The 72,089-nt window shown below is 35.1% G+C and overlaps 2 protein-coding genes and 1 long non-coding RNA gene across 4 annotated transcripts; 2 read left to right on the top strand and 1 right to left on the bottom strand.

The window, feature by feature from the left end:
- The first annotated feature begins 21,217 nt into the window (after positions 1-21,217).
- On the top strand, positions 21,218-23,653 carry LOC113316282. Its single transcript, XR_003342990.1, has 2 exons — positions 21,218-21,513; positions 23,209-23,653. It is a non-coding gene; the product is annotated as an uncharacterized LOC113316282 (long non-coding RNA).
- A 3,130-nt stretch (positions 23,654-26,783) lies between these two features.
- Positions 26,784-30,083, top strand: LOC113316279. Of its 2 annotated transcripts, none has more exons than XM_026564493.1 (6): positions 26,784-27,065; positions 27,346-27,416; positions 27,571-27,788; positions 27,999-28,130; positions 29,091-29,157; positions 29,295-30,083. In XM_026564493.1, the coding sequence occupies exons 1-6, from the start codon at positions 27,046-27,048 to the stop codon at positions 29,852-29,854; spliced, it is 1,068 nt and encodes a 355-aa protein (XP_026420278.1). In that variant the 5' UTR covers positions 26,784-27,045; the 3' UTR covers positions 29,855-30,083. The 2 variants fall into 2 exon arrangements, with proteins under 2 accessions (XP_026420278.1, XP_026420277.1); XM_026564492.1 differs by having other exon boundaries at positions 29,247-30,083.
- Positions 30,084-43,068: 12,985 nt separating this feature from the next.
- Positions 43,069-47,262, bottom strand: LOC113316280. Its single transcript, XM_026564494.1, has 3 exons — positions 46,438-47,262; positions 46,155-46,349; positions 43,069-43,384 (listed from the first exon to the last, which is right to left on the bottom strand). Exons 1-3 carry the CDS (start codon positions 46,930-46,932, stop codon positions 43,355-43,357), a joined length of 720 nt encoding a protein of 239 aa, XP_026420279.1. The 5' UTR covers positions 46,933-47,262; the 3' UTR covers positions 43,069-43,354.
- Positions 47,263-72,089: the final 24,827 nt, after the last annotated feature.

Raw genomic sequence — 72,089 nt, 5'->3', positions numbered from 1 at the left:
AGATCTCCGTATCCTCTTCCAACAACTACTGTATCACTAGCACAATAGCTATATAGAGAAAGTGCTAGAAGAAATTATGATGTTCGTTATTAATTATGATGATATCATAGACGGGAATCGTAGGCCTATGAGATTGATGGGAATTGATGCCACATCGCCACTAACAACTTGAAATCATTTTCATTCGAATTTACTAATAGCAACGTACATGACTCCATGATATTATTCCTCAAATTTAATTGTTATCAACATGATTATTAATATCTTTACTCAATAAATTGGGGTCAAAATTTAAGGATTAGGTTTTCCAATTTTGTTATTAATGGCGGCTCTGGTTTTTCTCGACAGAGAAACAGAATTTTTATTTTTGATATTTTTGGGTTTTATGAACTTTACACTTTAACAGTACACACGTGCACTGTTACTTAAATGTCACGGACGTTATACCAGATACGGGGTTTCACAAATTATCAATTTTAAAAGGGGGTAATGCAAATTATCTATCTTTTTTGGGGGAAACATAAAATCCCCTAAATTTTAAAACTGGAACCGGAAGAATTAATTCCTTTATAAACTTCTTCTTTCCTGGTGAAAATGGCTCATTGAATACACAACCATAGTGTTAGAGCATTGCCCAGTTGAACCATGTTAAGGTTGGTTGTCATATTTTAGTATCAAAACTCAATAAGAGTCGCTTGATTAAATATATTAGAGTCAAGTTCGTTTAGGTTAGACTAGAGAGTCTAGAAATCTTGAGACATACAAGTATTACTCTGAACACCTGAAGATCGTAAAGATGTATCGACTACAATGAAGACATCATCCTTCCACTTGAGGTATAATGATACTGAATTGTTCCTTTCTTATCATTGCTTTCAAGTCGTTTAAGATTGAAAATATAACATGCGAGGTTATATTTAATACTCTAGTAGTAGACTTGGTCATTTTATCAAAGTGTCAAGGAACAATATTTGATTACGAAATATAAAGTTTGTCTTTTGAACTTCGTCAACATCGGCATAATTTATGCAACTTGTTACTTGATTATGTATTGGATACAAGTGATATTTCATCCTAGAAAATTATTTTCGGTTACATTTGTACAAAGGAAGTACATAAACGAAACTTGTTTCGTAATCGAAAGAAAAACCATAGGTATTTTAGTCCAATTTTCATTGAAGATCTATTGGATGACCAATTCGAACATAGGTTGTAACTTTGGTAGAACCGATCTTAACTTATGTTGAGAGCTATGGTAGAACCAATCTTTACTTTGGGATATATGGTAGAACCGCTTTTGACTTATGTTGAGAGTATTGTTAGAACCGGTCCTTACCGATTTTGGGATACACGGTAGAACCGATCTTAACTATATTTGAGAGTCTTGGTAGAGCGATCCTTACATATATTGGGATACTTGGTGGAACCGATCCTAACTATTGTTGGTTAGGATTAATTTGCGATGCTTTTACTTTCTTCGTTTTTCACATCCTACCGCCTTCTTTTCTTCTGATTCTCCTTGGTCTGTAGGAGAAAGTTGTTGGGTTAAACTCTGTGGTTAGTCATCTCTCATCCCCGATCGAAGATAAGATCAATTTCCTTGAAACAAGTCGTCAGTTTGGAGAGGCTGGTAAGTTCAAAACTAAGGCCCTTGAGTCGGAAAATCGCCAGGTCCGTGATCAACTTACTGAGCTTCAGAATAGCTCACCCAATAATTGGAGACGCATGATTCTCAAATGATAGTGACCTTCAAGAATGTTTTTATTGATCATATCAACTAAGATTTTGCAGTTGAGAGACTGGTGGAAGGGGTTACTTTTACTCGTCTCCTTCGTCGCTGATTGGTTGTAGTGTTTTCTTAATGTTAGTCAAGGGCTTGTTTAAGTAGGATTTCCCTTTATGTTGTGCATTTCCTCAGCTAAGACCTCTTCCTTAGCTGAGATTTCTTTTATTTTATGCTTGCAAAACATTTTCTTCCTTGCTCTGGGCCTGTTTATGAAGGTCATGTGAAACATAACCTTTTAACCTTTATTCAATGAAAATTTAATACGTCTGGTTTAGGTTTATTTTTATGCACAAAACGGTGTATTTAGCATGAATTATTTTTGCATGAAGGGGTATATGTTAACCTTTTAGACCATTCATCATCCTACCAAGAGAGCCTTTGGCCAGAAGGTACCTTGGTATTTTGGGTCATATTGGAGATTCTATCCCACATTTAACCCGGAAGTCGCTTTAGTTCGACAAGGGTATCTCTTTGTGGGATATCTTATCTACTCTTATGCATGTTTCATGGGATATTTACCCAGAGAATCCGAGATTAACATTGCTACAAAGTCTTATTTATTTTGAAATCCATACGTATTGATAGTTTTATCACTAAATACAAAGGGGGAGATTGTTAGAGCATTTCTCCATAGAAATCGCAAGCATTGCTATCTCAAGCTTGTTTGTCAAGTTTAGCGGATCAAAAATATTGTCTTTGATTTATAGTCTACATATAGGATTTTCGGACTAGGATAGGTTTTATAGTTGAGATTTAAACTTCATGACGCTTACAACTGAAGACGGATATCTACTGAAGAACTCGGAGGAACTTCATCAACAAAAAGTATGTGGAGACTAAAATTATCCATCACTTAGAAGTTTATTTTACTCTTTCCTATCTCTTATTGAGACAAAAGTCGTATACGATATAGTCTTTCATATCATGCACACTTGATATTTCGAGCTGAGTTTAACTCGCGTATCTATTTCTCGAAATATGTATTGGTGGTTTTTTGTATTAGCTACGTTCATCATTATTCTTGACATTATGTCAATCATTTGATGTCGACTCGAAAAGTTTTGTATTGATCATTCAATCACTTGGAAATTTCTTATTGGCTAATGGTGTGTGAGAGACATCCATTGTCGTCTTATAAGAATGTTTCAATGATTGAAATGGAAGTTCAGAGCTAAAACCCATGTCTGGATATATTGCAGTTTGTGTACTAAGTGTGAGAACTATTTTTGAGATAATTCATGACCGGAAACTCAGTTTCCGTACCATTCACAAACTCAACTGTTTAAAACAGGGTACTTAAGTTTGCATACTCGTTTGCAAACTGATTTAACTGTTAAAATCCGAGAACCAAGTTTGCGTACCCGTTCACAAACAGTTTCACCTGAGTTTGGTCTGGAACTAAAGTTTGCATACCCGTTTGCAAACTGTTGGTTCATGACCAATGTCCATAAGTTAAGTTTGCGTACCCGTTTGCAAACTTAAGTGGTTCAAGTTCTTATATCGGTAAAGTATGTATCATACTTGATAGGATAATCGGGGTGGTGAGCCCTCAAACGTATAATTTGTTCTAGGAGATTTTCAAAGGCATCATTCTTTTGGACAGTAATGCAACGTGTGACCAACGGGTCGAAGCATCTACCAGAATCATAAAATACCTGAATGGTCCGCACTCTGGATGTATAGGTCCACAAATATCACCTTGCATTATTTGTAAAAATGGAATGTTTTTTTTTGTATCTTTAGCATAAGATGGTCTCGCTCCTGTCTTTGCTAAAGAACAAGCTTTGCAAAATGAGTGTTGTGCTTTTGACAAAGTCCACGAAGTAGAATGAGAGAGAGGTTCCCCATCAGTTTCTTTAGATGGCAGTGGATGGAAGACGTTGTTACTTTGCATTGTAACTGTCTTTTGTCCCATTTTACTTTTCACTCGAAAGAAAGGATGTCCGTGTGAGTTCTTTTAAAACACGGATCATCATGTCACGACCTGGGTGCCCCAAGAGGTTGCGCCAAAGCTTGTATAATTCACTGTTCAACAGTTCATCGTTGGTAACAACATGTGATTCGATAATCCGAATAGTAGTAGTGTACAACCACTAGAGTGAATCATTAATTTCTCTAAAATGCGTTTTCTTCCACATGTATTAGAGATAATATTTATATATTCAATTCCATTTTCACAGTGAGTTTCCAAGTGATAACCATTTGCACGGATATCTTTGAATCTAAACAAGGTATGATTAGATCTTGCTGCATATAGGTCTTCTGTGACTTTAATCATTGTGTCATTTGGCAACAAAAATTGATCATTCCCTCGCCCAATGATCACTTGTGATGATCCAATCATCGTAGTCACAGAGGATTTATAAGGAATTAAGTCAACAAATAATTGCCTATTTTTTAAAATAGTGTGTGTGGCGCCACTATCATCTAGGCACTCAATCTCTTCTGAGGATGACATTCCTATAGGTAAATGGTACTTCAGAGAATTCGATCACATAATTCAATCATGCAACAGATTATCACATTAAAAATTAAATCCAAAGCATAATAAGTACCCATAAAAATAAAAAATAAAACCACTGATCCATCAACAAAAAAACGATAATTTAAGGCTGCTTAACATAGTTTAAGTCATCAATAGAAATATTTAAACCAAAGTATGCTAAACCATAAAGCAAGAAAATAAGCAAGTTTTTAGGTTCAAAGGATAACTAAAACCAAATAAACAGAAGTAAAAATAAATCAAAGTCATGTGTTTCCATAAGGGCTTGGTTCTTGTTGCCCTGGAAGTCTGAAATGGTCAAGTTGACATCTGGGGCATGATCATGTTCTTCCGTACAGTGTGCTTCTTGATTTATAGATTCCCGGTTCTTTTTGTAGTTGGCTTCTACTTTGGCACTAGCTTTGCTGGTACCAATGTCCGGAGACTCCACACCTATAACAAGGTGCATTGTCATTCTCGACCTTCTTAGACATGGAGTCCTTATGTGCTTTTTCAACAATGTTTCCCCTACCACTAGGTCCAGAAGTAACATCTCTAGACCAGGTATTTGAATTGCCTCCACGCCCATGGCCCTTTCCACGATGGCCCCTTTGTCCTCTTCCACGTGGGTTATTATCCCCACGTGAGTATGGTGCATGAGAATATGAATCAACATTTGTAACCCTCTTTTCTTTGGGGTGTTTTCCCTTTTTATCCTTTCCATAGTTAGTCTCGGGAATTTTATTCTCCCCGGGGCTCTAGCATTGTTGTTTGCTAGAACTTCATTGTGCCTTTTGGCCACCCGCAATAAGTTAATCAACTTGCTGAAAGTTTTTATTCTCTTGTTATCAACTTATATGCGGTATTGGTTTCCTAGAATAACCGATGACAAAGGGAAAGTATACAATGTCTTTTGAATCATGTCTTTATCTGTGAGTTTTATCCCACAAAAATTGAGGTGTTCTTGTAGTTTAAGCATATCTCTTTGGAAATTTCCAACCTTCACATAATCAAGAAACCGGATGTCATTCCACTGTTCATTCAACTGTGGGAGAAGAAAATTCTCAATGCTCCCAAAACGGCTTGCTTAGTGCATCCCACAGTTCTTTAGGACACATCATGTGTTGGTATCCTCAAAGGAGATTTGGGTCAATATGTGCCTTCAAATATCAGAGGGCTTCAGCCTTTCTTTTTTCAGTTGCTGGGACAACATCTTTGTCAGTAGAGGGTATGATGGTGTGGGTGCATTCCTTTGCTACAAAAGCGATCTTCACATCATCCATCCAACGGTGTTACTCAAGTCCATCTTTCTCCAACTGTCCAAACTCTTGTCGGATATATTCCGTCTTGCTCATATACATAAGACAAGATTAAAAGACACTATTATGACCCATTCCGATATTATATTCCCAAAATCCAAGTTTCTTTATGGACTGGGAAAAACCAAGTCTCTTTATGGGTTTTATTGATGACCCAGTCAACAAAGTTATCAACATTTATTACAAAGAAAAACTTACATTACAAAAAAATACTTACAATTACTAAAAAAAAAACATACATGAAAAAATAAAAAAAATAAAAATAAATAAATAACAGTTGCGTCCTTAAATACAAACAAGTTACAAACAAAAGATAGTAACAGTTGCATGATACAACGTTATTAATTGAATCACAATAAATAGCGCAAATACATATAACTAGTGTGTAACCCGTGCTACGCACCGGGGCGTCGATTGGTGTGGCGGGGCGCCCAAATGCCCTTGGAGCATTTAAAATATTTCTTGATTAATAGTATATTATTTTTTAATTGATACCCTTGGATACTCAATATATTGTGGAGATCTCTAATTTATGTATGTAATATAATATAATAATAAAAATAAATATTCTCACTATAGTTACAGTTGTGCACTAAGAAATAGTAAATCTTCTCATTCATAGTAAAATTATGAAAGAACAAAGCAAATCAAAAATGTTAATTTTACTGTAAAACCTGAGTTTTAAATTACGGTCACACGAAAATCATTGCAAATATGATTTGTAAAATTACGGAAATTATATCTTGTTATGCAACTGAATATGATTTATAAAATTTTGCGGTTTTCTACATTATTTTCCCCACTAACTAATACTATACAAAGCTGCATTTTTGCAAGAAAATAACGAATATATATTTATTATCAGATGCCAAACTAAAACAATGAAAACATCATATAATCATTAGTTTGTTCCATATTTTTGAAAAAAATGAATCCAATATCAAAGACATTTAACAAATAATAACCAACCAATCAAAATCCGAATAAACACGAACATGATTTCAAATGATAAAATTAGAAGATGATTGATTTGGCTTTTTATTATTATTTCTCGGAACTTAGCATTTTGTTCAACCTATTTTTCTAGGGGCATGTGGAGCCATTTGTTCAGTATCTCTAAGTGCACTTCTTTTACACTCCTTTTTGGATAGCCCCACCTTTAAGTTTCTCAGAAGCATTCCACAGACCTACAATAACTCGAAATTATCTGATAATATGTTATGTTTCCTTTTAAAATCAATATCTTAATTACAAATGTCTTGTTCACAAATTAAAGACTTTCGTAGCTTTATCCAGGTCGTTCATAGATGGAGTAAATTGTATAATCAATGGACGTAAGTTCCACAACGCTAAAAAATGAAAAACCGTTCAATGGGTGAATGATTTTGTTAAGTATATGTTTTACTTACAAATAATTCCTTCATTCGTACATTATGAGGGGAGAGTTGGGTACCCTTATATAATAAGTAAATACTTAAACTTAATCTCACTGAGTTAATTTATAGGCACCATGAATTTTAAAATGAAATCGTGCATGTTATACTCAATCACATATCATATACCCGTATCACTATATTGGACAACATGTGCCACTTGAAAAATATCTAAGCGTAATAAGAAGATGTTCTCTAATATGTGCAAATCATCACATAAACAAATTCTCCTTTATCGATGATTTATAGGGTATGGTTTAGTGAGACATTTGAACCAAGAACAATCAATAAAACATTAGCTTGAACTCTTTTTTTTACAAACTTCGCAACTCATTATATGTCGGTTGAAAAATCATCGAATGTGGGATTCTTCCAATTCTCCAACGTGTTACGTTGTTGTTGGTTCAGATTTTTGGATAACGTAATCATGTTTGTTTTTTTTTTCGCTTTTCGGCTAGGCTAAATCTGAACCCAGACCCCTACCCAAATCCATCCGGTAGGACTGGCCCTACTACCAGACCCAACCCCACCAAACTCCTTTATACAACTAATTTAAATACAAACCTTTACAGTGAGTGGGGGATTGAACCCTTGACTTCTCCTTACTGGAGTTGATGGAATACCACTGAATGATGCCCTCCAGACCCGAATCACGTATGTTTAAATGATGTATCAATCGCAACTCTTTCATAGGCTCCTCCACACAAAAATAGATACCTCCCTCGTATTTGTGTGTTTCCAAGGTTTGTTTAAAAAAGTGGTTATTATGCAGGGTATATTTCATGGCTTGAGCAATGGGTTTGGCGCTAATATATTATCAGAACATAGACCCCGCGTTCCAAACTTGGAATTGCAAGGGTCAGGTTTTTGAAACCTGTATTTCAGCTTCCAATGTATTTAACACTAAATAAGATATTAATTGAACTTTCTACATATTATAAATGTTGTACATTTTGTTGTTTTCTCTAATAATCTACGTGATATTACTTAAAATCCTTAAAAAAAACTATAAACATAGAGAATTGAAAAGAAAAGAGCCGTATATTTAAACATAAACTAAAAATGCAGTCATTTGCATACTTTAAAAATCCATTTACCGCCGCATAATCAAAACAACGAAATCGTTCTGCTGCACTTTATATAGATTTACAAATGAAACTTATTATATAGAAATCTCTTTATCAAATCACTGTTTATGTTAAAGATACCCATGTATAATAATTTATTCCCTATTACACCCTTTCTAAATTTTACATAATTCTATTCTCAAAATTGAAATCTGATCTCAAAATTTCCAATTGCGTGTAAACTGCTCTTGCAAAACGTTAATATAGTCTGAATCCTGCTATACTGTATTATAAAATCAATGCAAGACCAACCAAATACAGATTCAACTTCAAATCAATCAAAAAGGAATACAATGGGTAAACAAACCTTGATCATCAATCTTCATTTCTCTCTGAGTTTTCTTCTCACCCACCAGACGTGCGACTGCAAACCTAGTAGATGCCGACGAATCAACCATGTCTTTTAATTAAGACATCTAACTCACGAGATCAAAAAATTACCATAATTATTATGGAATTTAAATGCATTACATGTTAATAAAATAGAGAGCGCCGACCACAGAATCTTCAGTCTCCTTTTATCTCTGCTCTAAAAATTCATGAAAATCTTTAGTTTCCTTTTATCATTTTGTATTTTTTCGAAGATACTTTATTATTTTTATTTTTATATGGAAATGCTCGTTTCTTTCAAAGTTTTTTTTCATCTGGTGCTATTTTCGTTAAATAAATTTACACTTACTGAAAATGTTGGAGAGTATTTATTTTGTTGTTTTTGCTTTGCTAAATACTGAAGTCGTATTTTAGTGGAATAATCTGTTCCACTAAATGATTGTTCAAAAAAATTTCTTAAATGGTATTGTATTTACTTTTTGCAAAAATGTTGGAATACATATTCCACTAAATGACCTTTTAAAGATGATACAGTCCACTGGGGAAGCTCAAAACTATCACCTAAAAACCAAAGAAGAATAACTTAACTGTATCAATTTTGTTATAAACTCCTAACAAGATATCATAAAAATTTGACATTCGTTACAAGTAGCTAGACGAAGTTTGATTAAAAATTATTACAAATTGGTCAAAAACTCGGCGATTGCAGATTGTAGGTAAAAAAAGGTGTTCTCCACAAAAGCCAAATTCTTATATAAATAAATGAGTTAGGTCGAGTATAGTCTAATTGCTCAAAAATTATTTAATTTTCTAAGCTGTCATATTCTTATTTTCTATATAAAAACAGATATTTTTCAAGCGCTCTCATTAATCGGAGCTTCTGGTTGATTCTGGCCCCACCAAAATTTAATTTTTTGTAATTATCGGATATTAACCAATAAAATTCGAAGAAAATATTTACTGCCCCACAATATATTTTTTGGTCGATCACATGAACAAAAACAAAATTGCCTAAAACAACTAAGCCATAAAATATCAAGTTGCAGCCATAAATATATTAAAAAAATATTGTAAATATATTTAATCATAGTTAAATAAGACATTAAAATTCATAAATAGATGGAAATAAAATCACATCAAAATATGAATTTTTCATCATTATTTTATCACAAAATCAAATCAAACATAAACCAAAATATAAAATTTTAAAATAATATAAAATGTCCAATTACATTTATTAAAATTAAACTAGTTTAATTACAATTTCAAATCACTAATAATTTAACCAACACTAACTGTGATTTACAATTATAGATCCAAAAGATTAAAAGAGCTTCGATAAACCTTAAATCAATGATTAAAATTTAAAATATAAATGCATAGATTTGTGAACTTACATGTAGATCGAACATCGCTTCCTTCTCCGCAAAAAAATGATCGTTAATCCTGCCCAATAGTCGAAATATAAAATCATTAAATAGAAAATTGTAATGATCAATATGTATTAAGCAAAAATTTGAGAACCGGAGAACATAAAATGTTACTAAAAAATGAAAATTTTCGATTTTAATTTTCTAAAAATTGTTAAATCCATAATAAAACATAATAAAAAAAATTATATTCCTAGACGTGCAAGATATACCCAAGTATTTTTGGACAAAAAATTATATTCTTAAACGTGCAAGATATACTCAAATATTTTTGGACAAATTATGGTTACAACTAATATGTTCATCTAAAATTATAAAAAATATTATATTTCATTCCTCAAGAAAGAAAAAAAAAAGGAAAATAAACATAATTTGGACTTGAAAATCTTCACAATGTGTGGTTTGGTTAGTGTATCTATAACTCACAAATAATTGTAACTTAGGAAATTTCAGATTTAGAAAAATATATTTAAGGTAATATTTCATAAAATAGAAAAACAAATCTTTAAAAGGAAGACTCTTTTCTTCTTACCTAATATACTAGCGTCTTAAATTATCAAATAGCTATTATCAAAGAATAATACAACAAGTAAGATATGCACGCCAAAAATAATAAAATTCTTCATTTATTTAGATCGACATTATTTTCAGAAATTGTTTCTCTATATAAGGCGTTGGAGCGAAATCGGGTTTTGTTGTCTGATACGCCTCTATTGTTTTGTTTGCAGGTATTAGGAAAAAATGCAGTCGATTGCTTCTTTTTTTCCTCCGTGTTGATTCTCCGGTTCTACGTATGAAATGTAATACTCCGATATTCGGCGGTGGTTGGCCGAATGGAATATAAGTAATGATTTGTCCTTTCCTAACACCGAGGCCTTTTCAGCACAATTGGCTCCAGAGTTGGCAGAAAACTCTGCAGTAAAGCGTGCTCGGGCGGGAGCAATCCAGGGATGGGTGACCATCCGGGAAGTTTCTGCTGGATTACCGCAGCGATGCCCGTTAAAAATCCCACACTGCCGGATAACCGAAGTGGCTAAGTGGGGACAGTATAGGTGGAGGGACGAGTCATTACAAATGGTATCAGAGCCGACGACGGTTCACCTGTCAAGGGTGGGAAGGCACGCTGGACGGGGTTTTTCCAGATGCTTCTCATGAGGGGCAGGGAACGTCGAAGATATGGGCTTGCGAATATATTCTGGAGCCGAGGACGGCTCCAACTTAAGGTGGTGGTATTGTAATACCCCGATATTCGGCGGTGGTTGGCCTAATGGAATATAAGTAATGATTTGTCCTATTCTTGGGTTGTAAAAGATGCATAAGATTTTTTAAGGAAAATTTAATAAGTTTGTTTTTAAATGCTACATTCCAAAAGTTAAATGGAAATAATTTATTTCCATGGACTGTAAAAAGATCCACAAGATTTTTACCTACTTAGTTTCAAGAGATTAATAATAAAAATAAAATAAGTATATTTTCCTATTCTTAGATAATAAATAATGTACAATATTTTGATGGATATAAAGATTTTCACGTAGCTGCCATAAAAATGTATTGACTATCCAAAATTATATAAAAACTGCGTAAGTTTTGAGATATTAATACTAATTTCCTCAAAATACCGTCTTTCATTTTTGTGGAATTTCTTGCTTGGTCGCCCCTATATAAATCACTCAATCCAACCACAGATCTCAATGTTTGCGTGTTCTTTTATTTTGCTAGGGTTTAGAGTTTTGTTGTCTAATTATTCGTTTTTTTTTCTTTTTTATGAAGCTCCAAAGTGTTACCAATTAATAGCTGTGGTGGTATGAGCTAAAAATATTCACGCAGATTATTCTGTGGCAAACTCATGCAAGGGATACATTGTGAAATCCATGCGAAGGGTCGGGGTTAAAAATTGATGTGTAACTGTAATTTCTAATGTTCTTAACGAGAATATATTTCCTTCTTTTGGGGCAACCATTCCTAATCGAATACAGAGTGGAGGTTCTTGGTTTTGGTATTAATTAGTTTAATTGTCTTTGTATGTTTCAAATGTCATGCACATTTATACAGATATTCGGTCAAATGTCCAAGTTACGTCCCAGGCAACTATAGCAAATCAATGTTCTCTTAATGGCCTTATTTGATTCAATTAGGTTGCCCTTTCTTGTCCATCTCATATTTCGGTGGGGCAAGAATGAATGAGAATGAATTATTGAGTTTTAATTATCATCCTGTTTGATTTGAAAGAAATTAATTACAGTCTGGACATTAGGATGGGGATCCGTAATAGAGACATACAACACACATATATAATCACATACGGACAAAAAACTCTTGGCATTTCACATAAATCATAAAGCATACGTTATAAGTGCATGGTGCCACATCACATTAAATGGGATATAATAAACAAACAATAAAAATGTAAACACATTCATCAGATGACAAAAGAGGCAAATCAGTGGAAACAAAAATTAATGAATAATCTTCCCTAACTTGCAAAAGAAAACCTGGCGAGATTGGAATATACCCAGATTAATTGGGGCATACCAACTTAGACGAAATAAGGTCATTTTGAAGTAAAAAAAAGACCCCTTAACCAAATATTTTTAAAATGGCTAAATTGTTTCCATAATAATTAACATTAATTTAATTAAGTAGATTAAAACTTCTCAAATTATGAAATTTTGTTTTTGATTGAACTTATTTGGGAATATTTTTGATGAAAAAAATTATTTTGGGAAAATCTTTTGGAACGGAAATGAAAGCACACTACCCAAACACTTCTAAAGAGGGGATTGCAAAGTTTTTGTATGAAATCATACTCAAAATTAGATCAGAAATCAACACTTTTAGTTCTGAAAGTATGAAAAGTCGGCAAGGTTGATGAAGGAAGATTATGCCGACTTTATTTTTTGACACACATGAGACGACAGGAAAAATTTATTAGTCGCCAAGGTCTTCAAAAAATATCCTGCCGGCTGTTGAAAATACCCCGACGGCTGTTAAAAATACTTTGTCGGCTGTTGAGAAAAATGTATTAGTCGGAAAGGTCTTCAAAAAATACCCTGTCGGCTGTTTAAAATTTTTATTAGTCGGCAAGGTGTTCAAAAAATACCCTGCCGGATGTTGAAAAAATTTACAGTCGCCATGGATATTATGAAAAATCGGCAAGATATACATGTTACGAACTTGCCGACTAAAGAAATAGAAATCATAATTTTGAATTTCTAACCTAATATAACAATCATATAACAACCAAATCACACAACACAATGATGGGTTTGAGTTTAGACATCACTTAGAGTCTTCTTTTCTCCGGTAGAATCAACCATTTTTTTTGGAAAATCAATGTTTAAGATTTTCGGTTGATGGAAGAAATGGAAGAAGATGAAGGGGAAGAGCAGAGAGATTAGAGAAGAGAGATTAGGGAAGATTAAGAGTTATTTAGTTTTTGATAACACAGTCGGTTTGTTGGTCTGCATCAGTTCATCACAAAGAATCCTATCAGAGCCATGAAGTTCCCTTTTTTCCATGTTGTCTGTGTTTTTGTGTTGTGCAAGAATGCGACTCATGATTTTTTACTCCCTGATTAATCCTATTTATCATTTTAATTTAATTTTAATTATGTTTCTCTTTCTCAATTTCTACTGATGATTTTTGCATTAGTTTAAAAAACACATTAATTGCATTCTAAACTTCATCAATCCAGTCAGTGGCTTATAGTTCAAATGTTAATCGACACACCTAATGTTCAAGTTCAAGGTAATGATTTGGGTGATTCACAGAGGAGATTGATGTCCTCTTTATCAATCAAATAAATTGGAGGGATTTGAAGATGATGTGTAAAAGTTTAAAATGTAAAAATTTCTCTTTTTCGAATCATGATGTGTAAACATTTGTAGATTTTCTTAATTTTTGAATTCTTAATACCGTAATGCATGTTTGATTTTTGGATAATATTTATTTTTACTTTTAAACGGTGTAGGTCACACGAGTTTGATTTAGACTTTTGTTCCTCCAATAACAGGTAATTTTATCTATACACTGTTGTAATCTCATTATTTCGAATTAGTCTTAGAGCCTCATTGTTTAGTATCTTCATGAAAATAATACGAGTAGTATATTGATGAGCGCTTATTTGTTAACTAACTTGAGTTCATTGAGATGTGATAATTTTTAATGAATGGTTCTATTAATATCCAACATATCCAATTTTTCTGTTCATGAAACATTTTCAATACTATAATGCTTGCCCCGATGCCAACTACGGGTGATGGCAGGTCCAGAAGTTGAGTTCAATCATGGGACCAGGTCCAATGAGAGTATTCGTAATTTTAAGAAAAAAGCGCCTGGCAAAGGCAAGAAGAAATAGCACAACGTCGGGGGAAGTACAACTATTCTCATTATTAGTTCAATTGTTCTTATTTTTTTATGAGGCTAACAACATTCTGTATCTAACTTATTTTTTTATGAGGCTAACAACATTATGTATCTAACCTTTGTATGAAAGTGTATCGCCAAAGTGTTTGAGTATTTTTCATTGATGATTTACCATTTTGATTTGTTAGTGAAGCATTATAAACAAATTTAGGGGGAAGAAAGTGGGTATAAAAGAAACTCGGAAATCTGGAGTCATAATGTAACGTCCATATTTGGGGTGATTAACCCTCAAGTTCTACATCATGATTTCAATAGTGGGAGGACATTCCATATAACGTCCATACTGGGGGTTACTTCTCACTAACCTAACCATACATCAACCTTTGAAGCGCGCCACAAAGGTTTTGACTTTGCTTTGTGTGCTTGGAATTCGGTTACATGACGTGGTATTTTAGTTTCTCAAGTTTTACTATGTTTCAAAGGCTGACTTAACTAGCACATGGTACTAACTCATTGGAGTAGCATTCTAACAAGTGTTATCTCTAGATTGAGATTCATTCTAACAAGTTCTGTCGCTGCCTAATTGATAGTTTGTAGAACCTTTTGATGGGTTAAACTTTTAATACTCTATGTAAACCAACGTCTAAAGTTATCTCGATCATTTCTGCTAACACACACACACCTATGCACGAGCATTATGAACTAAACCATTGGACTGATACATTTAGGGGAATACATCTATGAAGATCATCAAGGTAAAGGAGCAAAGTTCCTTCATTTTTTCTCTATCACTGTATTACATTCCACCTTAATATTAATAATTTACTGTTACCACTTCAACACTGTTAAAACAGCCGCATTACACTACACCACTTTGTCTCCTACAAAAAGGCAAGACAAAGGACGGATGAAGTTCAAAAAATGACGTTATGAACATCAATGATCGATCCATGGGGAGGCCTACACCACTGTACTTTAGTTAATTGATATCCGGATATAGATGGGAATGGAATGAAAACATGGGCATGGAGATGAAAACTTTTTAAGTTTCTCGGATAATTTTTCTAAAAGGACCCAGGATGATAATTGTATTTTTTTCATGTTATGTTTGTGTGTATATTTGATTTGAGTTAGGGAATAAAATATCCCTGACTCATGGGACCAAGTCATTGACTCACATATTTTTAATTCATATGAGTTAGATCCAGATGAATCGGGTGGTATCAGTCAGATTCATACTGTAACACCCCAAATTTCAAGCTCGGATTCCAACCCAAATCCAAACCCAAAAATTGAAAATGATACATTTAATATCAGGCCCTGACTTCCACACTTGACCCAAGTCCAAACGACCAATTCTTTATCTAATCTTTATTTATGTTCAATTCAGAAATTCTGTTGCAGCGGATACATCAAAATTCTTATAGGAAAATCTAACCGTTAACTTGACGTGATTTTTAATTTACATGAACCCTAAAGAACTATAATTTATCATAAAAATTAATCTCACCGTTAAAAGTTCCAGATTTAATCCAAAGAGTTACGTTTTTAAGAAAGAGTCATAAAAAAGAAACAGACACCAGGTAACTCAAGGAATTTTACGGGGTTCAATACGAATCTATAAATTATTATGATTATACATTATGAATCCTAACTTATTATTTTTCTAACCATAAAATTTATATAATTTTTAGTTTATCTTAAAGACCTTTTGACCACGGTCAAACAAGTAGTTGACCATTATCGCAAAACGTAAAATAGTGATGGTTCATTTTACAAAAATCATATCAATTCACTCACAACTCCAAATTAGCTTTGGATGTTGAAAAGATAAAATAACCATATTCAATTTTAAAGAAGATACAAAAGACTAAAACATGACATAGAAAATTTTAAAAATAGACAAACTTCAGTAAAATTGAATCTGACAGAAAACGTCTGAGTTTTGTACAGTGAAAAATAATTGATTTAAAAATACTTGTAGAACTCAGAAAATTCTAAAATTTTTATATATACATATTTAAAGATTTTTACATGCAACACAAAAAAAATCGAAACAAAAACGTATTATATACTAATTATGATAGACAGTCAAACTGACATGATTCAGAAATTTTCATTATTCAATCAAATAGAGTAGTCTAAACAAAGCATTGTTTTCATTAGTTATACATTAACCCAATAATCTCTAAAGTTTTAATAAACAATAAATAACTAATTAAATCATCTAAAAGAGTTGCTGATATTTTATTACAATCCCCAATCATAAATCCTATACAAACTACTAATAATAGCACCAAATACCGATCTCTACGCTTTTCCGCCATTAGCTCATTGTGGTGCTATAAAATATGGAATTTTTGTCATTAAACGACGTGGGTTGTGACACCCAGTAGGAAAAGAAGCAACAAAACATTTTATCAAACATTTTTAATTCTTTTTAAAGCAACTAACATGTTTAGTAGCATCACAAACACATGGAAACACCACATCCATAAGAATAATCAAATCAATCAAATCCGCTCGCCCCAGGGAGCCCCACGTGGGTTTAGGGAAACAAATCCGTTCCCAAGGATATCTCGTATCCCATCGAAAATATTTTTTTAAGAAGCAATCTATGGACCGCAGCCCCACATTCATAATCATGCTCACAACATCGATTATCATCCATATATTCATAAAAAAGAAAAAAAAACTTGCAAACATAAATTAAATTTAAAGGACTTAAATAGAAAAAGGTTTTTGATTGTGTTGCGCCTACCTCAATCGCTAGCAAATAATCCTAAGGAAGAATAAGAACATACGAACTAGCAACTCCCCTTGCAAGAATCGAAAGCCAAATTCTTAAGTCGTTTGTTCTCTTTGGATACTAAGTTTCTGTTTCTTTCCCCTTTTTTTTTCTTTGTGCGGCTACCTCTTTTATCTTTTTTTTTTCTCACATAAGTGTGAATATATACTAGATGGAAACCTAATCATGACACAAAAATACCAAAACACCCTTGAAAATTTGGGACGGGCTTTACAACTCTATCCCCCTTAAACGAAATTTCGTCACGAAATTTAGAGGTTACCTTATAAAAGCTCAGGATATTTGCTCCGCATTTCGGGCTCTAACTCCCACGTCGCTTCCTCAACCTGGCGGCATTGCCACTGCACCTTAACCATAGAAATGGTTTTAGTGCGAAGCACATGCTCCTTAAAATCTAAAATTTGAATCGGTCTCTCCACATACGTAGCATCCTCTTGGATCTCCAAATCTTCCCAGGCAATAATATGTGAAGGGTCAATAACATAAGATGGATCTCTCTCGTACTTCCGCAACATTGACACATGAAAAGTGTCATGAACGTTCCCAATTCGCTGAGGTAACTCCAACTGATAAGCAGCTGCACCAACACGTCGAATAATTTGAAAAGGCCAAATGTAACGTGGTGATAACTTTCTTTTCTTTCCAAAACGCTTAATACCTCTCTTCAGGCTCACTTTGAGCAACACGAAGTCACCCTCAGCAAACTCTAAAGGTCGACGTCTCTTGTCTGCATAACTCTTCTGACGACTCTGAGATGTCATTAACCTCTGTCGGATTAGCTGAACCTTCTTAGTCGTCTCTCGTACCAAATCAGGTCCAAAAATGCTACGTTCGCCGACCTCGGTCCAACACACTGGTGATCTACAAGGTCGTCCATACAATGTTTCAAAAGGTGCCATACCGATGCTAGACTGATGGCTATTGTTATAAGCAAACTCTAATAAATCCAAGGCACAAGCTCTTAACATATCCTATACAATCTGAATAACCCGTTCAGACTGCCCGTCGGTCTGGGGATGAAAGGCAGTACTAAGTGAAACACGTGTACCTAACGTCTTTTGTAAACTCTGTCAGAACTGAGAAGTAAAACGAGGATCCCTGTCATATACAATTGACACCGGTGTACCGTGCAACCTTACTATCTCGTGGATATATATCTGACCTAACGTGGCTAACGTATCAGTCTTCTTGATTGCTAAGAAGTGCGCTGACTTGGTAAGTCTATCAACAATAACTCATATAGCATCCTTACCATGTGCAGTCCTAGGTAATCCCATGATAAAATCCATAATGACGTGTTCCCGGATTGTCTATCAACAATAACCCATATAGTATCCTTACCATCTCGACACACACAAGGTAACATCTTTCTTCATCCCTTTCCACCAATATTGCCTTTTCATATCATGGTACATCTTTGATCCTCCCGGATGAACGCTAAATTTAGAATTGTGAGACTGTTCTAGTACCTCCATCCTCAATTTCACTCGCACAAAAAGTTTCCCCATAAAACGAAGTACACCATCAGTTTGAGTCCAAACTTCTGGTGTTTGTCCTTTCTCTAATTGAGCACGAATCGAAATCATCTCCCTATCAGTCTGTTGAGCTTCTACAATCCGTTGTTGTAACTCTGGAACAACTATAGTATTGTAAATCATCTCTTCAGGGCCCAAGTCACATTCCTCCATAAGTATGCACAAATCCCAAGTATGAAGAGTCATACTTGCTACACTGGCCCTCGATTTTCGGCTAAGAACATCTGCTACTACATTTGCCTTTCCTGGGTGGTAATGGAAAGTGTACGTGTAATCCTTAAGAAATTCCACCCAACGCCTCTGTCTCAGTTTCAAATCTCGTTGGGTAAAAATATACTGCAAGCTCTTATGGTCACAAAATATGTCTATCTTCTCACCATACAGATAATGTCTCCACAACTTCAGAGCGAACACAATAGCTGCTAACTCGAGGTCATGAGTTGTGTAATTCAACTCATGTGTCTTTAATTATTTTGAGGTATAAGCTACCACTTTTCCTTTTAACATAAGAACACATCCTAAACCCTTCAACGATGCATCAGAAAATATCACATAACCAATTCCGCTTACTGGTGTTGTCAAAACTGGTGCAGTAGTTAATTTCTCCTTGAGCATGGAGAAATCCTTTTCACAATCATTATTCCACTCGAACTTGGAATCCTTTAGAGTCAACTTCGTCAGTGGTGAAGCAAGACTTGAGAAGTCTTGAATGAATCGTCTATAGTAACCCTCTAAGCCTAGAAATCTACGAATCTCAAACACGTTCTTTGGCCTTTCCCATTTGGTAACCGCTTCAACCTTAGCTGGGTCCACTTTGATTCCTTCTCTACATACCACGTATTCCAAAAACTGAACTCCAGAAAGCCAAAAGTCGCATTTACTCAACTTAGCGTACAACTGATGAAATCACAACAACTGCAATGCTAATCTCAAGTGTTCCTCGTGCTCTTCTCGTGACCGTGAATAGAAAAGAATGTCATCTACAAATACCACTACAAATTTATCTAAGTACGGCCAAAAAATTCGATGCATAAGATCCATGAATGCCGCTGGAGCATTCGTAAGTCCAAATGGCATTACCAAAAACTCGAAATGTCCAAATCGAGTTCGGAAAGCGGTTTTTGGAATATCTTCTTCCTTGATTCGGAGTTGATGATAAGCTAATCACATATCAATTTTTGAGAAAAATTGAGAATCCTTCAACTGGTCAAAAAAATCCTCGATCCTAGGTAAGGGATATTTATTTTTCACTGTAACTTTGTTGAGTTTTCTATAATCGATGCACAATCTTAGCGAGTTATCCTTCTTCTTCACAAAAAGGACTGGTGCACCCCAAGGTGACGTACTACCTCGAATAAAACCCTTAGCCTCCAACTCGAGTAGTTTTTTATCTAGTTCTTTCAACTCCATAAGTGTCATTCGATAAGGAGCCATCGAAATTGGCGAAGTACCAGGTTTGAACTTCAATGGTGAAGTCCATTTCTCTTATTAGGGGTAAACCTGGTAATTCCTCAGGGAAAACATCTTCAAACTCCTCTACCACTGGAATACCCATAGTAGAGACAGAATCTTGTTGCTCGTCTCCTATCATCTCTAAGTGATAAAGAAAACCTTTAAAATGAGTCTGTCGGAAATGTCTTCCCGATGAGATAAGGGGAGACGCAAAACTACGAGTTCCGCTAAAGTGGACAACTGACCCTTCACCCGAGTGAAGAGTCACACGTTTTTGAAAACAATCAAAAACAGCATGATGAGCAGATAACCAATCCATACCTAGGATTACATCATAACCAGACATATTCATCACAAAAAGGTCAATCAAAAACTCATGCTTAGCTATAAGAACTACACACATTCGTTCCACGCGGTCAACACGTGCTATACCCCCTACTGCACTAGCTATGTGATAGGTGCCAAATATTGCATTATTTCTGTATCATTTTATTGGCACTTATCCCATTTTGCATACCATTAATTAGCCTTTTGTAATGAATTCTGTATTTTACTATCCTCAAGAATAAATATTTTATATTAATTAATTTTGCATTTTTAGGTACAAAATAAAGACTAGATGAGTTGCGGAGCGAAAAGAGCAAAGACACGGGAGAAAGCCGACGAAAACTCTAGCGGAAAGAAGTGAAGAATGTGGTATGGAAGACTCAAGGATAAAAATGGACTTAACAAGGAAAAATTTGTTCTTAAAGAAGAAGTGGGCTCAAGATTGTCTAAGCCCAAACCCATTTCCTAAACCCAAACCCATTTCCTAAAGCCTAAAATCCAAGCCCAAACCCGCTTCTCTCCTTATCCGTCAGATTGGATCCATTCCATCATCCAACGGTCGCTTCATCTGAGTTCATCGATCTTTGATGTTCCTTTCTAACATCATAATACCTAACTCCATCTTGAATTGTCAAGTTTTGATATATCTCACATCGCCCCACGCTCATTTCCATCGTACCGTTGGATCCATCCATCATCTTTTCATCCAACATCTCCTCTTCGCTGATCATCAAAACTTGATATTCCGTAACACCTAAGCACCTAACCCTATTTCACCCAAACAAACAAACCCTAGACAAAATTCTATCGGGTTCTTCTTCTCTTCTTCCCCCTTCCCTCTCTGCAACACCCTATCCGCCTCTTCCAACTCACTGACGCCTCTCCAACCACCACCAGAGCCATCTAATCACATCAACCCTAAGACCATCATCACCTCTGTGTAAGATGTCTCTCAAACTACCTTTTCAATTTCACACGTCGCCCAAACCCTAACAGTTTGTGTGTGAAATTGGAGAGAGTAGTTAGAAGCCATCAATAGAAGCAATTGGAGGCAGCAAAAGACGCAGGAGAAGAAATTGAAGTATGGGTCGACGCACTTGAGTGATTTCAGAGATTAGGTAAGATTTAATTTGATTTTTTTATGAAACCCTAATTCTATGATTTTGGGGATTTTGGGGTTAAAAGATTGCATGTATAAATTGATTTGTTGGGTGTTGAATTTGGCATGCCTGGATTAGCTATAGTATCAGTAGGGTAGTTTTAGGTTTTATCTTGTTTGAACTTTAATTCCATTACATGTCCTGTTTAGGGTTTTGTTTGAACTTCAATTTAATTTCATGTTCTTATTTCTATGTTCTAGTGTAATTGTCCTGTTTCAATTTCCATTCATAGTTAATTTCAATTATTGTTATGTTCAAATTTCAATTTCAATTACTGTCAGTAGTGTAGTTTTAGGTTTTTGAATTACAATTCAGTTCAATTTCTGTTAATATTTAGTCTAGTTTCAATTACTGTTTTAGTTTTAAGTCTTCTTGCTTCCAATTTCAACTCCATAATCTTAACAGCTCATGTTTGTTCATCTCTTTATGTCACCATGTTATTGATAGAACATCATTGTTTGACACACATGGTAGTTTGTATCTCTAGCATGTTTTAGACATCAACACTGAGGTTGATATGAAACCTCAACACTCTCTGTCACTGACTTCCTAAAATGATGTTGTATCTTATATGATTTTCATGACTAAGGTATCTAGAAGCTACTAGGCTTTAAAATTATCTTTGAGTTGTACTTTAATTAGCCAACTACTGATTAGGATTAGAGAACTCTAGGTGTTATTCTAGATTGCTGAATTTTATGAGCCCTGGAATAAATACAAGCTGGAACTTGTATCCCTGTCCAAAACCAAGGGGATAAGAGCAATAGAAGGTTAGGAAGCTTAGTAAGAAGCAAGAGGAAGATTCAAGACCTTAGTATTCCACCCAATTCTCTGTCAGTTAGGATTTATTGTCACTTAGTTTAGGAATCATTTAGGAAAACTTAGGAAAACAACATCTTGCACCCTCCTTGTCCCTGTGGACTTCCCCTACTTGCACACTTGCTTCAACATGACCCTGTACACTTGTAGGTATTACATAGTATAGTTTAGGAATCTTTTCCTAGCTACCAAGTTTTTGGCGCCCCTGCCGGGGACTCGGTAGCGGCGCATTTGCTGTTTCTTCCTTGCTTCTCACTGTACATAACTGTTAACTACTGATCCCTGTATTTACTTGCTGCCAACATCTTGCATATCAACCTGTTGTTCACTGTTGCTGTTTCATCTAGCCATCTTGCATTTTGCTGCTGTTTAGCTTCTTTGCATCTTGCACTACTGTTTAGCATTTTCTTAAGCTCATAGTTGTTACTGTTGCATTAGTACATTCTCAACTTGCATTCTCTACTATCATCTTGCACTGTCATCTCATCTTAGTTTTCATCTTAGCTTGCACTGTCATGTCATCTGTCACCTTGCATCACTGTGATCCATCTCACTGCTATTGATACATCCTACAGCTGCATCTTCTCATTGTTTTTCACTATCACCTGTAGCTGCATTTTTGTCCTGTAACTCAGTTCATATCATCACTACATTTGCATCATACTTGTCATCTTTATTGTACCTTAGTTGTTTATCTTAGCTCTGTTTATCTTAGCTTTGCATACCTTATTTTTGTATCATCATTACTGCATCATTACATTCTTGCATACGGTAGCTGTTTATCTTAGCTTTGCATCTTGTATTCTTGCATTTCTTTGATGTTGGGTCTGCCAGGTACCTTGCTGCTGGGCTGGTGCTGCTGTTGGAGGTGATCCTGGTGCTGCTTCACTGGGATGTTCACAAGCCAAAGAGGAGAGCCAATTACCCTGCTGGGCTGTGAGCTGTGGGAGTTGAAGAAGGAAAAGCCCAACTGGGCTGGTGCTGCTGTTGGAGGTGAACAATTGCACTAAAGCCCAACTGGGCTGGTGCAACAAAAAGGGACCAAAGCCCAATTGGGCTTCCCTCCAAAACAGTAAGCCTAAACCAAAATTCTGTCTTTTGGGCTTGTATTTTTGAATTATGGGCTTGTAATATTGTTTATTGGGTTTGTATCTTTTGGACTTTTGGGCTTGTAACCTTAAATTTGGACTGTGGGCTTGTGTTAAAAGACAATTTCTGTTTGGGCTTGTAATTAAGTTGTTTGTGGGTTTATTTAAATTGAATGAGCTTGTAGTTTTAACTTCTGGGCTTCATTTTCAAAATCAAACAGTGGGTTTATAAAAAATTCAAAATTTAAAAAAAAAAAAAAACAATTTTGAGCCTCACAAACAGTGGGCTTGACTCGAGTTTTAAAAATCAAAAATTCAAACTTTTTGAAACCCACTTCCAAAGCCAACAATGGGCCAACCAAAATCAAAGTTTCAAAGCAATTTCCAAGCCCAACAGTGGGCCTAAAAGTACAAAGTTTAACTAACTTGTGGGCTCTTCACAATTACACACAACTTTTGGGTTTCTTTTCTAAAACCAATAGTGGGCTGCACAATCCAAACCCAACAGCTGGGCCTTGTCACAAAACTCTTCTTCCACTAATGTGGGCTTGCTCCCAATTTTAAAAACCAAATTTTTCTCCCAATTAAAACCAAATTTACTCCCAATAACCAAAATTTTGCTCCCATTTTAAAACCAAATTTCTTTTCAAAACCCAACAAATCCAATTGTTTTTCAAAACCCTCTTTAAACCAAATTGGGCTTCGTCCCTTCCCTTTAAAAACCAAACTTTTGGCTTATTCTTTTTCTTTAAATTATGGGCTTGCTTTGTTTATATAACTTGTTTGATGGGCATCATTGATTTTATTGCCATCCATTTAAAAGCATCACCTCGGCCCTAAATTTAAAGATGTATGGATTTTGGTCTGCAAATGGGAATGAAAACAAATCAATTAGAGAACTTGCTTACGGGCAAGATTCACACTATGAACCTCTCACAGACCATGATGTCAATAGTTATAGGGATGAATATTATGGACCTTTTCAAGGTCATGAGCCTCAATTTGCAAACCCTAATGACTATTCACACATGTATCAACCTAGACAACCTGAAATTTATGCATGTACCTTATGTGGTGGTTTAGATCACCCTGATGAATATTGTGATATTTTGCATGATTTTAGGCAATCTATAGGATACCATGAAAATCCAAATTATGAAATGCCCACATATTATGAGACTGGTAGTCATTGGGACCATAATCAATCCTTTGAGGGTTGCGATCAATCTTTTATAAACCCTAATGACCATGCACATATGTACCAATCACCACAACTTGAACATGAAGAATTTTGTACTCCAATGAATTACGAATCTATCATAGAAGATCTTAGAATCAGTGAGAAAAATGTTGCTAGATCTGTGTCACGAACTCATGCATATTTAGATCAGATTTTGCTCCATTTACAAAAAGAGAAAATTCATGATAAGATGTTTGTCCCTAATGAAGTGTCTAGTCCCATTCATGATAGTGATGTTGAATATTAACCTAATTTAGAGGAACATGAATTGACTAAGGACACCTCAACTGCTGATAAGGACCAATATGCATGTTACCATGATGATGATTATAATGATTCTGATGATGATGTTATGATAGAAGAACATGTTAATTCTGAAAATATTGTGGAACCTTTTGGTTCAATAACATATGGCTTCTCAGCCTCGACCTTCATGAATGTTGTTTCTTCTAATTCTAATATTCATTATCATTCAAATGATTCTGATTTTGATATGGGGTTTGTACAATTGTTCTGTGAAGATACGCATGACTTAGGGAAAATTGAATCTTCTGTAGACACTAATGTTCCCATGATTGAAAATGAATTTGTTGTGTCTGATTCCTTGCCTAAGTCACAATATGTTGTTTCTTCTGATGATGATTTGAGTACTTCGGACAATCATGATACCGATTTAGGTCTTGATGTTTTGTTCGATGAATGTGAGCATGATTTACCTGTTTCTGATTTAGGAAAAGTATGTGCTGGTACTATTGATCTTACATAAGTGTGAATATATACTAGATGGAAACCTGTTTCTTTGTGCGGGCTACCTCTTTTCTCTTCTTTTTTTCTCACATAAGTGTGAATATATACTAGATGGAAACCTAATCATGACACAAAAATACCAAAACACCCTTGAAAATTTGGGACGGGCTTTACACAGACGACTGAGATGAGTTAGGAAAAAATAGTGTAGATACATTTATAAAACCTGCAAATAATAACGGTGTAGCTACATTTATAAATAAGTTTAATTTTGATTTACCCGATAAATATTTTCTTTTACATGTCATCACAATCATAAGAGGGATTTGAATACCCTTTAAGTCGTATAAAGCTAGAAGTTAGGTGGGGAAAATAAATTTCACAATGACATTTAAACGCAGAAATTTTTTATGAAGCAAGATGCTCTTGCTTCCGATATCTAAGATTAACTCTTGCCTATGAAGCACCGACACGTACGTCAGTATTGGCGCGATATCCGCATCGGACACATGACATGCGTAGTAAATCAAAACTAGAGAGATATTAACTCCTTGAGATACTTTTACCTAGATTGAGTATGATTGTCTAGTTGATTCTCTAGAAACTATTTCGGAGTTAGTCCATACAAATTGCTAAGAGAAATATAGGGTGGTGTTGTTAGAACCCCGCTTTTTCAGTTTTAATCGCCTAAAGGTTAGGTCGGCAATTATATAATCGGTAGGAATATGATGTTCATTTGCTACCGATTATAGATGGTTGCCCCAATTTCATTTTTTTCCAGAATGGATAAAAATTTGAGTTTTATACTTAAACAATCGGTAGATATAACATGTTAATACCGATTATGGCAATAACCCATTCTTAAACAAACTAGTAATCAGTAGGTCAATAAGGTAACGTAACCTCCGATTATTAAGTTGCCCAAACATTTGTTTTTGCTAAAATATCAAGTTTTTCGAATTTGGGAACTAGAATAATCGGTGGTTTATAAAGTTATTCATGAACTTCCCCTATCTACCGATTGCTAACGGCCAGAAGATTGATAATATTAATAATCGGTAGGTAATAGCACTTTACTAACTACCGATTGTTTAAGGACATTTAGGTAATTTCTGCAAATTTGGACATCCCATAACTTTATCGATGAGTTGGGAATAAAATAGTCGTCCCTAATTCTTCCAGGATCGCCCCTAATGACGCCGGGAATATCCTATCCAAAATCAAAAAAAAAAAGTGTTCAGGAAAGTGTTCAAAAACTCCCGTGTTAATCGGGCTTTTATTTTCAGAAGAGGAAGTAAGCCCATTTCTGACACTTATTTATTTCACCACTTCCTTCATTCATCGCACCATTTCACGTTGTTGTTCCTTTCCTCCTCTCTTTCTCGTCTTCATAAACGGAGAAAGAAAATTGGGAAGGAAAACGGGAAGAATGTTTAAAAGCAAAGAGATATTGTAAAAAAATGTACAGAGTAGGATATTTGATTTCAAGAGTAAACTCGAAGACCTCATTGTTCTCATCATCATCATCATCATCGCGTTTCTCGTATCAATCTCGCCATTTCATCACTACATTTCGGCCTCCTGCTGTTTTCGTTGATGACTATGACACTAAGAAGGTAAATGAGGGGTTTTAGGTTATGTTTTTGTTCTTTTATTATGGTTTTGATCATTTTAGGGTTTGTTGATTTGCAAGTTATTTTAGTTAAGATTTGAAAATTGGGTTTAGGTTTTACTTTGTTTTTTTTTTTTTCCAATCTTTCTTTGCTGATGTTTTTGTAGATCTGGATGTTTCTATGTCCATAATATGAAATAAAAACCTCATAAGTTAGAATGCGATGTGTATTTTGATTAAATCTTTCTGACGCGGGCCTTCCATACGACTGTTGTTGGCTTAAGGCAATCAACTTGCGTGGGTAAAGGCGAGGATCCTTTCGATGGGAAGTTTCTTTCTGATCCTCAACGAGAAGGTGGGTTTGATTTCAGTTACGTAAATATATGTTGTATGTGATTGTGATGCTATGTACTCAAACAAAATCTTAGGGGAGAGCTGGATTTAGCCTTTAGTATATTATTTCTTTATCATGGATATTGTGGTTTCATAACATGCTATGGTTTTTATAGGCCTGAACCAGTTCAAAGCAATTTTCCTAGGAACTGGTGTTCTGGACAAGACTTTAAGTACTCCAAAGCGTATTCATGCTGGTCGGAAGCATAATGATCTGGATGATGTTGGGAAAGATACTCATCATCGAACATTTTTTGAGGTGCTTGGTAACTGGTCCTTTGGAGATTGCTTCAAATCACGAGCTATTTCATGGGCATTGGAGCTTCTCACACAGGTTTGCTCGGTGGAACTTGTAGAGTTTTAATACTTCAACGTTTTCTGTTTCATTATGCTTGTTTTGATGGAATAGGCTTTCTTGTATGCTTTTCTAGTTTCGTTGCTCAGTGACTGAACACATGCTATGCTGGGAATTTTGTTTGGTTCTCTTGTAATCTTTATGGAAGATTGAGAATTTGGTACTTAGCTAATGATATTTAATGATCAGGTGTGTAAACTACCCGCTGACCGTATATGTGCCATGTATTTTGGTGGTGACGAGAAATTGAGCCTGGAAGGTAATGATGAAGCAAGGGATATAGGGCTGGAATTTTTGCCAGTCTTGCCTTTTGGGCGCAAGGTATGTTTCAAGTAGATGTAACATGTCTTCAGTGTAGACAAAATGCTCATGGTTCACATGATTTCTGCCAAAAAAAGGAATGCAAAAGACCAGTGTCACACTTCACTGCAGTTACATTGACTGTTTCATGTTAATATATCATGATGCCAGTGCAAATTTGGGACCCCGAAGTGAGATTGTAACACCTTTTAAAGTTCTGATGTGTTAAGTTAGCTGTTCAGACTTTCTTAAGTCATTGACGAACCAACATAAGCTTTAGCCGTTCAAACTTTCTTGATTTTTTACATCATGGTTCTAGATACTGGATATTCCATTTGCAGAATACATTGTTATTCTATGTAAATTGAAAAATGCTAGTTCATATGTTATTCTTGTTGTTGATTATGTTAACCAACTTTGTTGTTGGCACTTGTTCATAGGATTATTAGGATGTTGTTACTTTTACATCCTAACAACGTTAATTTAATAATTAGGCTTTCAGAGATAAGTTACGATGGAAGACAAAAATGAGACTCATCTAGAACCGTCTCTTTCCTTTTAGTAATATCGTCACATAGTATTCTCTGTGCCGATGATAGACAACGAAGTTTTCTGTATTACCAATGGTTAAACCTTGATCAATATGTTGAAGTGCTATCTTGAGTTTATGTATATCTTTGTAACCACTTCCTGAGGTGGTTTAACTAACTTTACTTCTGGTTTCACTTCTGTTACAATAAACGTGTGGACCATCTGTTGTATAATAAGGACAATAAGAAGAATCTTATGGGTCGCTGTCTTTCCCTTGGACATAAATTAATATTCCGATCACTGTCTTTTTTATCTGTCTTGAGTTTGTTGACAAAGGAAATCCTATTCGAAACATGTTCAGTATTGTGTATTGTTATATTGCTTATTCATCCATGTTTATTGCTTAATTCATATCATGCATTGCACTAATTCGTATTATCTGTGATACAGGAACCACTTGTTGCATTGACGGCTGTTCTCAGAGCTCCAATTGGTCGTCTTATGGGTCATACTAGAGGTATGTTGTATCCGTCTTGTTTTAATTGTTTCTGCAGCTTACTTCAGCTGTGAGGTTTCTTTGTCCTAATCTTGTTGTTGCATATGAAGTATATGTATCTACTATCGGGGAGTCTAATCCTTTCAGTTCACAGCCAGTCCGGTTATATGCAAGCGTGCCTCAGAAGTATTTCAAGGTTTGGTGGAAGTATCCACCTAAAGGATTTTATAAAGGCAATACAGACGCAAGTTATAAGGACGGGACTGATCTCGCTTGGGTTGGAGGAATTATTCGTGATGATGAAGCAGAATATGTGCGTGCCTACAACAAAGAAATCCAAGCACCAACCAGCCCTCTGGCCGAGGTCAAAGGTGTGTCTGAACTTATTCTCTATGCTGAGGAGCATGGGTTTCTGCCTATTGTGATTGAGACTGACTGTAAAGCTGTAAAGGATAAAGCGATGAGTAAAACACTCCACATCGAATCCATTTATAGAGAAATGCAGCTGTTAGTCAGGAAGCATAACGTCACAGTATTTGCTGCATACGAAGAGGTCAATGACATTGCAAATCAACTGGCGCATTTAAGGTATAATGGAATGCATGAATACAAGGACATCAATGAGATACCCCTGAGTATTCAGCAGGATGTCAGAACCCGCCTTGCAGATGAAAAGAACAATAAACCTTACCACAGGCTGCGGAAGTCCAAGAAGTAGATAAGTAGTTGATGCTAATCCAAGAACAGAACCTACCTCGCTTGATACTTAAGATGCTTACAAACTTTTTTTTTTATCAGAACTGATAGTAGTTGATGCTTGGGATGATTACCACTTGATAGTGGTTGCTGTTAGCGAATTTTAACAATTTTGGTACCACTGATAGTTCTTCTATGATTGATTAGAAGGAAGAGAACCTATAATATTGAAGATATTTTACCGTTTCAAAGCTTTGTTTCCCAGGCTGCCTAGTTGTTGTTTTTTTTTATTTCTGAACTGGACCACATTGCTAAGTATATAAATTCCAAACCCGAAATTTGATACTGATTGCATCTAAAATACCACCAGGTTGAAACCAAATAGGCATCTCTAGATACTTTTACCTATCTCTGGTTTATTCAACAATATCTCCAGTGGATAGAATCACAATCATAAAAAATTTCAGGTATATAGCAACGTAACGCGAAAAACCTTATGCACCTGCACTAACGAAATCATGCACAAACAAAAATTACAGATTATCAAGAATCAAATTCACGGATTATGGAGTAATTATTCATTTTATCGCTGAACAATTATCGACACGAACGAAGACGTCAAAGACGCGAACGAAGATTACAAGTACAAAGCGAGATGAAAAATCACCTAAGCTACGGAACAAAAGGAAACAATGCAACCACAATAATGTAGGAACAAAACCCTAAGAAAAATAGAAATCAATGAATCTGGCTTTTGGTGGAAGGCTATATACTACTAAAGATACGACTACAAACACTCCATAAAAGAAAAAGAGAGGCACCGAGACTACAAACACTCTTAAGAAAAGGGTGCTCCTGTATATACCCCTAAAAGCACTAATGGTACCCTTTTATCTGCAACCCTCTTAGCCTATCTTCCTACACCATCGAAAGTGTAAGCTACTATGTACCCCCAATAGAGGTGTAAAACGTGTCGGCCCGATACAACCCAGCCCACGAATTCACGTGCTTAGCGTGCTGTGATGGGCTGTGCCAGAGATTCAGACGTGCTATGTTGTGTTGTGCTTAATGACGTGATGTATTGTGTTGTGCCAGATACATAAACGGGCTATGCCGTGCTGTGTTGTGCTAGCACACTTATTTTACGTTTTCCAAAATAAATATTTTTGAGATATTTTAGTTAGTACATGTATTATTATATTAAATAATTTAGCATAACGAAAATAAAATGTCAGAAATTGGTTAAAACAATGATTCTTTAGTGAAATATGCATCGAATGTGATGTATTGTGTAGTATTTTACGCATGACGTGGCGTGCTTTCTTTGCGTGTCGTGCTGTGCTGCGTGCTAACACGTGCCACGTGTTGTGCTGTACCGATGTGCCTATTTGTATGGCACAACACAGACATTAAACAAACTTGTTGTGCTCGTGCTGAGCCGGTCACGTGCTACGCCGTGCTGTGTTTGAATTTTAACGTGTTGTGTTGTGTTGTGCCATAAACGTGCTGGCCCGTTCCAATTTACACCTCTACCCCGAATATATATCGGTGATGAGAAACATAATCATTGTCATAAAAAATAATGGTGTTTGTCTTTGTGATGAAAGAGACAAAGAGTGTACATGATTGAGCAGAGAGGCCCATCATGCGGTTCCCGTCGTCCAAATGGGTTTTTGACTTCGAAGGTCAGGAAAGATTGGGACCGCCCTGACATTCTTCGTGCTTTGACAAAAATAAAACGAACTTCTTACCAAGCTTTCCCTTATTCTTTTCTCTCTGCATCTCCAGGAACTTTTCTTGGAAACCCTAATTCAAAGTTTTTTTTTGCATCAAATCCAAGCTTCTGTCTCAATTTCAACCGAAATTCCACGTCTTGAAGTAGTTTGTATCTCAAAATTTTATCTGTTTTTTGTTCGAATAGGTTTTGGCTAAGATGTTTGTTTAATTTTATGGTTTTGATTATGTTTTTTGTCTGATTGATGTTGTTTTTAAATACGAATTATCTAAAAGAGAAAAGACATCATATTTTGTAAATTAATATTCGGATCATCTTAATGGATATGGTGAGGACTATTATAATCTTCATGTCTACAATTTGTAAATTTAATTATTATTTGTGATGGAATTGATATTCGTCCGCGTTTTTTAGGTGTAGGTTTAATTTCTGCAACTAAAGTAGCAAGAAGAAAGTAGGAAGAAGTTGAAGCATGTAGACAGAAAACAGAATGTACGAGAAGGTCACAAGCTTCCCTAAGTTAGGTCACAAGCTTCGCTAAGTTGATTTTGCGGCGCTTAACAGTGTTCTTGGGTACCTACAGAATTTTTGTGTGCATATGCTATTGGAAAATTGAAGTCTTTCTCAGATATTATCATGATAGGGTTCGATATCAAAGACAGGACAAGCGAATTGGAAAAAAGGGAAATAACAATCAGAGTTTTTTTGTGCAGATGTTATAGGAAAATTGAAGTATGTCTCAGATGTTACCATGATAGGGTTCGATAGCCAGGTCAGGTCTAGCGAATTAACGAACAGGGAAATAACAATCCAAGATGTAATACCGATAACCCAGATAAACAAACTAAACCCTTATAGATTTTGGTTCTTTTGTAATGCATGATTTATTTTCCTTATTCTAAGTTTTGATGTGTTTTTGTGATTTTATTTGTGGAGAAGAACGTATAAAATATTGACAATATTCAGAACCCGAGGGAAACATCCTTACGCACAGGTACACCATCCTTATAACAAATTTCATCGATTGCATTGCGTAGAAAGTCATGTCGAAACTTAGGTCCAACATCCTTAGCACAATGAAGCGCGTGATCTCCAAAAATATCCATATGAATGTTGCAACTTGATGCATAAACCATTCTCAACAAAAAATGGGATGCCCAGGTGGTAGCAAAGAACAACTCTGAACTTTCTCGGCCCGAGACATTGATTAATCCCACTAATACGTACAACTAATAAATAATCTTGTGCATGCTTAACTCTGGTACACTGCCACAGAATGGAATATCTTGCAGACATAGAAAATTGGTCGGGGACTTTCTTCTTAGTTGCATCAAAATAAGTAACTGCCAGAGAGTGCATGTAAAGGGGGGGAGGGGTAGTATCATCGACTCAATAAGAAGAAGGTAGTCCACATACCTGAATGAAGTTCTGAAGAGCCAACTAATAAGCAAAACCTTTGTTTGTTGAGGATAAGTTACCAAGGATCACCTTTTGCACTGAGGCCGTCTGACTCTGAGAAGGAAGATAACCGTAGGTGCGGGTTTCTGCCATGGTATAGATGCCCAAGCCACCATCCCTGATGAGAAAGGTATCCAATCTCTGATGTAAAGGACTAAAACATGAGCCATCACCAGTGACAAGAAGTCTCAAGTACTTGAGCAATCGATCATCGAAAATCTCAGTGGATTGTTAAAGGGATGCCGGATTGGTATCTCATAAAGCAAAATATAATCTAGAAACACCGGTGCAATTGTGAAGTTATAGCATCTCACTTTGAGGATCCTTGATTTTTTTGATGGAACACATAAGTTGAACAGTCTTGTTCACTCTGTTCAACATCATATCAGTAATAACATTCGAATCCAGACTCACAGGACCACCCAAAAGTTTAACACCATTAGACGGTCTACCAATATCATGAGGGAGACACACCATCAACGGTACTTCTAAGATCAATAGAAGGCATAAAGAATTTCGTTTTCTTTATATTGAGGTGTAAACACCTACCTGGTCCTTCAGTTTCTATTATGCACAAGGCTTTGGACACCTCAAGTGTATCACCAATGATTATACCATCATCAAGGTACCAGACGTGCAAATCGAGTTTACAACTGGAAGCAATAGTCTTCACTAGAGGGTGAAGAGTCAAAGCAAATAACAAGGGACCGAGAGGGTCACCCTTCTGGACTCCCAGAGCACAAGACAAAATATATTGGTCGTAATAGAGCTTAGCAGGTCGCATGCAATAACAAAATTCAACCCGACGAGAAATACCTGGACAATGAAGACGAACCTCTTTGATGAGATGAGATATGCTCACCATGTTGAACGCATTAGAGATGTCAATGAGTAGCATCGACATCGTGTCTGAGTGACCTTTAATCTCAATTAGGCCATTTACAGCATGAAAAATATTCCCCCCACCCCCCACCCCCACCCCCGGAAGGTACACCAACTCTGAATTGGTAATAACCTAAATAAGAAGTTATATCTTTCAGACAGAGAAAACAGCCACTTCGGAAACCAATCTATGCCAAAATGTTCCAACTGCAATGGGCCTAATGCCGGCTCCAGGCTTGAGTAACGGTGTTAAGGACGCACTAGCTATGAATTCACCCAACTCCGTAGGACATTTTCCATCCAACCAAAGATTGACAACCCTTGTAGTCTAAGCGAGTATTTCGTCTGCCACAGCTTCCGCCGCCCCACTCAACGCATCAACTAAATGTCACGCCCGCAGGCCATATCGTCCATAAGATGTACCGGGAAGCTATTAATAGCCCATAAAACTGCCTATCACTCCACCAGAACTATATCAACTACAACATCGTCACAAGGAATAGCATGAGGAGGCGTTGTTGGATATTTATCTTGCAACTCCTCATAAGTTTGGTTATTACATGGTGCAACTCCATTGGAGGAAAGCACACGAATAGCGGCAGAAAAATGACCACAACTTATTTTCTTAAGGCAAGCTGTCATATTAGCTATGCCATGCTTCTTCACATCTTCTGTCTAGACACTCTACAGAATGGAAGTTGTATCATCTTTCTAATCAGAGTGAAACATTCGTTGACGTCCTTCCAAACAGATGAAGAATGGTTAATGATAACAACTGTAGAAGTTTCCGATTACCAGATTTAGCCTCAGTTGAATTCCTCGGTCTGTATAGATCTAGAGTGCAGATAAGAAAAATAATAAGATGCAGCCAAGCAGTGGGGTTGGTAGGGTTTCCGATAACCTTGTCAAGGCAAGTTTTCAGCGATCTTGAAAAGGGTAGCCGGCATTGATGAGGAATGCTAGTCACTGTGGTGATTGCCTTTGGAATGCAGCATTAGAAAGTCTATAGGTATCCCAACAGTCTCTGCAACATCATCACATCCATATCCCGCGGAAACATAAAAAACTGCACCAACTAAGGTTTCTAAACAGTCAACACCTACCTCAACAGGCTTAGCAAAACCGTAATGAGAAACTCTGTTACTGCGCCGTTGAATTTCCCTGCAACAACATCCCCATGAAAAATTTCTTCCCGCCCCTTACATGGAATTTTCCAGGCATGTAGATGCATACATCTACAACAGCCACATTAGAAGATAACCAAGAACCCTCTCCCAGGCATGGTGTATCTGCAGATTCTTGACAATCAGCTCCATGCAGTTGGCCTTGTTATCTTCAGAAGAGAGGTGTCGATCTTGTAAATGCCTCAAAAATAATCCGTTGGCATAACCCCTTCCATTAACACCATCAGGACAAACATCAAAGCCCTTGCAAGGGAAATGGCAGAAGCCATTGTTGATTGCAGTATCTACTGTAACGGGAGATGAATAAGAATAGTCCTCAAGCCCCTAGGAAGGGTGGGTTGTTATCGACTGTCACCTGGAATAGGAATCCCTAGTTTCCCTATCCATGAAAGCTGAATATAATTTCTAAAAGAAAAAAAGAAATAAACTGAAACTCTAAAACGAAAAACAACAAAACAAGGTGCCGCGAAGAAAAGAAAAAAAAGCAACACCGTGAAAAGGAAATCAACCGGAAAACAAAAAATAAAAGAAATCTAGGGAAAACCATGGTGAATCCGGTGAATAAAGCTGGCTTTCAATCACCGAAGAGAGAAGAATCATGGTCTCCGGAGAGAGAAACAGAGTGTTGCTACACCAACACTATACACCTTTTTTCCTTATTTAGATTTACTATATTTAGTTTGTTGTTTCCTAGTTTGAGTTAGATTCTTTTAATGCATTTTATTTCCGTGTTCACCAAGTAAGTAAAACTATAAATAATTGATTCATGATTGTTTTAAGACGTACAATTTTAATAAAAGTCAGTTTTTTTTTTATACTCTTCTTATTCTCTGTCTCAAATTATTATTCTCTTAAGGTGGTTAACCTCCAATTCAAAAGGTTTATCTTGGGTTCTTAAGCTTTCTTTAATGTATACCTAGTGTTTGGTCAAGAACCCTAACACCTGGTTCAGAGCAGGTTTAGATCTTAGCCCAATTCTCGACCAATTTTTTTTTTCTTTTTCTTCTTTTCTACAATGACTTACACCGAAGAAATACATCTTGTAAACACTGGTATTAAAGGCATTACTGAGAAGATTGATAAATTGGTAGACACTATCACCAAATATCGCGAGTTGGATGAAGCTGCAGTTAAGCAACTTCGTACAGAGGAAAAATTAGCTCGTAAAGATGATAGAGCTAATCGGAAACTTGATCTTGATCCACACAAAAAGTCTCTTACAAAAAGTTTGACTCAAGCCATCTGGTCAGAACTCAAAAATTCGTTGCGTGATATATTTTAGGAATTTTTTCCTTAGCTTAAAACCAATGATGGTATTTCTCCTGATCATACTCATCGTACAACCCATACTAATGGTGCTGGAATTCTTGAAACACCGAGTCGTGCACCAACTATTAATCTGAAGTTTCCTTCTTTTGATGGGGATGATCCTTATGGATGGTTATTTCAAGCTGAATAGTATTTCTCTTGGCACACCATTGCTAATAATATGAAGGTTCAACTTGTTGTTGCTCACCTTAAATGAGATGCTAATGCATGCTTTCGTTGGAAGCGCACCACCATTATAAATCCAACTTGTCCCCAATTTTGTTCTCTAGTTCGTGAACTATTTTCTCCTGACAAATTTGTTGATGCTAAAATGGAAATTAGCACTATTAAACAGAAAGGTACGATTACAGATCACATCCCCGAATTTGAACGTCTTTTGAATTTTGTAGACTTTCCTGAATCACACTTGATAAATCTGTTTATCCATTCTTTGAAACCCGAGGTTGGTTCTATGTTTAAACTACTTGAACCACCTACTTTGGCCCCATCCTTCAAGAAAGCACTAAACCAAGAGGAGGTTTTGTTACACCACGTTCCAACCAGTTTAAACAATATAACCCTTCCAATCCCCAGATAAAGAAAACCCCTTTACCTCCAGGTTATAAAAAGCTTTCATGGGAAGCAATGAAGGAGAAACAAGAAAAACGACTTCGTTTTAATTTTGACAAACTTTTCCAGCCTGGGAATGTGTATGAGAAGCCTAGCTTACTATTATTAGATGATCCTCAAAATTCTGAGTCACTCGATGATGAACAACTTGTTGTTTCACTTACTGATGAAAGTTCTACTACAGAGATAGACGATCCTTCAATATCTTTTCATTCACTAATGGGTACTACTAATCCTTCAACAATGAGAATCAATGGGTTTTCCAAAGCGCAACCACTTACCTTCTTAATATATTCTGGTGCAACTCATTATTTTATGAGTCTATTTATGGAAAAGCATTGTGGTTTTCGTATTACTTCTCCAACTAAACCCTTGAGTGTTATAGTTGGTGATGGGGGTATAATAAGCACCCATGGTCTGTGTTTGAACGTGCCATTTCAATTACAAGATCATCAATTCCAGGCTGATTTTAACGTATTGAATATTAGTGGTTGTGATGTTGTTTTAGGAGTACAATGGTTAAGTACCTTAGGACCAATACCTTGGTATTTTGAGAAACCCTTGATGAAGTTCAGATTTGGCAGCGCAAATATCCAATTACTTTGTAATAATTCTTCCACATTAATGATGTTGGATGCTACTACAATGCAGTGATTACTTCAAAAAGAAACTTATGGTGTCTTCTTACATTTATCTGAAATTAATACTTCAATCATTCCTCCTCCAACAATACCACCTGAGATTCAACGGCTAATTTCATATTTTGCTGATATCTTCAAGACTCCAGAATCACTTCCTCCTGCAAGAGTTCATGATCATCATATTCCTTTAGTACCTGGTTCTTCTCCAGTCACTGTACGACCTTATCGATACCCACATTTTCAGAAGGATGAAATTGAGAAAATAGTTTCTGAGCTGCAACAACCAGGTTTGATACGTCCTTCTTCCAGTCCTTTTCTTCACCTATATTAATGGTTAGAAAGAAAGATGGTTCATGGCACATGTGTATTGATTATAGAGCTTTAAATAAGTTAACAATCCAAGATCGATTTACTACCCCAATTTTCGATGAATTACTAGATGAACTTCATGGAGCATGCATTTTTACAAAACTGGATTTACGCTCTGGATATTATCAGATAAGATTATACAAAGGAGACATTCCTAAAACTGCTTTTTGAACTATTGATGGTCATTATGAATTTCTGGTTATGTCGTTTGGACTTTCAAATGCACCACACACATTTCACAGTTTGATGAATCATATTTTCAGGCCTTACTTAAGAAACTTTGTTCGGGTGTTCTTCGTGATATACTGATCTATAGTAAGAACATGTCAGAACATTTGGAGCACTTATATGTAGTTTTTGAAGTTTTACAACAATATCAATTATTTGTTAAGCAATCGAAATGTACATTTGCTCAACAGTCAATTGGATATCTTGGCCATGTGATTTCATCTCAAGTAGTAGCAATCGAATATGAGAAGATACAAAGAATTTTATCGTGGCCTATCCCAACTACAATTAAAGCATTAAGAGGATTCTTAGACTTAGATGGATATTATAGAAAATTTGTCAAAGATTTTGGCAAAATTTGTGCACCTTTAACTCAATTATTAAAAAAGGATGCATTCACTTGGACTGAAGATATAACTAAAGCTTTTTTCCTGCTCCAACAAGCATTAACTATGACTCCAGTTTTGATTCTTCGTGACTTCTCAAAAGAATTTTATTTGGAATGTGATGCTTCTGGGAATGGTTTGGGCATTGTTTTAATGCAATATGGCAGGCTAATTGCTTACTACGGCAAAGGATTGTCTGGTAAAAACCTTAATTTATCAATATATGATAAAGAAATTCTTTCCATCGTTTCTGCATTTCAAAAATGGAGACCGTATTTACTTGGAAGACATTTCAAGATATACACTGATCATCATAGTCTGAAATATTTTTTAGAAGAAAAAATTTCGTCTATGGAGCAAAAGAAATGGTTAAGTAAGTTGCTTGGATATGATTATGAGATCATTTTTCGACAGGGAAAAGAAAATGTTACAGCAGATGCCTTATCCCGTAATACAGGGCCAACTTTTGCTGCAATTACTACACCAATTTTTTCAGGTGTTACTTCCATTATTGAAGAGACAAAAAATGACGCCGAAATGCAAATTCTTATTTAATAGATTCAAGAACAGCCTACCAGTAAACCTCATTATACATTTCTTGATGGTATATTACGACACAAGAATCGTATTGTGGTAATCTCTACTTTATCTTGGTGCCTTAAACTTCTTCAAGAATTGCATTCAACACCATTAGGAGGTCACTCAGGTTTTCTATGTACTTACAAACGTCTTCAACAAAAAATTTACTGGAAAGGAATGAAATATTCGATTAAGAACTTCATAGCACGCTGTGATGATTGTCAGAGGAGTAAGTCTGAATCCATAGCTCCTCCAGGATTATTACAACCACTTGCCATTTCTAATGATGTTTGGATAGATATTTTGATGGTTTTCCACCATCCAATCGAAAAAAAAAACTCAATTCTAGTGGTTGTGGATCGATTGTCTAAATATGCATACTTTATAGCTCTTGCACATCCTTATTCTGCTACTCACATAGCTGATGTGTTTGTACGACAGGTGGTGCGTATACATGGAATGCCTAAGAGTATTATCACCGATAGATATCCCATATTTATGAGCAAGTTTTGGGAGGCGTATTTTGATCTTCAATATACTCAACTGTGTAGAAGCTCGGCTTATCATCCTCAATCTGATGGACAAAACAAAGGTAACAAATAAGACTCTTGAATGTTATTTACGTTAATTTGCTAGTGTTAAACCAACTGAATGGTCTAAATGGTTACCCTGGGCTGAATGGTGGTATAAAACCAGTCATCACTCAGCCATCAAAATGACACCATATGAAGCATTGTATAAGAGAACACCACCAACGATCTTAAGTTATCTACCTGGTTCCGCTGTTGTTCATGATGTTGATCTTAATTTAAGAGCTAGAGACCGTACATTGAAGCAGCACAACTAGAATGAAGAATTACACTGATAAGAACAGAACTGAAAGAAAATTTGCTGTAAATGATTTGGTATTCTTACGTCTACAACCTTATAGGCAATCTACTATGTCGAATCAATCTTTTTCCAAACTTTCTCCAAAGTTTTATGGGCCTTTTCGTATCATTGGAAAGATAGGAGAAGTTGCATATAAGCTGCAATTACCTGCTTCAAGTCGTATTCATCCAGTTTTTCATGTTTCTCAGCTGAAACTTAAACTTGGTTCTAATGTTGTTGCTGAGACAGTTTTACCCAATATTGTTGATTATGATAAATGGGAACCAGAGAGTATTTTGGAGCGAAGAATGTTCAACAAGGGCGGTAAAGCAGGCACCAAATGGTTGATTAAATGGAAAGACCGCTCAACAGAGGAAGCAACATGGGAAGATGCATATGAGTTGATTTTACGATTTCCAGAGCTTAATTCTTGAGGACAAGCACAGTTTTTTCAAGAGGGGTGGGATGTTGCGACACCAATACTATACACTTGTTTCCCTTATTTAGATTTACTATATTTAGTTTGTTGTTTCCTAGTTTGATTTAGCTTCTTTTAATGCAGTTTATTTCCGTGTTTACCAAGTAAGTAAAACTATAAATACTTGTTTCATGATCGTTTTAAGATGTACAATTTTAATAGAACTCAGTTTTTTTCTTAAACTCTTATTCTTATTCTCTGTCTCAAATTCTTATTCTCTTAAGGTGGTTAACCTCCAATTCAAAAGGTTTCTCTAGGGTTCTTAAGCTTTCTTTAAGGTATACCTAACACAGAAATATGGTAAACTCGTTCATTGCTTCATTGTTTTTTACTTTATTTTATGTTTTTTGTTCACAAAAAGTTATATTAACATTTCACGATTTTCGAACATGATTAGTAATTAGTTTGGCCTGGTTTGGTAAAATTTATGATTATTATGATTATAGATTATCATAAGTAGATATTGATTTTAGTATAATCATTTTTATAATAAATTTTCACAAACACCTTTCTCAAATAATTGATTATCTTTGAAAAATGCTTTTGAAAATGAGATGAAAAACAATGATTTGAATCTTTTTACAGGTCCCCCTTTTTTTTTAAATCTCTCTTGACAGTTTAGAGAAAATAAAAAGAAAAAACTCGACTCAGTTTTATTAGAAAAATAAATGATTATAATAATTTTAAAAACTACTTTTTTTGGTCGCTGAAAATAATGTTTTTTTTAATTGAGATTAAAATAATCAATTATTATAATGGTTACTAAACACATACATAATCCATTATGAGGTATAAAATGGATTATAGGCAGATAATCCATTATAATATTGCCTCTGTTTCAGAAAAACGTCTTCTATTCCATTTATGTTAGTCTCAAAATTGTGTTCAGCTTCTGCTTATAGGCGTATTTTTCAATGAACTCTCTATTATAACTATATATTCATAAATGCATATCAATGGGACCTAATCTAAAATATTAAAGAAATTTGTACAATTAAGAAAACAAATATATCCTTCGTTCCTTTTAAAAGACAATATATTTGACTCCAATAATTAAATTCCCTAAAGAGTTTATATTTCATAAATTCGATATCTTTTAATTTTCCTATTTTATTTCCTATTTACAATCTTCTTAAAATTGTTAAGAAGATTGTAAATAGGAAATAGAAAACAATAATTTTATTCAACCCACTAATCTAACCCACTCTCAAACCCACCACATACGTGGCAAGATATTAGTGGGTGTTTTTATTTTTCATTATTTTCTCTTTCCTGGTGACGTGTTTAGATTCAACCCAATAATTCTATTCAACCCACTAATGTCTTGCCACGTATGCGGTGGGTTTGAGAGTGGGTTAGATTAGTGGGTTAAATAGAACCACTGAATAGAAAATGAAAATTAAATGATATCGAATTTATGAAGTATAAACTCTACAAGGAATTTAATTTTTCGAGCATATTGTCTTTCAGAAGGAATGAAGGATATTTTTATTTCCTTAATTATATAAATTTCTATAAAATATATTGGGTCCCATTAAAATAAGTTTATGAATATAAAAAATTTAAGGTTATATCAGAGAGTTCATTGAAAAAATACAACTATAAACAGAAGCTGAACACAATTTTAAAACTGACAGAAATGGAATAGAGGACAGTCTTTTTAAAATAGAGGGAGTAAAGTATTATGGTCTCCTTAATATTTTGACAAAGTCAAAACGGACTGTTTTTTTGAAACGAAGGGAGTAATAATTACCAAACAATCCCTTTATTTTTTTAGGAAAGAGGTAGCAACACTATCCAAAAATAACAAAGCCTAAAAGATCCTGCACGATAGGACGAGACTTTGCAAGAAATTCTTAAACAACCGAACATTTCAGAGGGATAGTAAGGTTGTGTTTGATAGGAGTTAATACCATGGAATTAGCTATCTTTCTATAAGAATAACTTGTTTTCATCGTTTGGTCGAAAATTTAATTACTCCATTCGTTCCATTTTATTTGTTATTTTAGGGGTTTTTTTTGTGTTCCAAATTAGATGATAGTTTTAGTTTTCTTCCCCAATTTTCACTAATCTACCCCTGCTTTGGAATCACTCCAGAGAAATAATTCTCATGGTAATCAACACAAAAATAATTACTCTAATTTTGAAATATACCCTATGAAGGATATATACTCAATCTTGCACATCCCAAGTACATTACTACGGGATTGATAACTTTTCCTACATTCTAGAAACACAAAACTAGGTTATTTAACTCTTTAAGGAGGAATTAATATGGGTATTATTAGAAAGATTTTATTCTCTCTTTGATATTCCTTAATATCCGTGAAAACTCTACAACGTCAGTAAATCGAAACGAAGGGTTCGGCGCGGCCTTAATTTCATGGAATTCCGTGAAAAATCTTTCCTTGCTCTGATTCCGTGGAAACATTTTCCATGAATTGTTTCCTTTCACTGTTATCAAACAAAGCCCAGGTGGAATTCATAATTTTGATTCTCATGACCTCATATTGCCATATATATAAAGCTTAGATTGTCTTCTGAAAATAGCCACACAAATACACACCATATGCCCATGTCTAATATGGTTAAAAGTTACAAAACTTATTAAAAGTTATTATGCCCATATTTCTCTATATAGTTTTCAAGTACAAGAGCAAACCCACTTATTAAAGGTTATACTTAACAATGTTTGTTTTCCATTTAACAGCCCCTGAGCTACCCTTGATTGCTTTTGCCAGGCCCATTTTATAACCTCCAAAACCGCGATCGCCTCAGCTACTGCAGCCATATACCAAGCCCCCCTGTATCATTAAACATAATCAGTCCAAACCCCATAAATTTATTTTCTTTAGAAAAAATGCATCAATATTGATCTTAAAAAGTGTGCTTGAAGGAGGATTCCATGGTTCGTAACCCTAATCTGAACAACATCCTTGACTACTCTCATTTTGGACTCGACCGATATTAGTCTAGTCTGCCCTTGACTGATTAACCTGCCTCACTAAGCCTTAAATCTGTGAATGTGCATTGTCAAAATACCATAGCACATCTAAACTGCCACTGTCAAACTACCATAGCACATCTAGATTAATTTGATAAAAGGAGAAGAAAAGAATCCATGGTGATACTACAAAATGGAGAAGAGAAACGTTTTGAAAATATGATTCACAGAGATATGTTCAACTAGGACTTTGGTAACCTAGCCGAACCTAGAGGCCTAAAAAGTAAGTTCTGGACAAAATTCTAAAGTGAAAATTTGGCTAGGAAAAGTTTTGAGGACCTAGCCCAACTTAATTGTGAATTTTGGTCAAAAAACACAAAACTTATAAAAGAAAGTTTGGCTAGTCGTGAAGGCAAGAATCTAGTCGAACTTGGAATACCTATGAACAAGTTTTGCTTGTAAGAATCGCTTAAGTCTTTGGTTAACTTTCCTAGCCGATTCTGAATCTGGGACTAGTATAGATAATTATTGTCGAGTCCTTTAGAAGACAAACTTTTCATGATATTCTCTTAAAACTTAAAGATCAGTTGATTATAGGTGAGTAGTGGGTTTCCAACACTAATCTGTTTGATTGTGTTGATCTGTCAGTTTCCTTCTAAGAAACCCATCAATTGGCGCTAGAAGAAAAACACCAACAAATCTTATCTGCTAGAACGATAGGTAAAAATAGGAATGGTGGTGAAGGTACTAAAAAGACAGCAGTTATGACTGCGCTTTAATTCAAGACAGAGAACTTGTTGCGACGGTTCGAAAGGCTGGTGCAACAGAGACGAGCAGATGCCCAAGTGGAGCTACCAGAGGGCCACCGCAACCCTTTAGACTCACTGAAAGGAGTTTCTAAAAAATGAAATGCAGAAGTTCATGAAAATCTTTTCATAAGGAACCACTGTTTTCACCAAGTGAGATACAAGAAGATGAAGTCGTTGAATCGGCTTGCATTAAAATTTTACTGAGGATGACACAAGCATTGTAAGTATTCTGGTAATACCCACGGCACTCTGTTTAAAAGAATCATGATTTACATATAGTAGACAATCTTAATTTGAGATCAGATTGTTCTTAATTCAAGATCAGACTGTTACAAGGAAGACTTTAATCATAAAGAAACTTGTAGAGAAAATTATATCAAAAGAAACTTGTAGAGAAAATTATACTAGTGAAGTTCGTGAACGAATTCTCTCTAACAACGAAAGGAATATTATGGCGAAAGATGAATCGAAGTTTAAAAGCATACCAGTCCTATGTTATTAATACTACTTTCCGTTCAGACTTGTCTAAGAAAAAGTTACCATAAAGAAACTTGTGCAGAATCCCATGACGAATTTTTCGAGCACCGGAAGGAAAACAATGACAGAAGATTTATTAGGAAAACCTGAAACAAACATGTGCTGCTCCAGCACAACATATCACTAAAGTGTTGCTTAAGCTGCATATGGCGTTGATCCAGTATACTACTTCGGACCAACAAATCGGGGAGGAATAGAAGCTGATGACATAAGGGGTGTTATCCTCCATATCTAGGGAGAAAGAAAAAATGAGTTGTTAATGAGTTACTAGAAATGTCCCTGCATCAGTTGTGCTTTACATACTGTTTGGGTTATGTGGGTTTCAGTAACATGAAAGCTCTTTCCTTGATATCGACACCTAAACATCCAGAAACACAGCTTGGGTATAAAGTGACAGCCTATTAATTTAGTAAACCTGAGGTTTGTCATTAGTTCTGTGCACAGACACAATATCTGCCGCAATAGCTGGGTATATAGTTAGTATTAGAAGTAGAGTTCATGATTGGAAATACAAGATGTGTGGTGCTTCTAGAGCAAATGACATAGTTGAAGTTACAGCAGTATCTTAGTTCTGCAAACTTTGCAGTGCCCAAAGAGGGGGTGTTAAAGACTGTTGCTCTTGCTGAAAAGCTTGGTCCTGATCCCTCTTGTTTGTTGCAAACAATGAAGGTCTACAACCTTCCGTGACGCGAGGGTTAGAGGCTAACTTGACTAACTTGATATACTGTAAGCAGTGGTTATGAGCAGTTTCTATCTTCTTGGAGAGTTTGGTTACCTTTTGGCTAAAAGATCTGGTTGCAAACCTAAGGGTTATTCTTAAGGTAATAGAAGCGAAGGAACAACTAGTGACTTGTTGAATATGTTTAGCCTCAGCAAGAAAGATCAGATCTGGATTGAATTGCACTATTGGATGTTTTAGGTGATTTTAAGTTAGCCTAGCCCTTGCACATTCCTTGACAGAAGCTTCATACTACTATTGTGAATACAGACAGATGCCTAAGGTGAACCGAATATGGCAAGGAAGCACAAATTTCAGTAAATCAATAACAGAGGTTAAGAATTACGTAGAGGCTAAGAACGATCAACCAATATGGAGTATCAAGTAAAGAGCTAAGAGCAAGCATAGCACAATTTAAGTCTAAGCAAAAAATGCAATAAGAAGAGTATGAATACTATCATGTAAAGAATATTTCAAACTGCAAATAACTTGATTAAGCTTATGGCATATGAGAAAGAAGACCCACAGGAAGTGAAAGAAACAATAGTATAGCAAAAAGAACTAACCTGATAGGTAATGTCAGCCCGGTTTCCAGCAACAACTTCAGAAGCAGCATCAGCCACAGGCATAGCAATCTGGTCCTGAGCAGTTGGCAAAGTGCTGCTTTCATTTTCTGATTCAGAACTCCATTCCTGGAACCTACCAACAGCTTTATACCAATCCTCGAACACATAACCCAATTCGCCACCTCCATCGGCATACTACATACACAGGGACTCTTATGATCTAGTAACTCTTGCGGAAATATTGTAATTTCAAAAATAAGTATAGCAATCAGAAATTACGTACCTTCCCATAAGCCACAGTTTTATCAACGGATTCTTCTAACATATCAATCTCTTCTTCGAATCTCTGCAGCTGATGCGGAAGATCCCCATTGTCAAGACCAAATTTTTCCCTGAAGGCATTAAATGTCTCGGCGGGTACCTTGGCAGCATCAAGAGGAGGTAGAGTGCGTCGTTCTATGTTATCCCAAGCGTAGAGTACAGCATCATGAACTTTAGACATTTCATCTTTCAGATAATCATCGCTAAAGTTACAGCCTTCTTCTGCTGCTTCTCCACTGAATTTCCGGAATTGGTTTCCAGGGGTTGAGAAGATTTGTGGAGGATGATTGAATTTTGAGATTAGTACTGTCATTAGGTTTGAAAAAGAAGAAGAAGTTGGATGATTATTCGAGATTAATGAAGAAGAAGATATGGGTTTTGGTGACAGTAACCTTTGTGTAAATGGGTTTCTTGTTAACAGCGATCTGCACACAGAAAATCTGAAAATTTGATTCATTTTTTGATTGAAGAAGAAAGGAAAACCTAATAGTTATCGAAGGAGGAGGAATGCAGAAGACGCGAAGAGGCGAATCTTTATAATCCTACTAGGTATCACAGGCCCGGCTCAATCTCTGATTAGTGTCATACGACTCATACCTCGTAGGTACCATGAAAATACTTTAAAACATCATCAATATGTTTCTGCCATTTAGGTATTCTTATTGATATAATCCAGTTTCATATAACCAAATATAATTAATTCTCATGGATATAATTTGGTTTATCTTGTCCGAATGCCGCTAAATCTCGTTGATATAATCTGATTTCTTTTGTCCAAATATCACTGATGATGGTTTTCTTCAAAAAAAGAAGAAGAAAAAAAAAAAATCTTTGGTGCCTTTAATAATCCTTAAATAACTCAATTGATATTTAGGCTTGAACATCACCCATGATAGATAAAGTGGTCAAAGTATAATGTACTAAATGGATGATGTTGGGCGTTTTTACTAAAATAGCACATGCAAAGCATTCTTTGAATTTATATGTAATCGTTTAACCAAAGTTGAATTTTTTTACTTTAAACTAACAAATGGATAATTCTAATATTTGCTTTAATAATTTTTTCGAAGAATTATTGAAAAAATAATATTAAAAGAAATAAGTGTAAATGATAAAAATAAATACAGGAAATCTATTCTAGAACAGAAAAACAACCTGATATGAACTAAAAATCAAACTACCAAAATAATGATTAGTTAAACAATAAGGTAAAATAATATAAAAGCTAATGAAGTTGGCCAAATAGTTGTTGATGCTTTTAAATCGATAAATCCAAAAATCTAGGGACCCATACAATAATGTGAAAAATATAAACTGAAATTGTAGCATATCTAACCAAGAATAAAAATTGACAAAAAATAAAAAGAAATTAATATAGTTCCCTTAAAAACAACTCCCATAAATGAATATACTTTCATTCGTCCATAAATTTCAAGTTTTTTTTTTTGGGAATTACATCATTTTCGCATAACTTCTTCTTTCTCAAGTCCATATTAATGTATATCAGATCTAGATAGTGTTTTAATTCCACTCATATCTATAGGTTGCAATGACCTTATCAATTTTTTTGACCTGATCAAAATCGTTCAACGCTAAAACCAGAAAAAAAAAACATAATACCATTCCAACCTATTTTCAATTGTTAGATTTTTAGACTTTTTCAACTCATATTTTTGTTTTTTTTCCCTTAATATTCTTACATAAAATATTCTTCATTTTGAATTAGTGTTTGAAAAATTCCAATTTAAAGTTCATATGAGACAAAAATTTGAAGTTTTAATTCTCTCAATGTCTTTCGGTTGCTCTAGATCCTGCAAGAAATTCTTCCATTCGTATTTTAAAAAGTGCAGTCTTATTTTCTCTTTTGACGTGTAATGTGTTATTTTCTCTTTATCAACATCACTATCACTCTTACCTTCCATGAGCTTGATCATTGTAGAAAGTTTAATTATATCGTTATCAAGCGATGATTAAATTTTCTTTTATGTCTAGAGGGATCAATTTTGTATCATGGTATATTATTACCTTTTATCCATAGTCATTCACGATCGAAATAATAAAAATTCCAATTTTGTATTTACGTATGTAATCTCATATTTCATGAGACATATCTCTATTCACTATCGAAATGTGGGAACCGTGAAGTTTCCGGTCACTAATTTTATTTCTCTGTGGTAATTCATCTATTCTTTAGTTATTCACTCTGAATTAAGTACTAATTAATATTAGGGTATGTGATGATTTACTTGCATTTTTATTTGGTGAAAATCGAGTGAAAGTGATAAAAATCATCCATTCTTTCCTTAAGCACCTCAACTTTTTTGAGGTTGTGTTTACTTCATCTGGAATAGCTTTCGAACATCCCAATATATCCATATTAATATTTCATTAATGTACTCTTGCGTGGGCGACAAACAAACAATATTACTTTCAAGGGAACCAAGCAAAGGTTATGGTTTATAACAGTCGCTTACGATGTTTAGGTTTATGTTACATTATTTCTTATTTTCTTATTATTAATACCATTAAGAAAAGTTTTTTTTTTCTCGATTATAAATGTATATAGTTAAAAAATCGTCTCTTTTTTCGTTTTCGCCCAAAGTGTACATGTGATTCTTATGACTATATACTACATTTTAAAAATTAGATTCGGAAGACTCCAACAGTTGGATGGCTCTTCGGATTACCATCATCTGTTTTCCCCACTATTAGACCATAGATGCTCAATATTGTGCATATAGACAACAATATCATATTTGTAATTAAATTGTGCTTGTAGATTGCATGCCATATAGTACGCGAACTAACATAAAAATTGATGCGAAAAACTTATATATCTCATCAAATATAAATTATGCTGGTAAATTGGATGCATATATAGTACACGAATAGCGTAAAAATTGATGTGAAAAACTTTTATATCTAATCAAAGATAAGTTGACATAGTATGAATGGTTCTATTATAATATGGATACTATTGGTCATAGTTTAGTATCTCAATTTATATTGAAAGTATACTACATACTTACGATTCTGGTTATGGTTAGCTAAGAAAACGACACATATAATGTAGCATGATAGCTCAATCCATTAGTGAACTTATATATATGCCTTGAAATTATCTTGTCGTCTTGATTAAAAACATTTAAATAGACATGATTGTTGCATAAACTACTTGAGTTATCTAGTTCAAGAGCTTGCATGATGCAAGATGGAGGGACATTCCTCCAATCATAAATAATTCAAAGAAACTTATCTTCCTTCGCTAATAAGTCAGCCACATTGTTTGCTGATCTCAGAACAAATAAAAAACCTAAATTTTTTAGACACAAATTAAGTTCTTGTTTAACTTCCTCCATAATGGATTGGTTTTTCCATGAAATCTATGAAGGAACACCATTTAGATAATCAAAAAGGTTTTTATAGTCGCCATCCACACTGAAATCTGAAAAGTTTTCTTCGACTGCCCATTTAGTTGCTTAGAGTAGTCCTAGAGCTTCTGCTTCGAGGATGTTGTTGATATTGGACATGCTATCCCTTGTTCAAATTTTCCTGCATCGTTTCTAAGGATTAAAGAAAAACCTGCGGGCACATTTTTAGATATCCATGCTACATCCATATTGAGTTTTTTCTGTGATTTTTTAGGGGCTTCCCGGGTCTCAGTCTTCTTGGTAGTATTAATGCAAGATGCAGTTGGGACTATGAACTTTTATAGGGTTTGCTCTCTTAATATTTACACTAACTGATCTCATGTTCTTAGTATTTTCACGTTTTTTTTTCTCCTTATGAAGACCAAATTATGCTTGGTCAAGTATTCCTTTGATTGAGAAATTTAACCGATGAATGTTATCATGTCCTTACTTTGATTTCTTTTGAGGCATCTTATTTTGATGTGTATGTCGTATTGTTCTGCTTATTAATATCTAATTAAGCTTCACTCTTTTGATTAAGATATTGAATCATTATTAGATTTATTTATTTTTCTTTGACAAACAACGGGGTACAGTATTGGGTTCTTAGTTGTTCCTACATGTGAAAGATCCACATAAACAACTTGGAAATATAACACTTACCCTAGGCATTTAAAATTATTCAGTTTGTTGTACACCTCAGACTTTTGATTGAATGTCATTTTCTACATCACTGATTCACCACATTACTGAGTGATTTTTATGCCGTAGGCGATGATTGTTTGACTCATTTGAAACACTTTTTAAAACACCAACTACATCGGTAAAAGATATAAAATATTGTGGTGGTTTTTGCATTTATGTGATAATTCGTTATTGTAAACTGAAGAATAAAGTTTTAGATGCAACATCAAGGAAATTTTAAATGAAACAAAACAAAATAAATATCTAATGAGACATATAAATTATAGAAGAGTGTCGTGTAAGAATTTCAAAATTTCTTTTTATGAGCAAGTAAGCTGGATGAGATGATTTGTTCTCTGCTCGATAAACACTATACCAAAGACTATGTTAACAATATAAGTATCTAATGGTGTCCTGCTCCGGCTGTGGTTTGGTCATTCAAATTGTAGTTGATAGCGACAGCTGTGATGTTACTTGATTATGTACTTATAGCTGGCTATGCCCGTGAATTTAATCCACTTTGATTGTACCAATGAAAGAATGAATAATATCCATATGTGAAAATTGGATGAATAATATCACCATGACTTACAGGGTAGTAGACCACCTTCTTTTCAAAAAAAGGCTACCACTGATTGCTTCAAATGAATCAAACAATCATCGCCTACGACATAAAATCACTCGGTAATGTGGTGAATCACTGATGTAGAAAATGACATTTAATCAAAAATCTGAGGTGTAGAACAACCTGAAGAAGTTCAAATTCCTAGGGTAAGTTTTTATTTTCCGGTTGTTTCTATGGATCTTTCTCATGTAGCAACAACTAAGAATCCAATAATGTACCCTGTTGTTTGTCAAAGAAAAATAAATAAATCTAATAATGATTCAATATCTTAATCAAAAGAGTCAAGCCTAATTATATCTTAATAAGCATATCAATTCGGCATTCAAATCAAAATAAGATGCCTCAAAATAAATCAAAATAAGGACATGATAACATTCATCGATTAAATTTCTCAATCAAAAGAATACTTGACCAAGATTTGGTCTTGATAAGGAGAAAAAAAAACGTGAAAACACTAAGTGTTAGAGCATTGATCGGTCGAACTCGCATGTGTTGCTATCTCAAGCTTGTTTGTCAATGTTAGTGATCAAAACTATAAGTCTTGATTTCTAGTCTATTATAGCTAAGTCTCGGAATAGGATAGAAAGTGTAGTTGAGCTCAAAGACTTCATGGCGATTCCTCATACAAGTCCAAGAACTACTCAAGGAACCGTTGGAATTTCTCGACAAAAAGGTATGTGAAGACTTGAACTTATCTATCACTCAAAAGTCTATCGACTCTATCTCCTACTCTTTGATACAAGAAGTCGTATGCTATATATATAGACTTGGATTATACACATTTTGTATTTCGAGCCGAGTATACCTCGCCTATCTATATCTCGAAATATGTGTTAGTAAGCTTTTCGCTTCGATCAAGTTTATCTTTACCATGTGACGAAATTCATGATATGTTTCAATCATCTTGAAAATTGATTTGATGAGAAATGGTGTAGCAACTATATAACGTCCTCTAAGAATGTTTCAGTGATTGAAATGAGAGTTTAGATTACATAACCAATGGTGGACATAAACATTGTTGTGGAAACACATTTATGTATAAGTCGTATTCCTTGAACCAAAGTTTGCGAACTTTGTTGATCAATATAAAATGGAAGGATGGCATAATTCCAAGTCCGTGAACTGACGAACTTCTCATCCCGAGAAATTATGTTGGAGTTGACAAACTAGTTGCCTGAGTACCAGTCTGCGAACCGACGGAAGGTCTCTTGCCGAGATTTTCTTTTGTAGTTTGGAAACTCTGCCCGGTTGCTTAAGTCTGCGAACCTAGTGTGCGAACTTGAGAAAGGTTATATATCTGAAGATGATTTCTGAACTTAAACTTAAAAGTACTAAGGAATGCAGCCCGTGGCTATAAAAGTTCATGAACTGATTCAAGTGAATCAAATCATCTTTGCTTCAATTGTGTATCGTGTAGTACATAAGATTTCCTTACAATTGAACAACTCTCTAACTAGTTCATTTGAAGTCAGTTTAACTAGTTATGGTGAAGAAGAACATGGTTGATATGAAATGCTCGTATGGATAACCATTTGGTTAACTATTGTTGAACCAACAAGTGCATACGTTTGGGTACGGTTAACAAACCTAAAAGCGTGCATTGTCAAGTGTGTATAACAAGCTTAGTTTTCGATCAAACTGTTGAGAAATATTAGCTTGAATCTAAATCAGGTTTTCATCTAACGGTGAGTATTGAATGCTTTGTTACTAAGCTAATATTGATTTCAAACCCTGATTTAAAAGACTATATAAAGGAGACATCTAGTATTGTGCAAAACTAATCCCCACACCTTACATGTGATACTAGTTTGCGTGCTAGAGTCGATTCTCCTTTAACCCTCTGGTTTTCTTTTCTTAAACCGAGTTAACGACTTAAAGACTTCATTGGGATTGTGAAGCCAGACCGATACTACTTTTATCGTAGTTGTGTGATCTGATCTTGCATCTTCTATTGTACGAGTACAATCAGATTGATTGGTTTGAGATTGATATCTCCGATAGGCAAGACATAAAAAATAATCATGCTTTCGGGGCACATCTGCTAACCCGGGTGAAAAAACGAAGTAACCTAAGAAAAAGATAAGGACGAAAGGTTTGATTAATGATGATTCGGCGATCTCTGTAAAATTATTCTGAATATATGTTAAGAACATCGAGATGATTAATAGTGCCAGGAAATTGGTAAAAAGTGGCTTGTTATTCGTTTTGTGGTAAGAAAATTGTATACTTTTCCTGGCCGTCCGTGTCAAAAACACCATCCGGAGCTTCCCGACCGCCGGATCGGAGTCCCTATTAGATCATGTCTGTTGATTGACTCTTTTATCACAGAGTCAAAGTGCATGTTTTTTTATAGGAAAATTCAGGTTTCTTGTGCTGTCAAACCTTTATCATTCAGGTTGAGATAGTCATGCTTTCGGGGAACATTTGCTAACCCGGGTGAAAAAAACAAAGTAACCTAAAAAAAGAGAAGGACGAAAGGTTTGATTAATGATGATTCAACGATCTCTGTAAAATTATTCTAAATATATGTTAAGAACATCGAGATGATTAATAGTGACAGGAAACTGATAAAACGTGGCTTATTATTCGTTTTGTGGTAAGAAAATTGTATACTTTTCCTGGCCGTCCGTGTCAAAAACACCATCCAGAGCTTCCCGTCCGCCGGATCGGGGTCCCTATTAGATCATGTCCGTTGATTGACTCTTTGATCACAGAGTCAAAGTGCATGTCTTTTTATAACAATGATGAGAATTGTTTTTTTTTTAAATGTCAGATTAGGGCTTTTGAAATCAACAAAGGGGATTTTCTACTACTAGGGGCTTGGTTAGGGGTGTCCTTTGAATATATTGAGTTTGAAAATTACCCTTCCATATATTAAATTTTAGGGGATTTTGTGATTCCCCCTCAAAAAATATAGCTAATTTGCATTATCTACTTTATAAATTGATAATTGTGAAACCCCATATCCGTTAAATTTACCGTGACAACCCTCTTAGGTTGACACATGCTACTCCCATGTGTGATAATTTTCATGGTTAGACATTTATACCCATCCACACGATCACATATTAAGAAAGAAAAAATCTATTGAACGGCTATCGTTATCTATTTTTCTTCTTCTCTATTCCTCCTCTTCCTCTTGTCTGATACAGTACCGCCATTGGAGCCACCACTACTGTTTTTGTAGTTCTTGCAGTTAATTTAAGCTACAAACCAATGATCTTGTAGAAGTGATTGAACTAAAAAGAGAATGCCATAAATAAAATGATATGATAGAATTGAAGAGAACCCTAATTTGTGGTCATGGTGACAATTCAGGATCTGTTAATAAATTGATAGTGAATTTTGGGATTTTGGGTAGGTGCATATGTTGGAGCTGGGTTATATGGCACTGGTTCTTCTATATTTCTCCTTTACCATCAGAATTTTAGATCTCCGTATCCTCTTCCAACAACTACTGTATCACTAGCACAATAGCTATATAGACAAAGTGCTAGAAGAAATTATGATGTTCGTTATTAATTATGATGATATCATAGACGGGAATCGTAGGCCTATGAGATTGATGGGAATTGATGCCACATCGCCACTAGCAACTTGAAATCATTTTCATTCGAATTTACTATTAGCAACGTGCATGACTCCATGAGATTATTCCTCAAACTTAATTGTTATCAACATGATTATTAATATCTTTACTCAATAAATTGGGGTCAAAATTTAAGGATTAGGTTTTCCAATTTTGTTATTAATGGCGGCTCTGGTTTTTCTCGACAGAGAAACAGAATTTTGACTTTTGATATTTTTGGGTTTTATGAACTTTACACTTTAACAGTACACACGTGCATTGTTACTTAAATATCACAGACGTTATACCAGATAGGGGGTTTCACAAATTGTCAATTTTAAAAGGGGGTAATGCAAATTACCTATCTTTTTTGGGGGGAAACACAAAAGCCCCTAAATTTTAAAACCGGAACTGGAAGAATTAATTCCTTTATAAATTTATTCTTTCCTGGTGAAAATGGCTCGCCCGGTTGAACCACGTTAAGGTTGGTTGTCATATTTTAGTATCAAAACTCAATAAGAGTCGCTTGATTAAATATATTAGAGTCAAGTTCGTTTAGGTTAGACTAGAGAGTCTAGGAATCTTGAGACATACAAGTATTACTCTGAACACCTGAAGATCGTAAAGATGTATCGACTACAATGAAGACATCATCCTTCCACTTGAGGTATAATGATACTGACGTGTTCCTTTCTTATCATTGCTTTCAAGTCGTTTAAGATTGAAAATATAACATGCGAGGTTATATTTAATACTCTAGTAGTAGACTTGGTCATTTTATCAAAGTGTCAAGGAACAATATTTGATTACGAAATATAAACTTTGTCTTTAGAACTTCGTCAACATCGGCATAATTTATGCAACTTGTTACTTGATTGTGTACTGGATACAGGTGATATTTCATCCTAGAAAATTATTTCCGGTTACATTTGTACAAAGGAAGTACATAACGAAACTTGTTTCGTAATCGAAAGGAAAACAATAGGTATTTCAGTCCAATTTTCATTGAAGATCTATTAGATGACCAATTCCAACATAGGTAGTAACTTTGGTAGAACCGATATTGACTTATGTTGAGAGATATGGTAGAACCAATCTTTACTTTGGGATATATGGTATAACCGCTTTTGACTTATGTCGAGAATATTGTTAGAGCCGATCTTAACTATATTTGAGAGTCTTGGTAGAGCCGATCCTTACATATATTGGGATACTTGGTGGAACAGATCCTAACTATTGTTGGTTAGGATTAATTTGCGATGCTTTTACTTTCTTCGTTTTTCACATCCTACCACCTTCTTTTCTTCTGATTCTCCTTGGTCTGTAGGAGAAAGTTGTTGGGTTAAAATCTATGGTTAGTCATCTCTCATCCCCGATCGAAGATAAGATCAATCTCTTTGAAACAAGTCGTCAGTTTGGAGAGGCTGCTAAGTTCAAAACTGAGGCCCTTGAGTCGGAAAATTGCCAGGTACGTGATCAACTTACTGAGCTTCAGAATAGCTCACCCAATAATCGGAGACACATGATTCTCAAATGATAGTGACCTTCAAGAATGTTATTATTGATCATATCAACTAAGATTTTGCAGTTGAGAGACTGGTGGAAGGGGTTACTTTTACTCGTCTCCTTCGTCGCTGATTGGTTGTAGTGTTTTCTTCATGTTAGTCAAAGGCTTGTTTAAGTAGGATTTCCCTTTATGTTGTGCATTTCCTCAGCTAAGACCTCTTCCTTAGCTGAGATTTCTTTTATTTTATGCTTGCAAAACATTTTCTTCCTTGCTCCGGGCATGTTTATGAAGGTCATGTGAAACATAACCTTTTAACCTTTATTCAATGAAAAATTAATACGTCTGGTTTAGGTTTATTTTTATGCACAAAACAGTGTATTTAGCATGAATTATTTTTGCATGAAGGGGTATATGTTAACCTTTTGGACCATTCATCATCCTACCAAGAGAGCCTTTGGCCAGAAGGTACCTTGGTATTGTGGATCATATTGGAGATTCTATCCCATGTTTAACCCGGAAGTCGCTTAACTTAGACAAGGGTATCTCTTTGTGGGATATCTTATCTACTCTTATGCCTGTTTCATGGGATATTCACCAGAGAATCCGAGATTAACATTGCTACAAAGTCTTATTTATTTTAAAATCCATACGTATTGATAGTTTTATCACTAAATACAAAGGGGGAGATTGTTAGATCATTGCTCCATAGAAATCGCAAGCATTTCTATCTCAAGCTTGTTTGTCAAGTTTAGCGGATCAAAAATATTTTCTTTGATTTATAGTCTACATATAGGATTTTCGGACTAGGATAGGTTTTATAGTTGAGCTTTAAACTTCATGACGCTTACAACTGAAGACAGATATCTACTGAAGAACTCGGAGGAACTTCATCAAAAAAAAGTATGTGGAGACTAAAATTATCCATCACTTAGAAGTTTATTTTACTCTTTCCTATCTCCTATTGAGACAAAAGTCGTATACGATATAGTCTTTCATATCATGCACACTTGATATTTCGAGCTGAATTTAACTCACGTATCTATTTCTCGAAATATGTATTGGTGGTTTTTTGTATTAGCTACGTTCATCATTATTCTTGACATTATGTAAATCATTTGATGTCGACTCGGAAAGTTTTGTATTGATCATTCAATCACTTGGAAATTTCTTATTAGCTAATGGTGTGTGAGAGACATCCATTGTCGTCTTCTAAGAATGTTTCAATGATTGAAATGGAAGTTCAGAGCTAAAACCCATGTCTGGATATATTGCAGTTTGTGTACTAAGTGTGCGAACTATTTTTGAGATAATTCATGACCGGAAATTCATTTTCCGTACCATTCACAAACTCAACTGTTTAAAACAGGGTACTTAAGTTTGCATACTCATTTGCAAATTGATTTAACTGTTAAAATCCGAGAACCAAGTTTGCGTACCCGTTCACAAATAGTTTCACCTGAGTTTGGTCTGGAACTAAAGTTTGCATACCCGTTTGCAAACTGTTGGTTCATGTCCAATGTCCATAAGTTAAGTTTGCGTACCCGTTTGCAAACTTAAGTGGTTCAAGTTCTTATATCGGTAAAGTATATGTATCATACTTGATGGGATAATCGGGGTGGTGAGCCCTCAAACGTATAATTTGTTCTAGGAGCTTTGCAAAGGCATCATTCTTTTAGACAGTAATGCAACTTGTGACCAACGGGTCGAAGCATCTACCAGAATCATAAAATACATGAATGGTCCGCACTCTGGATGTATAGGTCCACAAATATCACCTTGTATTCTTTGTAAAAATGGAATGTTTTTTTTTTTTTTGTATCTTTAGCATAAGATGGTCTCCCTCCTGTCTTTGCTGAAGAACAAGCTTTGCAAAATGAGTGTTGTGCTTTTGACAAAGTCCACGAAGTAGAATGAGAGAGAGGTTCCCCATCAGTTTCTTTAGATGGCAGGGGATGGAAGACGTTTTTACTTTGCATTGTAACTGTCTTTTGTCCCATTTTACTTTTCACTCGAAAGAAAGGATGTCTGTGTGAGTTTTTTGAAACACGGATCATCATGTCACGACCTGGGTTGACCCAAGAGGTTTTCCAAAGCTTGTATAAGTCACTGTTCAACAGTTCATCGTTTGTAACAACATATGATTCGATAATCCGAATAGTAGTAGTGTACAAATCACTAGAGTGACTCATTAATTTCTCTAAAATGCGTTTTCTTCCACATGTATTAGAGATAATATTTATATATTCAATTCCATTTTCACAGTGAGTTTCCAAGTGATAACCATTTGCACGGATATCTTTGAATCTAAACAAGGTACGATTAGCTCTTGGTGCATATAGATCTTTTGTGACTTTAATCATTGTGTCATTTGGCAACAAAAATTGAGCATTCCCTCGCCCAATGATCACTTGTGATGATCCAATCATCGTAGTCACAGAGGATTTATAAGGAATTAAGTCAACAAATAATTGCCTATTTTTTAAAGTAGTGTGTGTGGTGCCACTATCATTTAGGCACTCAAACTCTTCTGAGGATGACATTCCTACGTGTAAATGGTACTTCAGAGAATTCGATCACATAATTCAATCATGCAACAGATTATCACAGTAAAAATTAAATCCAAAACATAATAAGTACCCATAAAAATAAAAAATAAAACCACCGATCCATAAAAAAAACGATAATTTAAGGCTGCTTAACATAGTTTAAGTCATCAAAAGAAATATTTAAACCAAAGTCTGCTAAACCATAAAGCAAGAAAATAAGAAAATTTATAGGTTCAAAGGATAACTAAAACCAAATAAACAGAAGTAAAAATAAATCAAAGTCATGTGTTTCCATAAGGGATTGGTTCTTGTTGCCCTGGAAGTCTGAAATGGTCAAGTTGACAGCTGGGGCATGATCATGTTCTTCCGTACAGTGTGCTTCTTGATTTATAGATTCCCGGTTCTTTTTGTAGTTGGCTTCTACTTTGGCACTAGCTTTGCTGGTACCAATGTCCGGAGACTCCACACCTGTAACAAGGTGCATTGTCATTCTCGACCTTCTTAGACAAGGAGTACTTATGTGCTTTTTCAACAATGTTTCCCCTACCACTAGGTCCAGAAGTAACATCTCTAGACCAGGTATTTGAATGGCCTCCATGCCCATGGCCCTTTCCACGATGGCCCATTTGTCCTCTTCCACGTGGGTTATTATCCCCACGTGAGTATGGAGCATGAGAATATGAATCAACATTTGTAACCCTCTTTTCTTTGGGTTGTTTTCCCTTGTTATCCTTGCCATAGTTAGTCTCGGTAATTTTCTTCTCCCCGGGCTCTAGCATTGTTGTTTGCTAGAACTTCATTGTGCCTTTCGGCCACCCGCAATAAGTTAATCAACTTGCTGAAAGTTTTTATTCTCTTGTTATCAACTCATATGTGGTATTGGTTTCCTAGAATAACCGATGACAAAGGGAAAGTAGACAATGTCTTTTGAATCATGTATTTATCTGTGAGTTTTATCCCACAAAAATTGAGGTGTTCTTGTAGTTTAAGCATATCTCTTTGGAAATCGCCAACCTTCACATAATCAAGAAACCAGATGTCATTCCACTGTTCATTCAACTGTTGGAGAAGAAAATCCTCAATGCTCCCAAAACGGCTTGCTTGGTGCATCCCACAGTTCTTTAGGACACATCATGTGTTGGTATCCTCAAAGGAGATTTGGGTCAGTATGTGCCTTCAAATATCGCAGGGCTTCAGCCTTTCCTTTTTCAGTTGCTGGGACAACATCTTTGTCAGTAGAAGGTATGATGGTGTGGGTGCATTCCTTTGCTACAAAAGCGATCTTCACATCATCCATCCAACGGTGATACTCAAGTCCATCTTTATCCATCTGTCCAAACTCTTGTCGGATATATTCCGTCTTGCTCATATACATAAGACAAGATTAAAGGACATTATTATGACCCATTCCGATATTATATTCCCAAAAGCCAAGTTTCTTTATGGACTGGGAAAAACCAAGTCTCTTTATGGGTTTTATTGATGACCCAGTCAACAACCAAATGTCAACAAAGTTATCAACATTTATTACAAAGAAAAACTTACATTACAAAAACATACTTACATTACTAAAAAAAAACATACATGAAAAAATAAAAATAAAAATAATAAATAAATAACAGTTGCAGTCTTAAATACAAACAAGTTACAAACAAAAGATAGTAATAGTTGCATGATACGACGTTATTAATTGAATCACAATAAATAGCGCAAATACATATAACTAGTGTGTAACCCGTGCTATGCACCGGGGCGTCGATTGGTGTGGCTGAGCGCCCAAATGCCCTTGGAGCATTTAAAATATTTCTTGATTAATAGTATATTATTTTTTAATTAATAAAAAAAATTGATACCCTTGGATACTCAATATATTGTGGAGATCTCTAATTTATGTATGTAATATAATATAATAATAAAAATAAATATTCTCACTATAATTACACTTGCACTAAGAAATAGTAAATCTTCTCATTCGTAGTAAAATTATGAAAGAACAAAGCAAATCAAAAATGTTAATTTTACTGTAAAACCTGAGTTTTAAATTACGGTCACACGAAAATCATTGCAAATATGATTTGTAAGATTACGGAAATTATATCTTGTTATGCAACTGAATATGAATTATAAAATTTTACGGTTTTCTACATCATTTTCCCCACTAACTAATACTATGCAAAAGTGCATTTGTGCAAGAAAATAACGAATAGATATTTATTATCAGATGCCCAACTAAAACAATGAAAACATCATATAATCATTAGTTTTTTCCATATTTTTGAAAAAAAATGAATCCAATATCAAAGACATTTAACAAATAATAACCAACCAATCAAAATCCGAATAACCTGAACATGATTTCAAATGATAAAATTGGAAGATGATTGATTTGGCTTTTTATTATTATTTCTCGGAACTTAGCATTTTGTTCAACCTCTTTTTCTAGGGGCATGTGGAGCCATTTTTTCAGTATCTCTAAGTGCACTTCTTTTACACTCCTTTTTGGATAGACCCACCTTTAAGTTTCTCAGAAGCATTCCATAGACCTACAATAACTCGAAATTATCTGATAATATGTTATGTTTCCTTTTAAAATCAATATCTTAATTACGAATGTCTCGTTCACAAATTAAAGACTTTCGTAGCTTTATCCAGGTCGTTCATAGATGGAGTAAATTGTATAATCAATGGACGTAAGTTCCACAACGCTAAAAAAATGAAAACCCGTTAAATGGGTGAATGATTTTGTTAAGTATATGTTTACTTACAAATTATTCCTTCATTCGTACATTATGAGGGGAGAGTTGGGTACCCTTATATAATAAATAATACTAAACTTAATCTCACTGAGTTAATTTATGGGCACCATGAATTTTAAAATGAAATCGTGCATGTTATACTCAATCACATATCATATACCCGTATCATTATATTGGATAACATGTGCCACTTGAAAAATATCTAAGCGTAAGAAGAAGATGTTCTCTAATATGTGCAAATCATCACATAAACAAATTCTCCTTTATCGATGATTTATAGGGTATGGTTTAGTGATACATTTGAACCAAGAACAATCAATAAAACATTAGCTTGAACTCTTTTTTTTACAAACTTCGCAACTCATTATATGTCGGTTGAAAAATCATCGAATGTGGGATTCTTCCAATTCTCCAACGTGTTACGTTGTTGTTGGTTCAGATTTTTGGATAACGTAATCATGTTTGTTTGTTTTTTCGCTTTTCGGCTAGGCTAAAGCCGAACCAAGACCCCTACCCAAATCCATCCGGTAGGACTGGACCTACTACCAGACCCAACCCCACCAAACTCCTCTATACAACTAATTTAAATACAAACCTTTACAGTGAGTGGGGGATTGAACCCTTGACTTCTCCTTACTGGAGTTGATGTAATACCACTGAGTGATGCCCTCCGGACCCGAATCACGTATGTTTAAATGACGTATCAGTCGCAACTCTTTCATAGGATCCTCCACAAAAAAATAGATACCTCCCTCGTATTTGTGTGTTTCCAAGGTTTGTTTTAAAAAGTGGTTATTATGCAGGGTATATTTCATGGCTTGAGCAATGGGTTTGGCGCTAATATATTATCAGAACATAGACCCCGCGTTCCAAACTTGGAATTGCAAGGGTCAGGTTTTTGAAACCTGTATTTCAGCTTCCAATGTATTTAACACTAAATAAGATATTAATTGAACTTTCTACAAATATACATTTTGGAGGCCATATTATAAATGTTGTACATTTTGTTGTTTTCTCTAATAATCTACGTGATATTACTTAAAATCCTTAAAAAAACAACTATAAACATAGAGAATTGAAAAGAAAAGAGCCGTATGTTTAAACATAAACTAAAAACGCAGTCATTTGCATACTTTAAAATTCCATTTACCGCCGCATAATCAAAACAACGAAATCGTTCTGCTGCACTTTATATAGATTTACAAATGAAACTTATTATTTAGAAATCTCTTTATCAAATCACTGTTTATGTTAAAGATACCCATGTATAATAATTTATTCCCTATTACACACTTTTTAAATTTTGCATAATTCTATTCTCATTTTTTTTCTTTGTCGAACTGCAGATTCCACTAAGTGGGAAGCATCCAATTCTTGGTAGGATACTATATATCGATGACTTTAGCAGAGGTATGCACCATATATTTCTTACAGATGATACAGTCCACTGGGGAAGTTCAAAACTATCACCTAAAAACCAAAGAAGAATAATCTAACTGTATCAATTTTGTTATAAACTCCTAAGAAGATATCATAAAAATTTGATAGTCGTTACAAGTAGCTAGACGAAGTTTGATTAAAAATTATTACAAATTGGTCAAAAACTCGACGATTGCAGATTGTAGGTAAAAAAAAGTGTTCTCCACAAAAGCCAAATTCTTATATAAATAAATAAGTTAGGTGGAGTATAGTCTAATTGCTCAAAAATTATTTAATTTTATAAGTTGTCATATTCTTATTTTCTATATAAAAACAGATATTTTTCGAGCACTCTCATTAATCGGAGCTTCTGGTTGATTCTGGCCCCACCAAAATTTAATTTTTCGTAATTATCGGATATCAACCAATAAAATTCGAAGAAAATATTTACTGCCCCACAATATATTTTTTGGCCGATCACATGAGCAAAAACAAAATTACCTAAAACAACTAAGCCATAAAATATCAAGTTGCGGCCACAAATATATTCAAAAAAAATATTGTAAATATATTTAATCATAGTTAAATAAGACATTAAAATTAATAAATAGATGGAAATAAAATCACATCAAAATATATATTTTTCATCATTATTTTATCACAAAATCAAATCAATCATAAACCAAAATATAAAATTTTAAAATAATATCAAATGTCCAATTAAATTTATTAAAACTAAACTAGTTTGATTACAATTTCAAACCACTGATAATTTAACCAACACTAACTGTGATTTACAATTATAGATCCAAAAGATTAAAAGAGCTTCGATAAACCTTAAATCAATGATTAAAATTTAAAATATGAATGCATAGATTTGTGAATTTACATGTAGATCGAACATCGCTTCCTTCTCCGCAAAACAAAATGATCGTTAATCCTGCCCAATAGTCAAAATATAAAATTATTAAATAGAAAATTGTGATGATCAATACGTATTAAGCAAAAATTTGAGAACCGGAGAACATAAATGTTACTAAAAAATGAAAATTTTAGATTTTACTTTTCTAAAAATTGTTAAATACATAATAAAACATAATAAAAAAATTATATTCCTAGACGTGCAATATATACCCAAGTATTTTTGGACAAAAAATTATATTCTTAAACGTGCAAGATATACTCAAATATTTTTGGACAAATTATTGTTACAACTAATATGTCCATCTAAAATTATAAAAAATATTATATTTCATTCCTCAAGAAAGAAAGAAAAAAGGAAAATAAACATAATTTGGACTTGAAAATCTTCAGAACGTGTGATTTGGTTGGTGTATCTATAACTAACGAATAATTGTAACTTAGGAAATTTCAGATTTAGAAAAATATATTTAAGGTAATATTTCATAAAATAGAAAAACAAATCTTTAAAAGGAGGACTCTTTTCTTCTTACCTAATATACTAGCGTCTTAAATTATCATATAGCTATATTTACCAATTATCAAAGAATAATACAATAAGTAAGATATGCACGCCAAAAATAATAAAATACTGCATTTATTTAGATCGACATTATTTTCAGAAATTGTTTCTCTATATAAGGCGTTGGAGCGAAATCGGGTTTTGTTGTCTGATACGCCTCTATTGTTTTGTTTGCAGGTATTAGGAAAAAATGCAGTCGATTGCTTCTTTTTTTCCTCCGTGTTGATTCTCCGGTTCTACGTATGAAATGTAATACCCCGATATTCGGCGGTGGTTGGCCGAATATAATATAAGTAATGATTTGTACTTTCCTAACACCGAGGCCTTTTCAACACAATTGGCTCCAGAGTTGGCAGAAAACTCTGCAGTTAAGCGTGCTCGGGTGGGAGCAATCCAGGGATGGGTGACCATCCGGGAAGTTTCTGCTAGATTACCGCAGCGATGCCCGTTGAAAACCCCACACTTCCGGATAACCGCAGTGGCTAAGTGGGGACAATATCGATGGAGGGACGAGTCATTACAAATGGTATCAGAGCCGACGATGGTTCACCTGCCGAGGGTGGGAAGGCACGCTGGACGGGGTTGTTCCAGGTGCTTCTCATGAGGGGCAGGGAACGTCGAAGATCTGGGCTTGCGAATATATTCTGGAGCCGAGGACGGCTCCATTGTTAAGGTGGTGGTATTGTAATACCCAGATATTCGGCGGTGGTTGGCCGAATGAAATAAAAGTAATGATTTGTCCTTTCCTAACACCGAGTCCTTTTCATCACAATTGGCTCCAGAGTTGGCAGAAAACTCTGCAGTTAAGCGTGCTCGGGCGGGAGCAATCTAGGGATGGGTGATCATCCGGGAAGTTTCTGCTAGATTACCGCAGCGATGCCCGTTGAAAACCTCACACTGTCGGATAACCGCGGTGGCTAAGTGGGGACAGTATCGGTGGAGGGACGGGTCATTACATGAAACTTTAGAAGTAGCTGGATTTCTGTTGGTTTTTTGGGTTTTTTGCTGCCCAAAATGATCTTCCATTTTTGATGCTTAAACCACCATTTATAAGGTACTAATTATCCCAAGAACTGTTAATTGCAATCGATTTTGTTGGTGTTGTGTTTTGTATGGAGCAAATTGGTAGGCGTCTAAAAGAGGTGTAAAAATTATCCCCGGCCAAAAACTTGGTGGGCCCGGAGATATGTATAAAATTAAGCGCAATAAAAACGGGGGCCTACAGTAATACCGCAAGTGCACGGTCGTCGGTTGTAGCTCGTGCAAGTACGGGTCGATCCACAGAGATTGGGAGTGTTTTGTAGTGTTCTAGCTATTTGGGCTCTAAATTGCTATTGGGCTATGAAGCCTTTTGGGCTTTGGACTTAGGGTACCTTTGGATTATAGGCTTATTTGATAGTAAAATGAGCTTGGGCTTAGTTGGTCTTGAAGTGCATTAGGCTTTGGCCTTAAACTTAGGCTTGGGCTCAGTGAACTGAAATTAGCCTTGAAGGCACTGGGCTTTCACAGTGAATTGGGCTCAGCTGGCTTTGGAAGGCAGCAGCAGGAGAAGAAGTGGCAGCAGCACAAGTGAGCAGCAACAGCAGGGGAAAGCAAACAATGCAAAGCAGCAGTGCAATGCAGTGAAAGAAAGAAAGCAGCAGAGTTGCAGAGAAGGCAATGTAGCAGCTGCACAAGCAGTGCACAACAGCACAAGGCCAAGAAGAAGGAAAAACAGTTAACAGGAAAAGGAGTAGCAGCAACAGAAATAAATCAGCAAATAAACATGGAAGTAAAACAGTGACAGAAACAAAGAACAAAGCAACTACAAGCATAAAACAGTGCAAGATGAACCAAGGCCTAAGCCAAGGGCAGGGGTGATAAAGAAACTGAAATGAAGCAAGGCTAGACTAAGGCATTCAGGAGGTATACTAAAAGAATGGGAAGAGAACTAGCTTGCTATGAGCACTAGTTTCTCCCAAAGCTCAATCAACACTGCAACCTAAGCATACACAAGGAATGGCAAGAAAATCAGCTTGCTATGAGCACTGATTTCTTCCATTGCACAATTAGTTCAAAGCTTCACAGATACCTAGCCTAGCATTCCATCAATTGTGACAGCAAATTAAACACAACATTACACAAACATTACATGGCAGTGAGCAACAACACATGTTAACAGGACAAATGTAACATGAATGAATTGGAAATCAAACATGAAATTAAACAAGCACATAACATTAACAGAACATAACATAAGCACATTTAACAGTGACAAAGCAAGAAATTAAAACATACACATTTAACTGAAATTGAACTGAAACATGAACTGAGCTGAAACTGAAAATTAACAGGACATGAAAGTCCTGGATGCTGGCTATTCCAAGCATAGCTTCTCACACCACACCCATTCTCTATTTATAGTTCACAGACACAATTTCCCTAAATTACAAAATTAGGGTTCTTCCCCAAAAATCAGTTGAATTAGGTTTACCTAATTTCTTTGAAATTGATCCTTGAAATCGTCGACCCATGCTTTGTAATTGCTCCCTGACCTCTTCTCATGCGCCAATTGCAACTCTAGGTTGCCTAATTTATCAGTCTTTCACGCTTAGGGTTTCAGGCAGAGAAGCGTGAAAAAGTGAGAAAATAGGGAACTAGAGGGCTAGGGGGGAGATGGGTTTTGGTTGTTGGGTGATAGGGTGATGATGGTGGAGGTGTGGTGGTGGCAGTGAGTTGGTGGCAGAGGTGGAGAAGGTGGTGGAGACATGGTGTCTCTGCAGAGGGAGGGGATGGAAGAGGGGCTCGACTGTTTGGGAGAAGGGGGGTGTTTGGTTAGCTGGTATAGGTTCGGTTGCTAGAGTGTTGAGCGAATCCATCGAGTCTTGATGTTCTGTGACTCTGAGCTGCGAGATGCGAAGCTGGTAGGTGGATCGGATGGTTCCTCCTGATGAGGTTGGTAGCGACCGTCAGATTTTTTTATACAACGAAGTTAACGGCTCTAGATGGGGTTAGGTGTTGTAGTGTAAGGCGAAGATATCAAACGTTGATGAACAGCAAGGGAGCGACCGTTGGATTCAACTACCATCTAATCTGAAGGCTTGGAATTTCAGCGCTGTGGTGCTTGGCAGAGACTTCAGATTTTGATGCTCTATGAAGGAGCGACCGTCGGATGCTTCTGAGAACTGATCTGATGGCTGAGAACGGAGGCGTTTTTGTGTGTAGAAAATGAGGTTGTGCGCACCATTCTTCGCGGCTTCCTTGCATAATTTCTCCCGGCTTTTCACTACTTTTCTGCTCTTTTCGCTCCGCGACTCATCCGAACTTTATTTATTACCTAAAAATGCAAAATTAATTAATAAAAATATTTATTCCTGAAAACAATGAAAATACAGAATATGGGATAAAATGTAGAATTAATGCATAAAAGATGAGTTAAATGCCAACAAAAAGGGATAAATATATACAATATTTGGCACTCATCACAAATGAAACAAAACTTTTGCTTCAAGCTGGTCAGGTTCTGATCGCGAGATTTAAGGTATTGTTATTTCATCTTCTTTGTTAAACTTTAAGGTATTTTTGTTTCAACATGTTTGTTAAACAATAGCCAATATTGATATTAATATTTAAGGGAAGAAGTAAACGACTGGTGTTATGTTCAGTACCCTTTCCACAATTAACTGTACTCTTTTTTAATTCCATCTCTTGGTACTTGTGGTTTTTCTGAATTTTATGCTATAACCTTTCCTCTTCCTTGCTACTTGAAGCAACTGGATTGGTTTTTCTGTGAAACTGGAATTTTCACAAGAGAATTACCAAGTAACATGTTGAACAAAAATTCAATAATAATTTTTTAGATATTACATTCCAAAAATAAAATAAAAATATTTTCTATTCTTTGATTTGACTAAGAATTGTAATATTTCTCCTTTTTAATATTATATTCCCAAAAGATTATAGTAACAACAAAAAAATAAATGCTTCCTATTCTTGGGTTGTAAAAGATGCATAAAATTTTTTAAGGAAAATTCAATAAGTTTGTTTTAAATGCTACATTCCAAAAGTTAAATAGAAATAATTTATTTCCATGGACTGTAAAAATATCCACAAAATTTTTACCTACTTAGTTTCAAGAGATTAATAATAAAAATAAAATAAGTATATTTTCCTATTCTTAGATAATAAATAATGTACAAGATTTTGATGGATGTAAAGATTTTCACGTAGCTGCCATAAAAATGTATTGACTATCCAAAATTATATAAAAACTGCATAAGTTTTGAGATATCAATACTAATTTCCTCAAAATACCGTCTTTCATTTTTGTGGAATTTCTTGCTTGGTCGCCCCTATATAAATCACTCAATCCAACTGCAGATCTCAATGTTTGCGTGTTCTTTTATTTTGCTAGAGTTTAGAGTTTTGTTGTCTAATTATTCTTTTTTTTTTCTTTTTTTTATGAAGCTCCAGAGTGTTACCAATTAATAGCTGTGGTGGTATGAGCTAAAAAAATTCATGCAAATGATTCTGTGGCAAGCTCATGCAAGGGATACATTGTGAAATCCATGTGAAGTGTCGGGGTTAAAAATTGATGTGTAACTGTAATTTCTAATGTTCTTAACGAGAATATATTTCCTTCTTTTTGGGCAACCATTCCTAATCGAATACAGCGTGGAGGTTCTTGGTTTTGGTATTAATTAGTTTAATTGTCTTTGTATGTTTCAAATGTCATGCACATTTATACAGATATTCGGTCAAATGTCCAAGTTACGTCCCAGGAAACTATAGCAAATCAATGTTCTCTTAATAGCCTTATTTGATTCAATTAGGTTTCCCTTTCTTGTCCATCTCATCTTTCGGTGGGGACAGAATGAATGAGAATGAATTATTGAGTTTTAATTATCATCCTGTTTGATTTGAAAGAAATTAATTACAGTCTGGACATTAGGATGGGGATCCATAATAGAGACATACAACACACATACACAATCACATACGGACAAAAGACTCTTGGCATTTCACATAAATCATAAAGCATACGTTATAAGTGCATGGTGCTACATCACATTAAATGGGATATAATAAAAAAAACAATAAAAATGTAAACACATTCATCAGATGACAAAAGAGGCAAATCAGTGGAAACAAAAATTAATGAATAATCTTCTCTGACTTATAAAAGAAAACCTGGCGAGATTGGAATATACCCAGATTAATTAGGGTATACCAAATTAGACGAAATAAGGTCATTTTGAAGCAAAAAAAAGACCCCTTAACCAAATATTTTTAAAATGGCTAAATTGTTCCCATAATAATTAACATGAATTTAATTAAGTAGATTAAAACTTCTCAAATTATGAATTTGAGTTATGAAATTTTGTTTTTGAATGAACTTATTTGGAAAGATTTTTGATAAAAAAATTATTTTGGGAAAATCTTTTGGAACGGAAATGAAAGCACACTACCCAAACACTTCTAAAGAGGGGATTGCAAAGCTTTTGTATGAAATCATACTGAAAATTAGATCAGAAATCAACACTTTCAGTTCTGAAAGTATGAAAAGTCGGCAAGGTTGATGAAGGAAGATCATGCCGACTTTATTTTTTTGACACACAAGAGACGACAAAAAAAATTTATTAGTCGCCAAGGTCTTCAAAAAAATATCCTGCCTGCTGTTGAAAATACCCTGACGGCTGTTAAAAATACTCTGTCGGCTGTTGAGAAAAATGTATTAGTCGGCAAGGTCTTCAAAACATACCCTGTCGGCTGTTGAAAATTTTTATTAGTCGGCAAGGTCTTTAAAAAATACCCTGTCGGATGTTGAAAATTTTTACAGTCGCCATGAACATTATGAAAAATCGGCAAGATATACATGTTACGACCTTGCTGACTAAAGAAATAGAAATCATAATTTTCGATTTCTAACCTAATATAACAATCATATAACAACCAAATCACACAACACAATGATGAGTTTGAGTTTAGACATCACTTAGAGTGTTCTTTTCGCCGGTAGGATCAACCATTTTTTTTTGGAAATCAATGTTTAAGATTTTCGGTTGATGGAAGAAATGGAAGAAGATGAAGGGGAAGAGCAGAGAGATTAGGGAAGATTAAGAGTTTTTTAATTTTTGATAACACAATCGGTTTGTTGGTCTGCATCAGTTCATCACAAAGAATCCTATCAGAGCCATGAAGTTCCCTTTTTTCCATGTTGTCTGTGTTTTTGTGTTGTACAAGAATGCGACTCATGATTTTTTAATCCCTGATTAATCCTATTTATCATTTTAATTTAATTTTTAATTATGTTTCTCTTTCTCAATTTCTACTGATGATTTTTGCATTAGTTTAAAAACACATTAATTGCATTGTAAACTTCATCAATCCAGTCAGTGGCTTATAGTTCAAATGTTAATCGACACACCTAATGTTCAAGTTCAAGGTAATGATTTGGGTGATTCAATGCAGAGGAGATTGATGTCCTCCTTATCAATAAAATAAATTGGAGGGATTTGAAGATGATGTGTAAAAGTTTAAAATGTAAAAGTTTCTCTTTTTCGAATCATGATGTGTAAACATTTGTAGATTTTCTTAATTTGAATTCTTAATGCCGTAATGTATGTTTGATTTTTGGATAATATTTATTTTTATTTTTAAGCGGTGTAGGTCACACGAGTTTAATTTATACTTTTGTTCCTCCAATAATAGGTAATTTTATCTATACACTGTTGTAATCTCATTATTTCGAATTAGTCTTAGAGCCTCATCGTTTAGTATCTTCATGAAAATAATACCAGTAGTATATTGATGAACGCTTATTTGTTAACTAACTTGAGTTCATTGAGATGTGATAATTTTTAATGAATGGTTCTATTAATACCCAACGTATCCAATTTTTCTGTTCATGGAACATTTTCAATACTATAATGCTTGCCCCGTTGCCAACTATGGGTGATGGCAGATACAGAAGTTGAGCTCAATCATGGGACCAGGTCCAATGAGAGTATTCGTAATTTTAAGAAAAAATCGCATGGCAAAGGCAAGAAGAAATAGCACAACGTCGGGGGAAGTACAATTATTCTCATTATTAGTTCAATTGTTCTTAATTTTTTATGAAGCTAACAACATTCTATATCTAACTTATTTTTTTATGAGGCTAACAACATTATGTATCTAACCTTTGTATGAAAGTGTATCGTCAAAGTGTTTGAGTATTTTTCATTGATGATTTACCATTTTGATTTGTTAGTGAAGCATTATAAACAAATTTAGGGGGAAGAAAGTGGGTATAAAAGAAACTCGGAAATCTGGAGTCATAAATGTAATGTCCATATTTGGGGTGATTAACCCTCAAGTTTTACATCATGATTTCAATAGTGGGAGGACATTCCATGTAACGTCCATATTGGGGGTTACTTCCCACTAACCTAACCCTACATCAACCTTTGAAGCGCGCCACAAAGGTTTTGACTTTGCTCTGTGTGCTTGGAATTCGGTTACATGACGTGGTATTTTAGTTTCTCAAGTTTTACTATGTTTCAAAGGCTGACTTAACTAGCACATGGTACTAACTCATTAGAGTAGCATTCTAACAAATGTTATCGCTAGATTGAGATTTATTCTAACAAGTTTTG

The sequence above is a fragment of the Papaver somniferum genome, chromosome 10 (genome assembly GCF_003573695.1).
Source record: "Papaver somniferum cultivar HN1 chromosome 10, ASM357369v1, whole genome shotgun sequence".
NCBI classification, from domain to species: domain Eukaryota; kingdom Viridiplantae; phylum Streptophyta; class Magnoliopsida; order Ranunculales; family Papaveraceae; genus Papaver; species Papaver somniferum.
Note: the sequence above shows the minus strand (reverse complement) of the source record. Positions and strands in the feature narration are given on the sequence as shown.

Coding starts and splice junctions, on each gene's coding strand:
- LOC113316280 (XM_026564494.1), bottom strand. CDS start 46,932: ATGAATCAAATTTTCAGATTTTCTGTGTGCAGATCGCTGTTAACAAGA. Junction 46,350..46,437: donor AAACTGTGGCTTATGGGAAG/GTACGTAATTTC, acceptor CTGTGTATGTAG/TATGCCGATGGAGGTGGCGA. Junction 43,385..46,154: donor GGGCTGACATTACCTATCAG/GTTAGTTCTTTT, acceptor TTAATGATACAG/GGGGGCTTGGTATATGGCTG.
- LOC113316279 (XM_026564492.1), top strand. CDS start 27,046: ATGACTATGACACTAAGAAG. Junction 28,131..29,090: donor TCTTGCCTTTTGGGCGCAAG/GTATGTTTCAAG, acceptor TCTGTGATACAG/GAACCACTTGTTGCATTGAC. Junction 29,158..29,246: donor TCTTATGGGTCATACTAGAG/GTATGTTGTATC, acceptor TTGCATATGAAG/TATATGTATCTACTATCGGG.